Source organism: Pavona decussata, unplaced genomic scaffold (assembly GCF_977016875.1).
Source record: "Pavona decussata unplaced genomic scaffold, jaPavDecu1.1 SCAFFOLD_143, whole genome shotgun sequence".
Taxonomy (NCBI): Eukaryota; Metazoa; Cnidaria; class Anthozoa; order Scleractinia; family Agariciidae; genus Pavona; species Pavona decussata.
The window spans coordinates 2,001,696-2,070,000 of record NW_028145556.1 but is presented as its reverse complement, the minus strand read 5'-3'; the positions used below and the strand labels follow the sequence as shown (position 1 = coordinate 2,070,000).

Sequence of the window (68,305 nt, the reverse complement as noted above, 5' to 3'; positions counted from 1 at the left end):
CTTACCCAAACTGGTTAAGATTCAAAGGATTTATGATCCTCTGACTGCTTCCTTGAATGCAGGAAATAAAGCAGACGAAGAGAAACAACATGACCAAGTTATATCTCGTCGAAATGTTGACACACAAGCAAACAGTTTCAAATTAGACTCAATTGCTTCGCAGAAATATGAAATCTTTGCAGGAGTTGTTGTGTCTAATATGCTACTAGAGTTGGAACGTGGCCTACAATATGAGACCCCCAATATACCAGGTCCCAAGATACGATCTCAGGCCCCGACATACGTGGCGTAAATTTCATTCCAGATCATTCCACACATCTTTCTCACCAGGAATAGACGAATCTTACCAGGCCCCAACATACGATCTCAGGCCCCGACATACCATATCAGGCCCCGACCTACCATAACAGGCCCCTACATTTACGTCTATTGTTTAGTCATGCTATGATGAAAACTGAACTTGGAATGCTTGTTAATCGAACGGTTTTTCTCCAACGTCTGAAATAATAAAATAATCTACACAAATAAAGCGTCCTCCTTCAGAACTGATCGAGCTGCTATTAAGGCGCACAGAATCAATCAACATCCCCTTGCTGACCTTCAAATCCTGTGCCATCTTTCATGTCTGCAAGTCACGCAAGCTTGTCAAAAACTGGCGCAGACTGTACGTAGTTCAGCCGAGGCTTGCGTAATTCATTGCAAATGAAAACAACGCCGCAAAATACTTCTTTTTTTATACAAAGCTTGCGAGAGAAAAGTCTTTCGGTTGAGTACAAACTCGCTCTAGAGGCATTGTTCCGCTCGAATGCTCGTTTATTACTCGGGCCGTAAGGCGGCACGAGTTAAGGTATCGGTAACATTATCAATTCTATTTTATTTTTGGGGTCGCGATGGGCCGAGAGATAAGACTTCGGACCACGAGTTATTGTTTTCAATCTCGTTTTTTGTTCTCGGCTGGCACGAGTTAAGTTTTCGTCGCGTTATGAAATTCTTTAAATTCTCAGTCGCGTTCTTTGTACTCGAACCGTGAGGAGTGTATACAATATACGAGTCAGCGAGGCATGCAAGGCATGCGAGGCATGAACAAAACATGCGAGGCATGCGAGGCATAAACAACCCCAGCATAAACTGCTAACCGTTAAGCTAACCGAGGAGCTATTTAAGCTAACCTGAGTGCTATTTAGGCCAACCGGAGCGCTCTTTAGGCTTACCCGAGTGTTTTTTAGGCTAACCTGAGTACCTCACACGTCTCCCTTGCATGCCTCGCATGCCTTGCTGGCTCGCAGATTGTGCATCCCCGCCGTGAGGCGCCGAGTCTAAAGTTCACTACATGACGTGTCACATACAGGATGGCAGATGCAAGACACAAATGACTAAAACTAAGAGTTATTCCTCTAGAATTTATCAACTTTAACGGAAACGGCATTCGCTTTCCTAGAGAGGCATTTTCTATTTCCAAGGCGAAGACTCTTAAACTTTATGCGATAAACAGATGCGAAGAAACTTAATCTGTTTATATGTCTATATTTATAGTGTCCTTTTTGCATCTTTTAACTTTCCAAGTTTTTCAACCATTCATATTTCATCATTCATAACTAGCACTTTAAAAATTCGAAAGGTTTTATCGTTTTTTATTTACTTAGCTTTTTTTTAGTTCCTCAAGGTTAGTTTTGTTTCACCGAAAATTTGGCGACTAAATTAGTCTATGACCCCGCGGGCCAAGACCTGCCAAGATAGATAAAGATGTCTCACGTTTACTATAAAAAAAACAATCATGTAGAAACGGTTTCTGTCTTCAAATAAAAGGTGAATAACAAATGCTTTCCCCTGAATTTCATTCAAAAATATAAACAGCTGGCGAAACATGGAAAAACGTCCAAGGATAACGTACGCGTGATGTGTAACGTTACTCTAAGTCATACTGGAAATTACGATCCGTCATTGGGGTATCTGTAAAACGAGGACCGGATGGCTGCGGATGGCGGATGCGGATGGCGGATGGGAAAATGCGGATGGAAAAATGCGGATGACAAAATAAAAAAAAAATGAAAAAATGAAAAAAATAAAATAAAATAAAAAGTATAATCAAGAAGAAAAAAATTGAATGGAAAATGACAACAACAATTAAGAAAGGACTAACGTTTCAATGTTATAAAACGTGTGCACATCATTTCCGAAAATTCTAGGGAAACTTGATGGTTTTCCGAAAAACCTCGAAAAGTCTAGGAGATCGCTAGGCGAAAACTTTCGAAATTTTTAGGGAACCTTCCATCCGAACAGATATTTTCCTGAAATATTCCTTTGGGTGCCCCTGTACATTCTTTTCTAGTTTCCAATAAACGTTCTGTGCGCTTGTTTGTTTTTTTCAACGGACTGAATTCCTGTAACGTTTGCCATCCGCCGAGGTGGCGTCTTAAATAATGATAAGGTCTATGTGATAAGTGACGGCCAAGTCGCCGTTGCGTGCGGGAGACTTGTGAGATTAATACAAAGCTGTGAGCCATGATTAAAGCGTTTTCAATGTACCGTATGAATCTGTTTTGGCTTTTTTTTCCCCGAGAACGTTCAGCCATTTACAAAAATTGCAACCGATCAACCACATAATCATTTCGGGGGGAAAAATACCACAGTTGAGAAACCATATTGAAAATCGAGGTCCCGTTCCTACGAGAGCCACAGGCGATCCAAACATGGCTGCAAATATAGGGTTTGATAGAGGAGCGCTAGTGATAGATTCAATAACATAGTTATACCTGAACATTCTCAATGAAAAAGTTGCACTTTATGGCGTTTGAGTGTGTGTCTTTTTCTGAGTTAACGCCATTTAATCGATTTTTTTTTATTCCCGGTTTAATAGAAGAAATACGAGTGAAAAACCGGGAAGCAAAGAACGCGATTCAACGAACGGAACGCAAGGAGTATTGACACGTCTTATAAAGACTACCGACTAAAAGCAAATTGATGGTTGGTTTAGTGGTCTCTTTAAGTCCCAGCGCCGTTCTTTGTTTACTGGCGGTTTTTTTCGGGTAACGTTAGTCCTTTGTTAATTGTTGTTGTTATTTTCCATTCAATTTTTTTCTTCTTGTTAATCTGTTTATTTATATATTTATACTTTCTATTTTATTTCATTTTTTCATTTTTTTATTTTATTTTGTCATCCGCATTTTTCCATCCGCATTTTCCCATCCGCCATCCGCAGCCATCCGGTCCTCGTTTTACAGATTGCGCCGTCATTGACCCGGCGTCACATACATATCAGGACCGTGCAAATGGTTTTTGTCTCTAAACGTCAGGTGAAAACTAGCCTGAGTATCAGGCTTTTCGGGGGGGGGGGGGGGGGGGAGAGGGAAGAGAGGAAGGGGAAAAGGGAAGAAAAGCCTGACACAAAAGCATTGAGACGAGTATTCCGCCCACTCGATGAAAATGACGCTTCGCCGTATATAGAAGCCAATCCAAATAACTTCCGGTCATGCAACTGTCATGTCAGCGATGACCGCTGTGAGAGATATGAATTGAAGTTACACAGACAGCTCCATTGCAAAAGACTCTCCAAACAAAATATTTTCTGTTGAGCACCACTGAGCAGAATTCGCGACTAACTACAGCTTTATTACAGGAGGAAAATACAAATCTCACAGTTCAGGATGGCAAGAAGTGATGACAAAAACGCAGCCGTAACTAATCAAAAGATAAATAGCCGTGATAAGAAACACAAGATCTCAGCTACGAAAACAAATAGGCGGCCGGATAAAGATTATTGAACAGTTCAAATCCTAACAAGAGAGGCTGTACTGTCACCGGACGCACTGAAACAAGCCAAACGTACCTAACCCAAATAAAATGCCTCAACGGGTATAAGAACGACGGTTGCTCAACAGGCGATAAACGCAGCACTCGTAACCCAGAAATGACAGAAATGACCTTTGATATCAAAATAAAAAACATGCGACAGTTGTATTGTTTAGTCTATCATGATAATTTTTGTTTCCGGCGGTGTGACGTATCCTTTTGTGTTTCGTCCAATCAGCGCCAACGTCCAAAATTCGGACTTTCGACACAAACTTCTGAAAGGTTTTGTGTCAGGCCTTCCTTTCCTCTTCTCCCCCTCCCCTTCCCCTTAGGAAGGCCTGACACTCAGGCTAGGTGAAAACGTAAGGATTAAAGCCCGGGATTATAAAAAGCATTCGTATGACAAATGTCGTTTTCCCCTGTATTTCATTCTGACTGCAAGAAATGCAGTTCTATCTAGTGGTTACTTATTGCCTCACTATATCACCGTATCTAGTCTATCTACTATTTGGAAGAATTAGCTATGCTGGAGGTTATCATTGCTAAAAGATTGTAGGCTTACGCACCACGCAGTCAAATATAGCCCGAGTATAAGCTGAAAACAGCTTCTTGTTACGCGGGATGCCCTGAGGGGCATAACGTGTCTTAAAACGGGTCGATTTCTTTTTACGCGGGATGCCCTGAAGGGGCATACCGTGTCTAAAAACGGGTCGATTTCTTTTTACGCGGAATGCCCCTAGGGCAGGCCGTGTCTTGGTTTGGGTCGGGTATCTTTTTTTTACGCGGGAAACCCTGAGAGGGCATACCGTGTCTAAAAACGGGTCGAGTTCTTTTTTTTTTACGCGGGATGCCCTGAGGGGGCATACCATGTTTAAAAACGGGTCGATTTCTTTTTTCTTTTTTTTTTTTTTTTCTTCCTCGTAGCCAAAAATCGGTACATTAATTTATTCATTAAACTCTCCCCTCTCCTACTCGGGATGTATTGTCCTGATTGTCTTCAACAAAAGCAGGCCGATCAAAATCCATTCTTGTCGCTCATATTGCGAGGGAGGAGACCCACTCACCCCTACCTGTCTGACGTCAAAGCATCACTTAATTAACACTGGATTAAACTTGTGTCGCCATATTGTTAACATGTTCTGGACTCAATTGTGCCGTTTTCAAACGGAAATTTCACCATTTTGAAGCGGTAAATCGAAAGAATAACTTCTAACAAGCACTGGACATCTAGAATGGTGGAAATTGGAGAGTTCCTGTCGAAGGAATCGTGCTTTCTTTGACAGTCTTAGACCACGATTGCAGACAGAAAAGAGGTCATTGAGAAGCTTACGTTATCGCAATGGAATTCCCGCAATTTCCCTTGAAACCCTGAGTAGCGTAACACAAGGGTAACAACGTAACGCGATCTTCGTGACTCAAACTATTCCATTAGCAAGGATTGTTTTATAAATCTGCGAAACATACAGTTGGAATAAATGAATCAGCCACAGCATCAAGCGTAATGCCAGTATAACAGGCATCTTGTTTTTTTTTTTTTTTCTTCGTCGTAGCCACAAATCGGTACATTAATTTATTCATTAAACTCTCCCCTCTCCTACTCGGGATGTATTGTTCTGATTGTCTTCAACAACAGCAGGCCAATCAAAATCCATTCTTGTGGCTTATATCGCGAGGGAGGGGACCCACTCACCCCTACCTGTGTGACGTCAACGCATCATTTGATATATTTATTAAAAACCGATTAAACTGTACCGCCATATTGTTAACATGCTGTGGACTCAAGTGTAACGTTTTCAAACGGAAATTTCACCATTTTGAAGCGGTGAATCGAAAGAATAACTTCTAAGAAGCACCCGACATTTAAAACGTTGGAAATTGGTGAGTTCCTGGCGAAGGAATCGTGCTTTGTTTGACAGTCTTAGACCACGATGCGAGACTGAAAAGAGGTCATTGAGAAGCTTACATTCTCGTAATGGAATTTCACAAATTTCCGTAGCCTCCCACGCAGACGTTCTTGGGGGTTCGTCACGCGTTCCTGCCCTAAGAACGTCTGCGTGGGAGGCTAAAATTTCCGGTGATAGTCTGAGTCGCGTAACACAAGGGAAACAACGTAACGCGATCGTCGTGACTCAAACTATTCCATTAGCAAGGATTGTTTTATTAATCGGCGAAGCATACAGTTGGAATAAATAAATCAGCCCCAGCATTACGCGTAATGCCAGTATAGCAGGCATCTTGTTCTTCATCGTAGCTACAAATCTGCACATTAATTTATGTATTAAAATATGTCCTCCCCTAGTAGGGATGTATTGTTCTGATTGCTTTCAACAGAAGTCTATTATTTAGGCACATATCACGAGAGAGGGGACCCACTCATCCCTTCCTGTGTGACGTCAAATCATCATTTGATTTATTCATTAAACCTACGTTAAATTTTGCCCTCTCCCAGAAGGGATCTATTGTTCTGATTGTCTTCAACAAAAACGGCCCAATGAAATCCATTATCGGCGCGTATATCACCAGGGAGGGGACCCAGTCATCTCTACCTGTGTTACGTCAAAGCAAATCATCATTTGGAAAAGTTGTTTTCGTTCAATGGCGGCCACATGTCTGAATTTAAGACTCTGATCTGCCGTTTTCAAAAAGAAGACAAACCTTTTTCAAGCGGAAAATCAAAATAATAACTTTTAGGTAGTACTTGACGGTTGAAATGGTGGAAATTGGGAGAGTTCACAGCGAAGAAACTACGCTTTCACAAACAGATTTAAAGCAAAGGAAGCCAGACCAGTTCAGCGGGGTCATGACGTTATTGCAGAGTTATTCCCGGTATGATTCCCAGTAACACAACAATAAAATATCACGCAGTCTCTCTGAATAGAACCATTCAATTATTTCAATTGCGAAGGGAGGATAGTTTTTAAATATCTGCGAAACATATCATAGGGAATAAATGGAATACATTAAGCATTCCGTGCAATGCCGATTAAGGGTATCTCGTTTTTTTTTTCTTCGTAGTAGCTACAAATCTGCACATTAATTTATTCATTGATCTCTCCCCTCTCCTACTCGGGATGTATTGTTCTGATTGTCTTCAACAAAAGCAGGCCAATCAAAATGCTTTTTTGTCGCTTATATCGCGAGGGAGGGGACCAACTCACCCCTACCTGTGTGACGTCAAAGCATCATTTGATTTATTTATCGAAACTGGATTAAATTGTGGATTAAATTGTTAACATATTGTAGACTGAAGTGTGCCGTTTTCAAAAATTTCATAAACCACGATGGGAGACTGAAAGGAGGTCATTGAGAAGCTTACGTTATCGTGATGGAATTTCCAAAATTTCCGGTGAGACCTTTAGTAGCGTAACACAAGGGAAACAACGTAACGCGATCTTCGTGACTCAAACTATTGCATTAGCAAGGATAGTTTTATCAATCAGTGAAGGATACAGTTGGAATAAATGAATTAGCTCCAGCATCTCGCGTAAATGCCAGTATAGGCATCTTGTTTTTCTTCGTCGTAGCCACAAATCAGTACATCAATTTATTCATTAAACTCTCCCCTCTCCTACTCGGGATGCATTGTTCTGATTGTCTTCAACAAAAGCAGGCCAATCAAAATCCATTCTTGTCGCGTCTTTCGCGAGGGAGGTGACCCACTCACCCCTACTTATGTGACGTCAAAGCATCATTTGATTTATTCATTAATCTTGCATTAAATTTGTGGCGCCATATTGTTAACATGTTGTGGACTCAAGTGTGCCGTTTTAAAACAGAAAATTAACCAATTTGAAGCGGTAAATCGAAAGAATAACTTCTAAGGAGCACTCGACCTTTAAAACGGTGGAAATTAGAGGGTTTCTGGCGAAGGAATCTTGCTTGTTTGACAGTTCTAGAACACGATGGGACTTGAGAAGAGGTCATTGATACGCTTACGTTATCGTTATGCAATTTCCGAAATTTCCGGTAGAACCTTAGTAGCGTAACACAAGGAAAACAACATAACGCAATCTTCGTGACTCAAACTATTCCATTAGCAAGGATAGTTTTATCAATTTGCAAAGCATACAATTGGAATAAATGAATCAGACACAGCATCAGGCGTACATGCTGGTAAAGGCATCTCGTTTACATCTACTTCGTCGCGAAATATTTTTGAACATATTCAGTGGTGAGGTGAATAACCCGGGTGCTTACAAATCCGCCTGAAGAATTGTCTCGCTCACTTCTACGAAAAAAATGATGTTCATTCAAAACTGCTACGTACGCTCCCCTTGGAAGTTATAAGAGATAATAACACGCATTTAAACACAAAATAGCTTTTACTGATAACATGCCTTTAAATGATAAGTTGCACAGCCCTTTTTACGTTAAATCAAACCTAACCCTAACCAAACCCTAACCCTAAACTCTTATACTGAGAAAATTACGAAGGAATCGCAGCGGCTTGTACTGAAACACCGGTACCTGCCCGTATTGCTCTCTTCTTCTTAATATTAAATTAATGTGTACTCAAATTCATTTTAACCCATCATGTCAACATATAGAAGTACAAATCATTTTACAGACAAATCTCTTTACACACGGGAACTTAAACTTTCGGTAATACAGCTCAATATTTTACAATTGTAATTCAAAATTCAAGCGTTCTGTGATTCAACATTTCCCTCAATAAGATTCACACCTTTTTTTCCTTTCACCTATAAGATACATTTATAACGCGACAACAAACAAACAAAGGTGAGTATTCATTGTCGAGACTAATACCATTTTAGTTTGAAAAGGCGAGCGCACCAGGGGAATGTGTCCAAGCTACCGAGGGGGGATCTAGTCATTACTTTGAGTGCGAGAGGAGGAGGAGGTAGATACTCCCGCTCCCCTCAGTAGTTTAGACACCTCCCCAGGTTGCGCTCGCCTTTACAAACCAGGATTGTGGGAGTTCGATAGAAGCATACGAGTCTCGAAAATCCCACAGAAAAATAGGGGACTGTGAACAGTCTATTGCCCAGCAGGTACCCGCTAAATGTTTAATAATTAGATAAAATTTTTTGTGCGATATTTTCTGGGACAGCCGGCTACAAAAATTGGCGTTTGCAGTGTACATTTGATCTGGATATCTCTAACCAATTGCCATTAGCTTAGTCGTGCTGTCATTGCGAATTTTTGGAAGTCGCTCCCCCCCCCCTCCCTCCCCCAAATTAAGATAGCCACCCAAGTAATTCAGACTTCATTCACAGTTAACATCACAACATTTCATGCATTGAGACGGGGAGGTATTTTGTGTTGAGTTTTGGAAATCGTCCCGACCGAGTTTTTGCTAGGATTGTAACTTGAACGTCTGTAAGTTACATGGGTTTATTTTGGTTTTTTTTGGTTTTTGTTTTCAACCTTCCCAGTCATCGAGTGGATGTGAATACATGCCGAATGTACTTGCACAAAACGCTGAGCAGTAACCAGGATGCCCATCGTCAGAAGATTCCTAATAAAATCTTAGGCTCTTCCCTGACTTCCCACAACGCATATATCCAGGGGCATCCTTGTACAATGTATTACACCCAAGACATTTTCGGATGTCGTACATAACAAAATATTGGTCTTTCAATTCTTGTGACGCTGCACTGGCCAGTTATGTACTGTTGCAAGCCACCTGAAATGAATCCGTCGTCTGAAAATTTCGTCAGTTACGATGATTTGCCACCTCCGGCACACCAAGCTTAAAACCGCAATGGCAGCATCTCCTTCACTGAACCAGACAAACTGAAAAATCTCTTCTGGAACTTCGTCCGGCAGGCAATTAATGTCTAAAGGGAAAATGTTTGGTATTAACATAAGGCATAAAGCTTTACAACTTTCTTTGGAGATAGCTTTGAAGTAACCCCTCGTGTGTTGAGTATGTAAATCCAAACGGCATTTATTGGCCACATTTTTGTAAAGGGGACGTAATAATCAACTGTGACTTCCGATACTTCTGAGACGACTCATTTAAAGGGTACACTGTTTTTAATTGACCAAGATATACCTAAAAGACGTTTTGCGCATCCAATGGATGTGGAAAGCAGCAGATCATTCCACATATGTTTTTTTTTTTTTTCACTTATGATAACCTTTTCGTTTTCAAATTGAACAACTCGGAATAGACTTATGAAATCTTCCAATTGATACTTACTGTCAGTCTTGCTGTCTCCATCACTTCTAACACCGGCATCTCGCGCTTACTAAAAGAAACAGCACACAATAAGAATTGTTGACCGTGATTGTGTGTGATTAATGGGAAAGACAATGTTTAGCATGGCGGTCAAGGACCCACTCTCCTGATCTGAACTTTCTCTGAAAAAATCAACGCAGAAACCACCTTTTTAGTACTACTAACATAGATTCACTCTGAAGAATTAATACTCTATGTTCTTTATATGCTAATTGCGCATTTACGTACCCTTAGTTTAGATTTCCTTCTGAGCTTTGCCTTGCTGCGATTGGCTGTCAATTTCTGCGTTATTTTTATCTGTCCTTCTTTTTGGTTTTACATCACAGTCTCCGCCGGCTTCTTTTCGTTTCTGTTCCTTGCAATCGCTATTCAAATTGATAGAATTTTTAGTTACAAAAATACGGGGTTTGTCATATTACGTCTTATCATAATGATTTTGAAACCATTTTATCTTGCAAATGTAATAAAATTTCAGTGGTACACCTACCTTTGTGTTAACTGACTAATACATTCGTCAGTGTGGAGTAACACATGACCTATATACAACCGGAGCTCCTCACAATCTCTCTATTAACAAAAAATGTGCGATACTTTAGTGATCCTGTTAGTAAGTATGTGCAAAAATTAGACTTGTAGCTTGCCGCTTACGTTTACAGTTACAGTAGAAAATACCGATACCTGTGTGAAATTGGGCCTCCATTCCTTTGCAATGCATTCTGCCATCTGTTGATATGAGATGGATCAAAGTATCAATGAAGTGGTTGTCCATTCACAAGAACCTTCCAAAATCACTTTTCCATACACAGGCTAGGCACTGGCAACTGTCGGGTGCAACACAGGTTCCATGAGTAGAGTGGCACCCTTGTGAGCAGATTGCTATTACAAAATATAGACAAATAAAATCTCAAGTGAAGAATAAACACATTTGGATAGTATTGATACTGTATAGCCTCTCAATTTGAAAAATGATCCAGTTTTTATCTACTCCTCATTGCCCGCCCGAACGCATGTTATGAAACTACTGATCATGGACATCGATAAGTTCTTCACAAGTTGGCGCAAGTAAGGATATTTTACTGTGTTTTCTTTCCTTTGTGCCAAATAACCGTTGCAGGACACAACCCCTTTAATCATTGGTTTGTTGTTGGTTTAATCAATTTGTTGGTTGAATGTTGCGAAATTGCAAGAAGAGCTAACGAGTAAGTAACATCGCCCACAACTTTTGAAATCGCGATAGACGCAGGATGTGACGTTGTGTGCAACACATCGTGAACGTGTCTTGCAACTCCGTTTAAGGCAGGCTCAATACATCTGACAGTAATATAGCGAAAACAGAATTTGAACAAAACACAGCCAGGAGCCTAGGATGCTGGTTTTTTTTTAATGAATGCCAGAGAGCGGCCACAGGCAAAAATATCTTAGAGTACCATTCAAAAACCTTCATCATTATTCACTCTGAGACTGTAAAACACAAAAAGTAATTCGATTTTCATTCAAAAATGTGCTTTTCTTAAAAAAATAAAAACTTTTAAGTATCCAGGTACTTTGAAGGAACCTCTTGATAGTAGTTGTATGGGCTCGTTTAGGGCTGATTTTATGCAAATAAGAGGCATTGGACTATGATTGATCTATTAGACGTATCGATGTTTTATACAAATGAGATAACGTCAGGATCGAAAAGAGAGTCACGTTAGAGGGTCATGCAATACCGAAAATAGGTGGAATTGTGCCCAGTCCCCTCCCGAGTCAAAGACACCAGAAATTAAACTACCAACAAAAGTTAAATGGAAAAAACCATACTTTACAAGCGGGAACTTGGGCGTCTCCCTAGTGGTCACGCTTCTCTTTTTACAATTCACACAACAGTTCTGCTATTTCCTCATCTTCGGGGGTGTATCTTACATAACTGTACGTGTACGTTTGGAAAGTAGTACGATCAACCACGCGCTTATTACACACTAACTGATATTTCTTGACTTGGCGGGTTGTCTCCATGGCGTGCTGTTTGGCGTCACGATCGATGTGGTGGGTCTTGGTGACGTTGGTCTAGCGCGCCCCCTCTTCCAAGGGATTCTAAATGTCGTCCAGGACGTTTTGGCGCAAAACCTGTTAATTCATTTAACAGGGTCCTTTACATTTGAGAGACAGACCATTCTCGTCCCCAGAGCCCCAACGTTTTTTTTAAATTGTTGAACGAGTGACTCTGGGTCCATCCAAAAATATCTTTTTTTTTCATTGGCTGTCAAAAACCTGATGCGCTGTAAGGTGAAAAATGCTACGCTTCTCCTCATTTGTCTTTACTTCCTAATACTGAGCAGTACTGAGCAATAATAATACTGAGCAAGCGCAATGGTAATTTATCCCACTGAGCATGCGCTACCGGATGTCGTGAAATTCAAGACATCCGGTAACGGCTGTTACCAGGGCCTACGATCCAACCGCTGACCAAAAGATCGTAGGCTCTGGGAACGAGGATGGGGACAGACCGCGTTGAAAATTACGTGCGCATGACGCTGATGCACGCAATGTTATAGATAATAACACTCGATGCTATCGTTGCGGGTTGATGTTGCCCAAGTGGTGACCGATTTTACTCGAGTTTAATTAATTTGGCCGCACAAGATATTCAAGAACGGAACAAAATCACCGTGGACGTGGTGCGAAAACTGGAAGTTGCGTTTAATACTACATGTCATGTTACAACGTGTATCCTGGTCTGTACGGTTAATTGGCAAGTTTTCCTTTCTTTTACGGAATTAACAGATGTTAAATGTTCCCCCCTACATCAATGTGGTTTTGTCATTATCGTGCCTTTTTCCCACTTTTTCTCTATGGGATATTTACTTTTAGCGTACCTTTTCCACAGGACGTGGACCAGGAGTAAGCTTTCTGCCATCCACTGCAGCATGAAATGATCGTCACATTGACACGTCTTGTTCTTTGAACAGTGCGGTAAACCGTCCTTGCTCGTTTAAATAAAAACAAAAACGCAAAAATGATTCTATGACAATTTTGTAAAAGCAAACAAGACTTATGAATGCAAATGATGAATTGAAAACATGCAGCTGATGCCATGTCACCGCCCCTCCATGTGGAACAAAAGAAAAACATAAAACTATGAGACTTTTGAATGTTTTGAAAGAAGCAGCAATGCCGCTAAGGTTGTCATTATCATCATCATTATAATCTCAGTCATCAAGCGATTACTTAGATAAGGGGTCCATTTCAGTAACAGTTTTTCCAGAGCTGTGTAATACAAAATACGAGACATAATTCTGGGATTTTATGTATTGCTATACGTGTATACATAGTTCACTGAGGTTTTGAAACCTTGCCATGGAAAAAATGATCTACGCTTTATGTTGCAGGTGAATTTTTACCCTAGTCTGTGGGAGTTGGAGGAGTTACAAGACATTTTAAAGGACTTAGCCTTTGTAAGCGGAAGACATTTTTAAGCTTTCATTAATTTATATCTATCTGTAAAGTGTGATAAGAGATTGATTGAAACTGGAAATTTTTATGTAAGGAGAAGCATAAAAACAGAAGGTAATTTGAACGCCTTTTTGGGTCTCTGGGGGTGGGAATCTGAACATGCCTATCTTCAAAAGTTTAAAGGCCCGGGGGCCGGGAAAAATAGGCTTGTCCTGGAAGACGATGAAGCAGTCCAATTGATAGACGTATTAATCATTTCTGCGTCGATAGATTCTGACTGTTGTTATCCAAAGTACAACGAAAGAATATTCAGAACGAAATCAGTTTTGTCAATGAGTTTTCCATTTTCTGGAGAAACTGCAAAGCCTGGGGGGCACTCACCTTGATGTAGAACACCTTGACCAGCCCCACCAGCCACAACTTGTAGTTGAAGCCGTGTACACCACTGTTGCTGTAGTTGCATAGTAGGACTCAGTCTGGGAAGTTTGTCTAGAACAGACGTTCGTCCGTTATCTTGTTTTCTAAAAGATCGTGGATATCTATGCTATATGAGATGCCCCTACGCTTCCTACATCTATCCAAAACACGCTGGATCGTAATAAGTTCAGCTTCAGCGGCTAAATCTGCACACCGCAAGTCCGTATGAGATGTTTGGTATACTGGACGAAAAAATGGATTTGCTCCAAATTGGCACTTAGCAAATTTAAGCAAATTTCGTAAAAAGATATAGCAAACAAGTAGCAATGCTAGTAAATGCCGCATTTGCTATAGGTTTTGCACAGGGAAGCAAATGGGTATGCAAATGCGGCATTAAGTACGTAGTACAAGAGAATTGAATAGGCAATCAATTTCTGTTTGATTGTACCCCTCTCTTCTAAGCGTCCTGAGCACATGGAGACTGAGACTTGTTTGTTTTTGTGGCATCAGAGGTGATGGGTTGGAATCCCGTTCAAGCCTGATTTTTTTTCAGGCTTTCTTTTCGCAACGCTTGAGTTGTGTAAATAACTGCGAGGGTCTTTCTTCTATTTAATCTTTCACCCGCAGTTCAAATATATGTTTCATATATTCATATCCAGTTATTCATCCTTCGCGGGTATATTACGAACTCACAATATGACCAGCTCCCAGTTGGCTTGATAACTCAGTTGGCAGAGTACCACACTGGCATCGCAGAGGTCATGGGTTTGAATCCCGTTTAAGCCCGAATTTTTTTTTTTTCAGGCTTTCTTTTCGAAACTGCTAAAGTTGCATAAAATAACGGCGAGGGTCTTTCTTCTATTTAATCTCTAACCCGTAGTGTTTAAATATATGTTTCATATAGTCAGATATCATATTTCATTTGTTTATTTCCTCTTCCCTCGCTAGTGAATGGTGCCGGTTGAAAACGTCGCAATATGTTGTAAAGTCGGTAATCATCTTTGCAAGAATATGATCTAAAAGTTCATGACAGTGGCTGCTGTCACAACTTTAATTTGAAACCGAAAAACTTACATCATCCCTTTCAGATTTGAGTACGCCCAGTGATAAATAAGCTTCAAAGCTTCCTTGTACATGAAACTATAACTTATACATCAGATGTGTGAAAAATAAAATGAAAAAAATAATTAAAAGACTGGCCGAATACTAACCGGCCACCATAGTCACTCACTCAGTTAGTCAATTAGTCAGCTTCTCGTGTTTCCCAGACAGTCGATTCGTAATCAGTCAGCCGTCTTTCATTCATTTAGCCTGTCATTCAGTTGGTCAGTCATTTATTAATTCCGCCTGTCACTGAGTATCTCGATCAGTCAGTTATTCAGTCAGTCAGTCAGTCAGTCAGTCAGTCAGTCAGTCAGTCACTCAGTCACTCACTCACTCACTCACTCACTCACTCACTCACTCACTCACTCACTCAATCCGTAAGTGTTCGCTAAGCCAGTCTTTCAGTCAAATAGTTAGTCATTCAGTCGATTAGAAGGCCACTCAGTCATTGGGTCACTCGGTCTGCCTGTCAGCTCTCATTTTGTCTGTTTTGGAACATCTTGCAGATTTTGCTAGCTTCTATTACGTGGCAACTCGTAATTCTCGGAAGCACCGATTTTCGCTACCTTTTTTCCAGGAATCCGTTTTAGCCATGGAATTGTACAAAGGCCTCATTGTTTCATTGTGAGGCGCGGTGTTTAGATTTAAGTGTCCCCAAGATTTTTTTATTAGTTTTCATGGTCTATTTGATAGTAAATTAAAGTTAAGTATGCGCCAATAAACGTCGTTAGCAAAAGGCTTACTTCGACTCATTCCAAGGAGGACAAAGGGCGTCTCGACTAAATTATTACCAACTTTAAATAATAATTGCTTTCGTTTTCGTTCTATTTTGTAATCGCATCTCGCCTGAAAGAAAGGGTTACTCTTTACTCTTCGCGTAACTAACTATACTCTGTGTATTCAGCTTTGGAAAATCCTTTCGCTTCTAATTTTTGTAAAAGAAAAACAACGCCTCTTTGTTTGCATGGGTTCTTCGCATGCGCACAGAGGCTTTAATCGTCTTATGCCCAGAACCGACGAATCCAGCCCTGGTCTCCCGCGCAGCCATTTTTAGGGGACTCGTATTACCTCCTCCCCTAAAATCGACTGCGTGGAAGGCTAATCCAGCCCAAGGAGGCAAACGATTATTCAATTAGCTACCTCATTTACCAAAGTAAAATATTTGAACTTCAGAGCTGTAACTTAAAGGTCGGTGGGACCAGACAACTTTAATTTTGACTTTATCAGGTGAAAGCTATATTTGCTTCACTTTATTTCACCGTTCTTGTCTATAATATTCTGCTGGAAAATGAAATTTGATTTTCTTGTTTAAAGTTTTACAACTAACCCCTGAGGCGTTTTTATTCGTTGTGATCCTTAACCAAATAAGCAATACTAAAGAGCACATCGCTGAAAAAAACTCTTTCAAAGACTCTTTTCTTTCTTGAAGAAAGAATTTTAAACTTGGATACGTTTGTGAGCTATCTGCGAATGTACATAGGCAGGGGCGTAGCAGGGAAGGGGTTTCCAACTGAAACTAACTATGCTCTTTGTGAGTCGGTAAGCCTTGGAAAATCCTTTCGCTTCTAATTTTTGTAAAGGAAAAACAACGCCGCTTTGTTTGCTAATAAATACCCTTGTTGGCAAGGAAATCAAAACAGTCAAAACAAACCGATAGAGTTCCCAAGATAAGAGAAGCCGGAAGTAAGGTTTCTCTTATGTAGTACCATAACTCTAGAGCTCTAACACGAAGCATCTAAAATTATTGGATAATACAAATCTTCAATTCACACGGTGAACCTTTTTATAGATCGGTGCATCCAGACAACTAAAAATTACTACTCAAATGAAAGTTATTTAACGGTACTTTCGTCTTGGCTTCACCCTTCTAGCAGAGCGTTTCTTTCCCGTAAGTCTTTTAGAATATAGTAATACGAAGTCGTTCGTGTCTCTGGTATTACGCGTAGGCTTTTGAGTTGTGGTTTTTTTTTTTTTTTTTTGCAGTTTTGCACTAACCGCAACATTGATAGTAATATCGTTTTATCGAGATAAGAATAAGGACTGAACCCCCCCGGGCATTAGCATTGAAATAAAATCAGATGCATTTCCCTGTTTACCTCATAAATGCACAACGAAGCACAAAAAAAATTCAAAGCAGCTACATCACAAATATCTTACCCAAACTGGTTGAGATTCAAAGGATTTATGACCCTCTGACTGCTTCCTTGAATACAGGAAATAAAGCAGATGAAGAGAAACAACATGACGAAGTTACCGTGATCTCGTCGAAATGTTGACAAAAGGTAAACAATCACAAACTTAGACTCAATTTGCTTCTCAGAAATATGAAACTGTTCTGCAGGAGTTGTTATGCCTAATATAATTGGCCAGTAGACAACTGACGTGCTAAATAATTTAAATGACAATTGCTGCAGGAAGGAGCTGTCATTTGTGTTTTGTTAAGACATGAACAGGCACATGACTTAGAAAATCAATGAAATTTATGATGTGATAAACATTGACGGCAAGTGAAATTAAGTCAAGGAGAATGAAGTAAACCTTCTGACATAATTCTCTACAAGTAACAGACTGTTCCCAAACCTTACTTTTGCTCTAATTGTTAACAATTACGAAAACATGAGACACAAAAAAGGCAAGTGCTACGCATGACTTCTGCTACCTTATTTGCCAAAGTAAAAATGTTGCACTTCATACGCTGTAACTTTAAGGTCAGTGGACCAGACAATTTTAATTTTGATTTTATCAGGTGAAAGCTATATTTTTTTCAATTTTATTTCACCGTTCTGGTCTTTATTATTTTGCTGGAAAAATCAAATTTGTTTTGCAACTAACTCCTGAGGCGTTTTTTGTTCGATGTGATTCTTAACCAAATAAGCAACACTAAGAGCACATCGCTGAAAAACTCTCTTAAAGGCTTTTTTTTTTTTTTTCTTGAAGGAAGAACTTATAACTTTGATACGTTTGTGAGCTCTCTGCAGATATACATAGGCAGGGACGTAGCAAGGGAGGGGGGTCCTGGGGTGCCTGTAATCCTCTTTCCCCGTTTTGTCAACAACATACAAAGCTTATAATTTAGTGTGGCGAAAACACACAAATCCGAAGAATCAATTTTTTTTCCATTGCCAGGAAGTTACATAATCCATTTGCCGAACCGAATATCTGCAGTGGACCACGTTCTTGTTCGTAACCGGCCGAAATTCCGCAGGTCACAGTAGTTAAGACACCTATTGTTTTATATGAACAACATCCGTGGATGTTTGGTCCTTCGCGCCGTGGCAATACGAGCCCCCTGATATGTAAGGTAGAGCAGCGGTAAGAGGCACCCTCGTGCAGGGCGCGCGAAAGTCGTAAGCGAGTTGATTCTCTACTAAAAAGCAGTTTCCTTTGAAAATGTCCAAGCAAGCAAAGATTTCCTACTATATTCATTGACACGGGGATAGGTAAGGAATGTTCTTTATTTGATTTACTAATAGATTCGAAGTCTTTTTCTCCGACGATCGACTTCAAAGTATTGTTCCAGTAGATTAGTGAACTTATGTGTTTTTAGATCAGAGCAACCATAGCACGTTGTCAAAGAAAGCGTCGAGGAGGAGCCAGCTTGCATGCGAGTTAAACTTAGCAATGGTAATAATCTTTCAGTCAAATGTACATGTATGAATGTACGTGACCTTGTTTCGGATGAGCATTGAGCGGGATAACAAGCCTAAAAGAACAGCTGCATCTTGATGAGTTAAGCTCAATGTTACACAACTGACTCTATTCTAGTCTCAAAGCTCATCAGTCCAAATGTTTTTTAGTAAGAGGTGGCGTAAATGATGAGTGGCAAGGATGTTGATGATCTCATCAATGTCGATCGCTCTGCCATAGTGTATGATTGTTCATCATTGCCAGACCTGGCTATCTCTGTGTGGTCATGGTGCTTCTTATATAAGATCTATCAAAACAACCAAAAACTTTCAAAGCAACACAAACGTACCAGCGGCCGCTGGCGCTGTTGCTTTATCGACTATCCCCGATGTTGTATCCTCGTCGCACGCGTCTGTTCAACAACATCAACAACAACAACAACAACAACAACAACAACAACGACGACAACAACAACGAAAAAGATTGTCAGATAGAAAATAAAGCCTCAGTACAATGGGCCTCAGTACAATACGCCCCTGATAGGCTTCTGTGCGATATTCGTGTTGTAGAGGTTGAACTACTTCATTTTCGGTTTCTTTGTCTTTCGGTCTTTCCTACTTGTCCAGGAATCCTAACGTCCCTTTATCGGTGAATAACTATTCGCCAGGCCTAAATCGCCTCAGAAATTCGGATTGGATTGCGAACAACAATGTTCAAGAACGTACAAAAAATGTCGTTAACAGAGCGAAATAAGGCCAGATAGGATTTGCAGAAGGCTGCTTACAGCATCAATTAAATTCGTGAAACAGAGAACTGTTCCCTAAATTATTTTGCGTCTAAAAAAACAGAAACGTACGTTATCATGAGCTTGTTCCCAAACTATATTTTCGTCCCCATTCATAAAACTCAGGAGAGCATGGCATGGGGTGCCGAAACCGAAAAATTGACGGAGTAATGTGGTTCTTGGCAAACGCCCTGGGAATTTTAAGAGTCTTTGTTTTCCGTTTCTCTGAAACGGCTCTTTGAATTTTTATAAGATCTTCACCACGCCTGAGTGGATCGAAATGATGTGTTTTTTCACTTTACAGCTATTTCATTTCGCCCTGAATTCACTTTACAAAAACATGGTTATTTTTTTTAGTTATTTAAATGAAATGTAAAAAGATGAAACATTATAAGTTCCATTGTAAATGGTTTGAACTCAGCAGTCATGTCATAAGCACGTAAATTATGATCATCCGGGTGAGTGTAGTCATGAGAAGGCTTGTTTGGGGTAACTTTGACCGGACGTTTCGACATCCTGAGCGAAAGTTATCTTCAGAGTCAAGGGAATTGTGGAAGGTCAGTAGGTGGTTGAATACAAAAATTGTGTATAATGATCTGTATTGATCTGGTAACCTCATTCAAAACTGACGTGCATCCAAAAAATACAAAAGGACTCCTCTTCTACTCTGTTACAACAATGGCATACATTTTTTTATTCATATAAAAGGCCACTAAGCAACCGTTTTGAATTAGTAAGTCAGGGTAATTTAATCAAAAGAGCTCTTGCACTTTTGTGTTCTCTCCAAAGCGAAAGTATGGGAGAGGAAAGGATATATTTTGAATGCATGTTGTGACTTCCATCAGTATTTTTCAAAATGCTTTAAATACTTTGAAGTCCAGTTCAGTGCTATGCGTGGACAGCATTGAAGCCTGGTTTTAGTTGCTATATGTGTACTGGTGAAACCACTGGAGAGTATTGCTTGCAGCATGACCTACTTGTGTTCGTTTCTGCAAAGTAAGGAGGCAATTGACCTTTTACGTATCCTCCATGTGTTGAACTGGAATTAGCTTGTACACGGGGCTTTAGTGGGGGAATCCTCTCACATGCAAATATTTTTAAATTCTATTCCCCTGCATACCCTCCACTGCAAGCTAGATCCAGTTCAATAGGCCATTTCCGAGTTTCCGTGAACATCATTATGAAAGCGAGGCTAAGTTTCAAAACGTTTCATGTGAAAATTAGTTTTATTTGCATATGAATGAAACTATTTTTCATGAAAAACTTTGCACTTAGCCTTGCTTTCATAATGAGATTCAAAGCAACTCGGAAATGGCTGATTGGCTGGCGGGGTGGTGGGGGGTGGGGGTGGTGGAAGTGAGAGGGACTTCCCGTACCTGTTTTGTTAAAGATTTCTAAGGTCGTTGTCCCTGAAATAATGTAACACAGTGAAAATGAAGTGCAACGTTACTCGATTTGACTAGTTTTATTGCTATTTATTTTCTATAAAATTTTACTTATGTAAGTAGGTATATTGTATTGTTTATTTCTTAACAGCGAGGTCGATGTCATCAGGTAGTGCAGTTTTGTATTTTAAACATAGATGCTCTATGTTATTCAGTAGACTCCAAAAACTTATCGTCAATCCTACAAGAAAACTTGAGTTTTTGGAAGCAGCCACGAAATCTAATTGGATTGCCATCCTCTTTTATAAATCTGCAAGTCTCTTACAAGTACTTCAGCCCTTAATGCCATACATCTGTTCGTGCAAAAAAAGTCGGTGGAACACATCGGATGACCAGAACTACTGGATGGAGATGTTAAATCAATAGTTTTATATTATTGTAAATATTCTCATTGATCACCATTACCAGTTAACGGTGTTTTGGTTCACATTTAGTTTTGTATTTTTTTCTCAAAAGCGTGCAAGTGTAATATACTGTTTGCTTTATAAGGATACGCTTTTAATAATAAAATGATGTAAATATACCTGCGGACATGCATTGTCTTACTACTATTCCGAGAAAGATTTTCGCACAGCCCCATACAGTAATTATACATGCACATAACCCTCAACCACTTTAACGAATATGAATAGAGTTTGAGTCGCAAAATGTACTCATAATTAATGTATGGGGTTGTGCGGAAGTCTTTCCCTATTCCGGAAGGGTATTACTTTAACACTGTATTCGTGTTCTTTTGAGACCAATACCTTTTTAGAACAGAATGGTATTTCTTCGTTCTCCCCTCGATAGCGGAATGACTGGAATGCAGCTTGTTTAGAATAGAAGTAATAGGCCATTTTCGAGTTGCCGTGAACCTCATTATGAAAGCGAGGCTAAGTGCAAAACTTTTCATATGAAAATTAGTTTTGTTTGTATATGAATGAAAACTAATTTTCAATATAAAAACTTTGCACGTAACCTCGCTTTCATAATGAGATTCAAAGCAACTCGGAAATGGCCTATTGAGTCCTTCGTTTGTGAAAGTTTTCTTTTTAATCGGAATAGGCAGAATTGTGTTCTTTGTGAACTGATATTGTGTATTGTTTTTCCTTAATCAGAATATAGAAAATTTGTATGGGTTAGGGTACTTTGTATGTATATATCTGTGTTGTAAAGATGTTACTATTCTCTTTGGAGGCCGTTGTTAAAGGTTTATAACAAAAGCATTTTTATTTTTTTAAGCAAGGAAAGTTTGTATGGTATACAAGGCTGACAATTAAAAGTAAATTTTAGTTACAATGTCTTGTTTCTTCTTCCTCTGGGTATGGTGGAAGAGACTGGTCACCAAGTGCGACCCGGGGAAAACCCACCTTGTGGTCAATGCCGGTGCGACAAATGTAGACTGCAGACTCAACACCTAGCCTTTGCCAATTTTTTTTAGTAATAATATTGTGCAACTTCCGCCAATTCCGCCAAATCGTCAACTTCCGCCAAATTGTGTGCTTGCCGCCTGGAGGCTTTAAATGACAGCCTTTATAGGCCGGAACTTAGCATCCTTCATTCGTGTCTCCTCTTGTTTGTTTAGAAAGGTTGTGGTGCGATTCCGAACCTTGTTTGTCCTTTAACTACGGCTTTGTGTTGTGGAAAATGAAACACCAGTTGAAATTATATGGTTTCTAAGGATTTGAGTTGAGGACGCGGTATTCCCTTATGATATTCGTTAAAATTCCCGCTGTTTTTGCCATAATCATACTCGGACGCCAATTTCATTACTTATACTTGCTTCTTAAGATGTAAAGTATATGAAATGATTCATGCATGAACTGCAGATGTAGATGAAAGTGAGAAGTGATCATCGCATCAATTGTGGGTTCCCATTTTGAATTTTTTTCAGGCTTCCAATTTCCAATTGCATAAATTGGAAAATTCACTGCGATGATCACTTCTCACTTTCATCTACATCCGCGGTTCATGTATGAATCATTTCATATACTTTACATCATTTCACTCCTCTCACGGGAAAATGGGAACCCACAATTGACCTTGCTCCCAATGTGTGGCTTCATAGCTCAGTTGGTAGAGAATCGCACCGTTAACGCGGAGGTCACGGGTTCGAATCCCGTTGAAGCCTGAATTTTTTTCAGGCTTCCAATTTCCAATTGCATAAATTGGAAAATTCACTGCGATGATCACTTCTCACTTTCACTTGTTTCTTATTCGTCAAAACGTATCACGTGCCCAAAAATCGTCGCCGATTGATCACAAGCAAACGGAAACAGTTTGCGATTGTAGTTCCATATCGCTGTTTCCTCGCTTTTGCGTTGCTTTTCGTCGCAAACAAAAAGGTAAAAAATTTTCTATCTCTTGCGTCCTGTTTGCGATATTAGTGAGCTCACGCAACAGGACGGCTGAGGGAAGGGGACGGTGAAATATCATTGTGTGACCAACATGATATCTTAGTACCTTCACATTTTTAGGGGATTTTCGATTAAAACTGGTGTCCTCTCATCTGTGACAACCTGAAAACCATGAGCGGTAGGAATGTTACAATCTCAGAGTCATGAATACTTGGCCGTCACGTTCGTCACACAAGCACAATTTGCCGTCCCACCGCATCAGCCGTCCTGTTGCGTAAACTTGCTATTGGCGATCATCGGCGATTGGTCGGGGATTAACGTGAAAGGTCTTTCCATGCTTTACGCAAACTGTTTGCGACGGAGTTACGCGCATATGGAAACTAGGTTTTAAGGGAGAGCATTTCTTGGTACGCCCTTTTGTTTGAACATTAAAAAGGATTAATTTCAATTTCAAAGAAAAACAACTAAAGGCATTTTTGCGGAAATATCTATATCTTTTTTTATGCAAATTACTTCCGACAGAAATTCTTTGCCCTTTCAAGCCGTTTTAAAATACAAATATCTTTAAATCGTAGCCACCTCAGAAGCTCAATGTACGTTTAGGATGTTCTGCTAAGATTATAGACCCTTTGCCAAAATTTTAGTTTTAGAGAACTCTATAACTAAGAGTCTAAAAAAAAAAAAAAAAAAAAAACCCAGGGTGGTTTCAGGGCCACCTTAAATTTTCTGCTCTAAATCCTTCCCTACAATTTTTTTGAACTTTGCCAAAAGTTGTGGCTTGACTTGCTGATTACAATTTGAAAGTAAAAGTGAGGTTACCGAGCTCGTTTTTTAGTTATAATCTCTTAAAGCTAAAATTAAGGCTACTCTTTTAAAGGTGATCTTGTTGCTATGGTAATATGGTATATAGTCGACAAAACACGTATAACTTGTTTACCAGTAATTAAGCATTCGTTTGACACCATTGCTGTTGTGTCAACTGATAAAGAGTGGTGTAGTATTGATTCGTCGAAGTTTAAGTGCTGGAAACCGGTGCAGCCACCTCAAATTGGGTACATAATTGGGATCGTAGTCTTTCTTGTTCTATTAAAAGATTGTTTAGTTTTTTCTGGTCTCTCGAAGCTGTAAAACCAAAAACCAAAACGCCGCGTTGTACTTCTATCACATTACTTTATTACACAACTGAATCAAATTGAGCTCATTTGGCACAAGCATATAAACAAGGCTACAAGCTTGTAAAATACAATACCTGGGTGACATTATTTACATTATGAGGAGCAATCCACTCATGAAGTATCGCACGCGACAGTGAAAGACGTCCACGTTGTTTCGATCAGTTTCTCGATGTTTGTCGCTGTATTTTTCTTTAAGAATAACACGCGCGATGCTTAGTTTGCCTTTCTAAGAGAACTCCTCATGTTCTTAAATTATAAAGCATCGATAAAACTGCAATACTCCCTATTTTTTATGTTTAATTCAAGTAACTAACTTTCAGCGGTAGGATATAAAGAGAAGCTAGTTAAACCTCACCCTGCAATCTACGGTTACGCACGGCTTGACTAAAACACACACTGATCGAAAGCAATCACTTTTTTGAAATACCATTTTGCTTCTTATTCGGCCAGACCGATTAGATATAACAAAGTACCGCTTCTAAGGCTCCATCTGCCAATCACGTTTTCGTTCCCCTTGGAACAGGCTAAAGTAGTTGAGTACTTCCACCTGACAAATGTTATGTGTTTTCCCGCTTATTGAAAAGAGTGTTCATATTGAGTGTTTTGAGGAAGATTCTTCCGTCACTGTGCTAGCTTTGACTGAAATTATCAGTGGATTTTTTTTCCCGGAGCGTACCGAAACAGTTTTCTTCATTGGCAATTTTCCATGCTATATTCGGTAACTGGCATGCAGTTATTAGATAAGATTCTGATGGTACAGTGATGATAGCTTATGAAAACCAACTTTTTTCATGTAGCAAACCTATAAAAGAATTATGAAAGAATAGGACTTGTGTAATGCAACGACATATTCTCACTTTTGTTCTTTGAATTCCGGATGGTGGTTTACCCACGACGGAAACCTTGGGTTTGGGCTGCTTCGCGGACATATTTCTTAAACAAGGAGCAACCGATTTGGACGAATGACTTTCATTTTCATAACAGTATAGTAATGGCCTTTTTTTAGGAAAACTATATTTCATACGTTGTTTGCCTCCAGAAAGTCAGTGTATGTTTTAGCCCTCCGCATTTCAATAGCAGGGCAAAACGCAAACATAATACACTGCACACAAAACATGTCTAAGTCTCTACCAATCCCTTTTTTTAAGGGCTATGTCACGATAAGCACTTCAAAGTGCTTTCTTTAGCCCCCACGCTGCATACTACTTTTTACATTAAATTTTATGGCAACTTCAGCTATACTCTCTGAAATGCACTGCAGAGAAGCCCATAACATTAGCTATAAGCTATAAGTCTATACTAAAGTCTCCGACCACATGACTAGTTGAAATAATGCTACTCAGTATTAAGATCGCATGCATTAATATTTAATTGTCTTGTGTTAACAAAACTAACTGAAAGAATGATAACATACTACCTTAAGATATATCTTGATTTCACTTAGATCAAATGACGTAGAGTCATTCCCTCTTTTGAATCTAAGCTTGGACAATCAAGTAAATATATCTGCACACTGATTGCTATAGTATAGGCTGTTGAACACTATATAGTACCGCCACTTGCATGGTTTGGTATTATGTTAAATACTTGTGCATTTCTGTTTCAAAGCGGCGTCTTTAATGACGTATACGCCTATATTAATCAAGCCCCAGCCCTACTTTAAACCTTAGCCAGACCGGACTTGCTTTACTCCTCTGTGATCGGAGAGGAGAGGGAATCTTTCTCTCTATCAGTCAGTAATAAAGCTATAGGTTATGATAACAGCACTTAGTAACCTAAACACTTCCTTCGACACTGATCCGTTAGAGGACCTTAGTACTTTACATGACGTTGAATTACGGACCGTTCCTTTTAATAACGTGGGGTTGGTTGGTGGAAATGAGTTGTGAAGGAGAGTGGGGGGAGGGGGGGGGGGGGAGGGGGAGAGAATGCGAAAAAAGTGATGTAAGGTGACCCAGTGGTTATTGAAATAAGTGACAGTATCATGAAAAATGTCTATTTCATTTTAAGTCTAAGGCAGTGTTTTCGTTTCCTCTCTCTTCTTTTCTTTTCTTTTCTTTCTTTTTAGTCCTTGACATTCACGACAAACTGTTCCCGTGAACCTTAGGAAATTTCGCGGAGCTTGCGACTTTTACTGCTCATTTAAAAACTATCAACGTTCAAAGCCTGCCTTTTTTGGTTCAGGAAGATTCTGCTCCCCCACTCACCTCCCCTCCCCGTCTGAAAAGATTTCCTAAATTTACATAACTGTGCGGGAAAGGACACAACCGAGAAGACAAGTAGTACCGTCAACTAGTGATAAAAATGATTAAAACCTCTTTTGTCTAATTTACGGCTAGTATTCGCATGACCACTTTTTTTTTTTTTTTTTACCAAATATCTACCTTCTCTTGCTAAACTGAAACTACTGTCCATGTAAAATGTTAATGTGTCAGCCGTAAGGAGAACAATTACAAACTGATGTCTGCTTTTAGCTTAAATATAAATTTTGTGACTCAAAACTAACTTAGACGATTACATCACCTCAAGGAAAGGAATACTGTAGAGTATACAAGATTTTATTATATAGGCTTTCCCGCCTGTTGCTTTCTAGCCCGCGAGAAACTTGTTTATCCTCAAGCAATGCGAGAAAATGTCCAAGAAAGTAAAAACTCCGACATGACGTCTTGAACAGTTCCTACTCATGAAGCTTAATTTAAAACATTTTTGCTTTGTTTTTTGTTGTCAAAATCATAATTTGCTTCTTTCAAACGTACGTTGTAACGCAAGCGGTCCATCTTAGCGGTCCGTGTAGGAAAATTCGGACTGCTTAGGGAGCCAATTACAATGGTCGTTTTCAGCGCGGACCAGATCAACTATATAGTAACGAAAACGTAATAGATCCGCAATGACCCAAACCCCAACTGGTCTCCTTCCTTGAGGTATGAAACAATTTTAACTACGTATTAAAGATATTTTTTATTTAAGAGAATGATTACAGATCTTGGGAAACAATAAACGTTAAATATGTCAGTTAGCAGGACGATCCAAAGACTGATTCTGTTACTTGACGTACAGCATGCCGTCACTGTCACGATATATTCCCAGACTGTTTTCGGGGACACCGGAACACGGATAGCCATACAACGCTCGTTCTCCAGCTGTTTGGAATCAAGAAACACGGAAATGTAGCAAAGCTCGTTTACACATGCGACTTCTGCTGCAACTTTTGTCGCACTTTTCTATAATTTCTCTCGTGTGCATACAGACCCCTGCAATATCACAGCAATTCCGTGCTGAAATCACCAACAGTTTACACACGTGATTCAAAATTGCAAATTGTTTTTTTTTTTTAATTGAGTGCCTAAAAAGCATTTAAAACGCTACAAAAATTGCAGAAAAAAAATTGAAGTGTAAACGGGCCTTAGTAGTTATGATCGTAATGATGGTAATGATAATGATGATGATGACGATAATTGTCGTTCTTAACAATAAGTACTTTCACAAGCCTCAATGAATTTATAATGAAATTAAGACCCCAATTTCTGCAACTCAGTCGCAGAGAGCTCTTATATAAGATGAGTTACTTACGGTAGCGTGAAGAGTTCCACGCCTTGCCGTCACATTCGTAATTATCATGTCCATCAAAAACTGAAATTAAACACAAAATATTTAAGTCGATGAAAAGATCTGACAGAATTTGCAACAATATGGTTACGAAAATTGAACTGGTTGGTAATCTTTGTTAAAAAAAAACGACTTTTACTCTTTTCAAACCATGTGTAGCCTCGGCCAGAATTATCACAGGTTGTGAAGTAAAGCATTTTTTTTTTATAAAATAACATTTCAATGTCGCACTGCTGTGGCTGAGCGGGAAGTAAAGAGGACGAAAAAGTCGATAAATATCGAGACCTGGCCATGGAGATAAAGGCACTATGAAAAATGAAAAAGATGAAGATTGTTTCAGCTGTCATTGGGTGTCTGGGGATTAAACTAAAAAGACTTGAAGGAAACCTCAAGGAAATTGAAAGTAGAATGACTACTGCGTTAGGTCTGTTAGTGCATAGTTAATTAACTGACTGGTTATGAAACCTTGCCATGAAAACAATGGTGCTGCAATTTATGTTGGAAGCCGGAGCCGCGACCCAACACAATCCTTTGTTTTAACGTTCACACCACATTTGAATATCTTAACAAAAACGTTTCGATTGGTCAGTTGCTCCAACACATTCCAAATTCTATTGTTGTTTGTGCAGGGTCAAGGCCAAGAAGGCAAACAAAAACATACAACAAAGTCGTTTGTCAGGTTTCAAAACCATTGCCTCTAATCACCTATGGTTAGTGCAAAAGACAGTGCTCTTGGGAGGTGCGAGAATCCCTTCTCGAAACTTGGCTAAAATTCATCAAGCAATAGGCGAATCCTTGTTTACACTTTTTGTCTCATTAACATATGCCTATCACTATCTGATGACGCAAATAAAATAAAAACTCTGAATATTGAATGGGCATAACAGTTTCAGTTTCCTCTGAAAATTTGAGCCCAATACATCGAATGCTTTCGCAGAAATTCTCTTCTAAAAACTCAAAATCTTACAGATCGAGAATGTATGGCTCATTAACTTTTTTGTCACCCAGCAATTTCGCAGTTTTTGATGGCTGACATTTCCTTCAATATTGCTTGCAAAGAGCTGAAAATTACACAAATTGCTCAACTAAATCAGCTCTTTCAACTTTTGCATTTAGTTCATATATACGGCCACGGCTTCTATGAGTTAAGTCGTATGCTAATGAGGAAAAATGTAAACAATTACGTCAGCAAGAACTCGCCTATAGAGCCCTCAGTTTTACCTCTGTAACATCCTCCTCTATGAATTTGATATCCTTTGTCTAAACCATTGCAGTTGCTTTCCCACTGATATGGATAATAGTGAGAAATGATGAGGCTAGGACAACTGAAAACGAGTAAATGATTGGTTAGTTGAACGTATGAGTGAATCAGTAAGGCAAGGCTGAAGTGATTGATAATTTTACAACAACGTTCAAAATTCCCGCGAGCTGATTGGCTCGAAACTATTCTCTAAAAGAGTACTGAAAATAAGAATGACGTCAGTTGTGATGCGCGCGCTTTCTCAATGGAAAATAAAGCCAATTCCTCTAGTTCTTTTCCCGTGATATTGTAGAAAACAAATCGACGGCAATTTTCGCTGATCTATACTCTTTCATTAAAAACTGGATCATTGTAGAATGCAATTCCAGTGATTTGATTGGTTTAGCGGTCATGGTATATGAGCCATTATTATATGGCTGAGGCTGCGCCGATATAACGCGTGCTCTGGTTGGCTAAGAGTGAGATCAGAGCAGGGCATTACCCACCCGTAATACCCACGGGCCGATTACGAACTATTGCAAACTAGGGTTAAGCTTGAATTGAATTTTTCTTATAAAAAAAGCGATATAATAAACAACTTTATAACCTCGACCTTTTGGTCGTTACGGAAAAATCTCAAACCTCAGAATAGCCCTATTGACCTCGCTATCGCTCGGTCAATACGGCAAGGCCTCAGTTTGATATTTTCCCGTAACGACCTCAGTCTCGCTCTCGGTTATTAAGTAGTTATTTATACCATGCCGAGAAATAGCGACCATTAAATTGCCTTCTCGTTGTTTTTGCAAGGAAAAATCACGGAAGTCTAGAAGTATTTCTTGGTTGATTTTAATAACACAATTATTCCACTCGCCCTTGTAAGAGTACTAGTATAGACCATAGAAAACTGCCGTCGATTTGTTAAATGGAATGGTGAGTTCAAATCTAATGCTGTTGATGAATGATGTCCTCGAACTTGGCGTCGCCCTTCGATAATCGTTTTACCCACGATCTGTTGCATCTGAACCGATCCAGTTAAGTTAATATGACCGGCACGTACGATTAGGAAGATATATAACGTGCGTATGCTATCAGTCCTTAGCAAGTCCAGACAGATTTGAAGCTCCTAGAATCCACAAGCAAAGCGAGTGTAAACTTTTTTAAAATCTCTATACACCAAATCGAAATACACCAATGGATTACACCAAGGCGGAATCACTCTACTTCAGGCTACTTGTTCCCAAAGCCTTAAAAATGATAACCAGACCATAACTAGGAACAATTTTTGGACTTTATTTCCAAATTAGGTATGTACAGCAATACACTCAAAACCATCTATAATACAAGAACCAAACCAAAATAATCATGTGCTCACATCCGGGTTTTTACTTAATGTTTGTTTCATTTAAACATCACTGAAATGTCACAATTGTCTATTTGCGGCTGTAACACTACTGTTAACTGTTTAGAAGAAGAAACCAATGGACTTACGTTTCACTGGCGCATGAGGAATTGAAATGTTGTGGTCCTCTCGGAATCTTGAATATATGAACAAAACAACGATAAGACATCCAGAAATGGTGTTTTAACTGTGACGGTGCGTCCTAATGAAGACTGTGGTATTTTTGCGCAGTTTATGACCATGCGGGAAAAGCAGATCGTAGACATTAGCAAGTAGTATTGAAGTTTAAAAAAGAAAATCGGGGATAACAACAAATTTTTCAGAGATAATTAAGTAAGAATGATTCAAAGAAGCTTTAAAATATACACATAACAATGTGGCATTTTATCCAATAATTTGTCTATGCATGAAAAATGCGGGGCCACCCCCAATTTTTGTTTTAGATTTAAACAACACTTGCTAAGATCTGCTTTTCCTACATAGTCATATTCCACGCAAAAAAAACTTTAAACTGAACGTATCGCAGTAGCAAAAGCAAGCACGATCTAGGATTCTCATGCAGCCGAACCTGTATTTAGAGGTCACCCTTGGGGAATGGCTAAGTGACCGCTTAATACCGGGTTACACAGAATGCACGTCCAACACAATAAAAACGACATTTTAAATAACATTTGCACAAAAGCGGTCACAAACTCCTTTGCTTGGTTATGAAACTGCAGCGATAAAATGGTATGACAAAGGAGGACATGGTATAGAAACGGACTAATGAACGGCAACATCCTACAGTCACTATTGCAGGTCGTCGGTAGAAATTCAGTTGCCTGGCAAACTTTATGTCACCACATATAAATCTTTCTCAAATTGACCGTTTAAAACAGGTCAAGACAATAGAAACAGCTGGTAGGGAATTACTTAAGGGTTACCGGGATCGTTTATAGAGGTCGAAATTAAAGTAATTTTCACGTACTTTTCGGGACTTTGACAACTGACCGCTTAATCTGTTAATAGAGGGTGACCGCTTAAATACTGGTTTGACTATAGTATGTTAATTTTTCGTACCTGATAAAATATCGTGTTGTTATACTTCAGCACATCTACTCGAAATGTCCCTGTTAATGGTATGCAATTAACATTGAAGGTTAGCTTAAGTTGCAAAATCTTATGTTTTTTTTTTTTCGAGTGAAATAAACGTTATAACATAGCATCTGTAAAACGAGCGTTCTGATTAGCTGAACTACGCGTTATCCATTTGCCCGTGGTTTGCACACTGACGGGAGCTTCCTTTCAGCTCGCTTGATTCCATCGAGATTTATTAGAGTCTTTTAGCAAGTACTCTGTCTCAGAAAGTTCAGCTTAGATATTAAATAACATGGGCAAATTTGTCTTCAATTGTGACGCAAAGAAGTCGAAATCATCGGCTCATTCGAGATCTTAATTCTCGGAGAATCTGTCAACATTATTGAAACCAATCGTCACAAGGCAAGTGAACAAGACTCGAATACGTTTATCAGTGATTCTTCTGTGCGTTGACTATTTTCGAGGAATTTTAAATGTCCTAAAGGTTATTTCATACATCTAACTGCAGACTGTTTTATTTTTGGGTTAAAAAATTTCTTATAGAGAATACGCACGTCGTAAGATTATTTATTCTGTCTAAAAGACCATTTTCGCTGAATTTCTGTCGCCTCCCATATTCTTTTGTAAAGGTTTGGCTCTGAGATTTTTAGGATGAGAAACGTATACTCTGTAAGGAGAATTGAGCTAGTAATTGCAGAAATAAATCCAATAATTTTGTGTCAGATTTTGCCAGCATATAAGCTATAAGTACTTAAAGTCGGTTGAACGAGTGAATGACCCCTGTATCTTAAGAAAAACCACAGCTGTGAAACCATCAAGTTATGGATGCACTTGGGAGGTTTGCTAAGCAGCCAAGAAGTTAGAATTGCTCTCGGCTACGCCTCAATCATCTTTTACGCTTCTTTCGTGCTTAGCAACCTCCCGCGTACATCCAGAACTCCATAATCGCCCGTTCCGAACTTCAAAAAAGGACTGGGCCCTAGTTTACACATCGTTCAAATAGGCCATTTCCGAGTTGCTGTGAACCTCATTATGAAGGCGAGGCTAAGTGCAAAGTTTTTTCATAGCAAAAACTTTGTTATTCTGAGATGGCATCCTCCAAATCCACACGAAGCCTCTATTTTTTCCGACATTTGAAAGCCTTCTACATTGTTGCAATCAATTCAACGACAGAACCTCACACTTGGTAAACTGAGTAATTTTAATGTGATCTTTCTTGTGATGGACAAGCTTAAAACTTAATTCGCTCCCAGTCTCCATTTCATCTTCGGAACGGGCAATTGCAAGCTGCACTTTGACCATTTCTTAAGTGAGACATGCTGTAATCATTTTCAATTATTTGCTTACCCTCATCCATTGCCAGTTTGTGTATGTCTGTGTCACTTAACTTCCGAGCTTTGATGACTGATTCATAAGCAGGAACACAGAGCACTGAGTTGAGGCAGTTGTCTGAATTTCTTTGAAGATGAGATATGTTTTTGGAGCTTATGCTCACCACCAATGTCCAGCCCCCACCTGAATAAAATTGACAAATTTCAGTTGAGAAAACAAAAGACTCTGGGAAAATATAGTGATAAGAAGAGAATACCCATAAATAGACTTGCTTACAAGTCGAGCTTTGAGAGCGTGAAGCGCGATCGTAAGAGCTCGAGCGAGCGAGCACGACTGAGAAGCGAGCGAGCGACTTTGAGAAAGTCTAACCCATAAATTAAGCGACAGTCAGCCTTTGTACATGTATACAACATTTCTAAATCAAGTATAAATATTTTCATTCAAAATCCTTATGAAATCCTTGCAAAAATTTAGGAATGATAACTTTTCAGTGAAAAAAATTATGTTGCTGACTACTTTCACAAAATCAACTGAAATTGTTTTCTTAATCATTGGCTTAATAAGTGGCTTAAGTCTATTTACATACCATGGTTTTCCATATCACAATATACTTGTGCATCGTTGTTGCCAATCTTTACCCAATAATAACCACTTTTGGACCTAGGGAAATTCCGGAGTATTTCCATACAAGATTTAAATCCATTTACCTGAAGAAATAATAGCAAAACAAAATTAGCGTAAGCGGATAAGCTTCGTGATTTAATTTATTCCATCCAACTTAGCTTATCCTATCCTATCCTATCCTATCCTATCCTATCCTATCCTATCCTATCCTATCCTGTCCTATCTTCAAGTTTAAAATTTCTATTGGTTAGTCCAAAGTCAAAGAAAATATTATTTGTTACATCACCAACAATCCGATTAGATCAAAGTCAGGAAAACTAGACTGAGTGAATAGGACCATGGTTTCCATAGTTACATCATAGGTTGCTAAACAACCGATAAAGCAATGACAGATATTACGTGTTGCCTCTCTGCCAAGATAAACTGAACACGGTATGTTTACTTTTTACAAGAAAAAATCACACTTATGTCCAGGATCGACCTTGTTAGCAAGAATTTGCTAGCAAATTATTTTCGCAATTGTCGCAAAGAAAACGGCTTTTAGAAGAGTATAGAAGAAATAGCAAAAATCGCAAAAGCAACAAGACATTTCCTTGCCAAGAGAAAAGACTGAGTAACAAATATCGCAAAAATCGCAAGAATAACAAAAGTAAAAAGATTCAAGATGAAGGCAAGAAGGGCCCCGAAATGTCCGCAAATATCGCAAAAGTAACAAAGATTTTTCTTGCTAGCAAAAACCATTCATTACAAATATCGCAAAAATCGCAAGAATAACTATTGTAACAAGATTCAACACTTAGATGAAGTTCAAGGTAAGGAGGGCCCCGGAATGTCTGCAAATATCGCAAATATCGCAAAAGTAACAAGGATTTTTCTTGCTAACAAAAACCATTCACTACAAATATCGCAAAAATCGCAAGAATAACAAATGTAACAAGATTCAACACTTAGAAGAAGTTCAAGGCAAGGAGGGCCCCGAAATGCCCGCAAATATCGCAAATATCGCAAAAGTAACAAGGATTTTCCTTGCTAGCTAAAAGCGTTCATTACAAATATCGCAAAAATCGCAAGAATAACAAATGTAACAAGATTCAAGACTTAAGATAAGATGAAGGCACGAAAGGCCCCGAAATGTCCGCAAATATCGCAAATATCGCAAAAGTAACAAGGATTTTTCTTGCTAGCAAAAACCATTCACTACAAATGTCGCAAAAATCGCAAGAATAACAAATGTAACAAGATTCAACACTTAGAAGAAGTTCAAGGCAAGGAGGGCCCCGAAATGCCCGCAAATATCTCAAATGTCGCAAAAGGAACAAGGAAAATCCTTGTTACTTTTGCGATATTTGCGATATTTGCGGGCACTTCGGGGCCCTCCTTGCCTTGAACTTCTTCTAAGTGTTGAATCTTGTTACATTTGTTATTCTTGCGATTTTTGCGATATTTGTAGTAAATGGTTTTTGCTAGCAAGAAAAATCCTTGTTACTTTTGCGATATTTGCGATATTTGCGGGCATTTCGGGGCCCTCCTTGCCTTGAACTTCTTCTAAGTGTTGAATCTTGTTACATTTGTTATTCTTGTGATTTTTGCGATATTTGTAGTGAATGGTTTTTGCTAGCAAGAAAAATCCCTGTTACTTTTGCGATATTTGCGGACATTTCGGGGCCTTTCGTGCCTTCATCTTTGTAATGAACGGTTTTAGCTAGCAAGGAAAATCCTTGTTACTTTTGCGAAAATAGTTTGCTAGCAAATTCTTGCTAACAAGGTCGATCCTGGACATATCTCGAAAAAATAGTCTGTCACCGAATAAAATTAACCTCCCTTTTTTATTAGTAGTACTGTCAAAACAATCAAGAGTGATATTATTGACCTTTTTGTGCCTTACGGAAGTGTCCATGTAAACAATCCCATGTTTCGGCCCATAATCCTGTGGGTGAGTAAATCTGTCAGCATCGTTTAAGTCACATGACTTGTCATTCACCCTGAGGTTCAAACTCTTACACCGGGACTCGTCTGCACACATCATTACACACTCGTTAAGGCCGGATGTGGCCCTCGTAGAAATCACGTGGTTAGCCAAGTGATGACCGTACACTGAGACTGATTGCACTTGACATTGTTCCAAGGCGTGAGGCAGCTTTGCAGAGTTTATGATGATGAGAATACCAACAAAATACTCCAGCAGCATGGTATCAGTTTTCCTGGAAAAAACGTTTATATAGATGGTTCTTTACTTTCATTTGTAATTTCAGTGGTTAAACAGGAGGTATGTTCAAATAACAACAACAGATGGGAAATGAAAATGCTTTTTGGATTCGAATCGACTGGAAACTGACGGGTCAGATGACACAAAGAACCGTAACGATTCCATCAAGTGCCCTTCTTCCAATACGGGTGTCCTTTCTAAAAAGCACTCCGCGAGGGGAAAGCTATATAAGATCCTACGCAGGGATTGCAGTTATCTCGAACGCTCGGGTTTTCCCGTTGCCCGTTCACTCAGCATGGGAAGTTTAGTCCACAAACAAGCTTTTCTTCGATTTTCCTGTTGTTTTGTTCGAAAACGCTCACCAACACTTTTGGAAAACTCTCAACATTTGCGTAAAGAAAAGGAAAAGATTGTTAAATCATTTTGTTGCAGTGTAAGTTTTGTCATTCTTGCTAAAACTAATGCGCCGTTGAATCGGTGAGTTGCTATGTACAATTAGTTCCCAGGTCTCTCCTCTTCCCGTCCCCTGAGAGAGACCCTAGGAACAAGGTTGGGACCTCATTACGATTTAATTTTGTAAAACTTCATCTAACCTTGTACCTGTTCATCTGTGTCTCAAGGGGAGCACTAAATTAACTTGTAATGACTGTTTAAATCGTGTGAACGTGCAACAAGTCTTGTTGCACGTGATATTAAGAATGCGTGTGAAGTCTCACGTGCAACGAGACTTCACACGCACACAGGAAAAAAATTTTTTCAAGTTTTAATCCATTTCCATCCCAGCCATCCACAGCCAAACATAATTGATACTAGGTTCTGTGCATTAGTAGGGTTATTGTTAACAAAACTGAACCATTATTTTAACGATTCCATCGTTTCAAATATGTTTTTCTGGCTATTCAAAATAGGTGACATTGCCCCTTTAATCTTGCGATCCGAAAGATGCCAGTCAGTGCACTGTTGTATCCGGCGTGAAATCATTCGCAACCTAATAACATTGTCTATGACACAAGATATGTCACCCAACGGCCTGTCACAAAACTTCATAAAATATTTAAACGAATAATGCAAAAACCTGCTGTGAAAAGGAATGGCGCAGCTTTTAGTTTATTATGGACGGCTGAAGGTCAACAATAGGTTTGTAGTTGGGATGCGAGAATCGCAAGGCGAACAGAGTGGGATACGGGGTTCTAATTTTTACTTGACTTCATAAATTGACCAGCACAAACTGGTACAAATGAATCCCTTGTGCGTATAGCAAAGGCTCTATTCCCTGTCAAAAGGCTAACGGTGTTTTCGATATTATAACAGAATAAACATTCACTAAAGAAAAGGTTACGATAGTTTGTAGTTACTAATCTGCTACCCATTGCATAAAGGCAAGCCTTTAAAGTGATTTTTATCTTAAATTAATAATTAACACACAGGAACTTCTTTTAAGAAGCAAAAAGATGGGCTCTCACATGAAGCTGACAGTCTTCACTCAGACTACTGGGTTGTTGTTTTGTATACCTTATACATGTGATGCAGTTCTTTATCAAAACTAACAAAGATTCTATGTTTAAGCCGAAAAATAAAATTATAATAGTATAAACATTAAACGAAGGCTTTAGAACGTTAGAACGTTTGGTAAACATTGTTAATTAAGAAAACCGCAAATTTAAATAGTGGCGGTCCGAAATTTAAATTTGCCGTTTTCTTAATTAACAATATTCAATAGTGAGAAGAAGGCCGGGCAGGTGAAAATACTAACAATAAAAAATAAAATTAAATAATAAACTAAATAAAATGGTATCCAAGATTTTTTTCTGTAAGGTGTGTTAGTGAGATTTTTTTCAGAGATGGTTAAGATGATCTAGTACCGCCTGGGATGTTTCTCCAAGGATAAATTAAAAGAAACCCAGTAGTTTGAGTGTCAGCTGTCTATTCTGAACAAAGAGGCTACGTGACTGTTTTTACATCTGCTATAACGGAGCTTTTTGGAGCCTTTGTATAACTTGTTTTATTAAAAAATGGATCATTGTATAATGCAGTTCAAGGGTTTTTAACTGGCTTAGCGGCTGTGGTATATACCAAGTCCGAGATATAGCGACCATTAAACAGTCTTCTGGTTGTTTTAGCAAAACGAAATAAGCAATATCTAGCAATATTTATTGATGCTTTTAATAAAACAATTATTCCACTCTCGTTAGCTTAAATTTTTAGCGCTAGCTGTGAGCATAGCACACTTAATGCGGCAGATCAAAGTAAACAACAGTCTCCATCTTAAGGGGACAATGTCCCGCTATTTTTAGTAACACATTGAAAATCGAAAAGACGCTATTCCGTTGATAGCAGCCAAGATATAATGCCAAAATTCCATTAAAAGACTATCAAAATGTAAAGAAACGATCCACAGATCTTTTTACAGGCAGAGGGCGAAGATTAAGAGAGGTTTAAATTTGAAAACGTCGGGCGGACGTATTCAAATTTCGCTGTCGTAACGCACTAAATATCGCAGGTTGTACTATATTTTGGTTCAACCTTTCCTCTTAGAATGACTATTAATATTTCTTTAAATTACTGATTTAGAAATTAATTAACACAGTGTTCAAAGTTTAAATTTAGTTCATTTTGGCCAAAAATCATGATACCTCCCATGATACTGCGCCTTTAAGTTTAATTTTCTCCTAAACTTTTATTCCATTTTATGTTATGCATCTTCATACATTTTTTCCGTCTTCTACAAAACAAGAACGTCAAATAAAATGACCAGATCGAACGTTTTATGGAGCACGGGAGCACACGGCGGTGAAATTTTCCAATAGAAAGAGATTCACATTGTCCCCGCTATATCAATCGTGTATATGCATTTTTAATAATGCCACATATTCTTGACTCTAGAGGCGCGATAAGTTAAATTCTTCAAAGAGCCAAAAGTCAGACTATTAAGGTTGTTTTCACTCGAAGACCGAGTTACGGACTAAAATACTGAAACAATTTAAAAATGGGACGTATAAACGAAAATGCTGGAAAATTTAAACCGTCACCTGTCGCTGTCTTTTTCAGTTAACTGTTCCGCAATGTTAAAGCAATATTAAAATTAATCATTTTGCGAAATAAGCTAATTTAATAGCCGACTGGAGCTTTGCCAACATCCAACGGAAAAGCCCAAGAACTAAATTTTACAACTATGCAACTACATGCTAAGTCTTTTTTCCCTCTTTAAATTTTGTGGGAGTTCTCTCTTGATTAAAATCGAGTTTCAAAAGCTGAATTCGCTTAACACACGACTACTGAATGGTTCACTTGGAATAATAACGAGTATATGCACTTAGACAAATGATCTGTGATAACTAGGCGTGAATCGATCAGTACAAGATGGATTTCCAAATAATCTCGGACGAATTTAAAGTAGAATTCAAACACGATGAGGATTAGAGGCAATGGTGTATTAATAACATTAACCTTCAAATCATAAGATCAGTTCTTGTTGCTTATCGAAACCCCCATCCGTTTGCATGCGAGGTTAGGATTCTAATACTTTTTAAATGAATGGTCTGTCTATAAATTAAAGAGAAAATGGCATATAATTCATTAAGAGGAAACTAGGTAGCAAACGTACAAAAATAAGCAAAAAATATAACCAACCTGTGCACACCAACGCGTCCTTTCAAACAATCCTTTGGTTACGAGAAGCCGCAGAAGATCCACACAGCACAAAGGCCACCGACAAATGACGTCAAATATTTCAATACTCTCCTTTGAAAAGACCGAGCAAAGACCGTCACTATAGGCCATTTTCATGATGGTGTCATTTGACTACCAGGACTACCAGAATTCATTTCGTTCCATTGGAGAGCAAAGAACAATATCCTAATTAGCATGAGAAAACAATAAACTGAAGGATTCTGGTAGTTGTACATGTAGTAAAATGACCCCATAGACCTTTCTCAGAAATGGCGATCGATTTACTATTCTTTCCGATATATATGAACTGGCCCTACTAACCTCGTTTTGGAGTAAAAATTTTATTGAATTTTGCAAAAGAAAACGAGGCTAGTAAGGCTAATTTCCATGGAAATGAAAGAATAATTTATCGGCCGCCATTTATGGAAAAGTTCTATAGTGAAAATGCCCTTTTCCTGGGGACCGAGGATCGCGGCAGGCTCTCGTAGAAATAACGTGACCAAACTGGACCCCACACCAAGTGTGGTCCAAAACTTAAAGAAGATTTGAAGCTCCTACTACGACAAGAATATGTGCAAAATAACGCAACATGTTTCATGATAGCTTGATAGAAACGACGCATTGTCCTTTTTTTTATGTACTTTTTTTCCAATAGATTTCAATAAAGCATGGTAAAATCTTAAGGTAAGAAAGAACTTGTCGTAAAACACGATATTAGAGTGAAAATGTTTAAGGTAGAGGGCATGGGTAAGAAGTGCAGTGTCTGAACTAATTCACTGGTGAAAACCGTCTGATTGGTTGAAACGCGACCACGTGACTTAGATCAGTCCGACAGCACGCACAGCCTGGGAATAACAACAATGTCTACTAAAATGGCGGCTGATCATGTCAGTCCTTTGAAACTTTTACGACCAGCCTTTGGTTATTTGTTAAAAGAGAAGAGTTTGCCTGAAAACAAAAGCGTAAAATTTTCAAACTGTCCTATGACGTAGTCTTTTGTACAGAGTACGTTGTTTAAAGCCTGTACAAGGGAGGACACAAAGGAGACGAACATAAACGTTTATCGCGAGCATGAAGGGCCAGATGTCTTTTTTAATAATTTTGCTTCGTAGTGCTGATCGAGAGCTAATTACGTGGTACCCTGGCTCCAGGGGCCCGTTGTCTAAAATATCAACATGAGCAAATAACCGCATCGGCGGTTAAAAAGAGGCGAGAGTGTTTTACCCCTCTCGGTGCTTCGTGCCTCGTTGCTGAGGGGGCTTCGGTGCGGGTCTCTCTCTCTCTCTCTCTCTCTCTCTCTCTCTCTCTCTCTCTCTCTCTCTCTCTCTCTCTCTCTCTCTCTCTCTCTCTCTCTCTCTCTCTCTCTCTCTCTCTCTCTCTCTCTCTCTCTCTCTCTCTCTCTCTCTATCACTTTTTTAAATAACTAAAAAAATAAGAATGTTTTTGTAAAGTGGATTCAGGACGAAATGAAATAGTTACATAATGAAAAGACACATCATTTCGACCCACTTATGCGTGGTGAAGATCTTGCAAAAATCCATAGAGCCGCTTCAGAGAAACGGAAAAAACAAACTCGTTCCCAGGATCATCGGAGCATAGAAAATCAGTAAACCTTTGGTGGCTTCAAACAAAGGCTCTCAAAATTCCAAGAGCGTTTGCCAAGAACCATACGGTTCCGTCGATTTTTCTGTTTCGGCACCCCATGCCATGGTCTGCCGAGTTTAAATTTTATGAATAGGGACGAAATACAGTTTGGGAACAAGTCCATGATAACGTACGTTTCTGTTTTTTTAGACGCAAAATAATTTAGGGAACAGTTCTTCATTTCACGAATTTAAGTGTGCTGTAGGTAGCTTTCTGCAAATCCTATCTGGCCTTATTTCACTCTGTTAACGACATTTTTTGTACGTTCTTGATAAAAACTAAGGTGAACATTTTTGTTTGCAATTCCATCCGAATTTCTGAGGCATTTAGGCCTAGCGAATAGTCATTCACCGATAAAGGAACGTTAGGTTTTCTGAACACTTGGGAAACACCGGAAGATCAGACAAAGAAACCGAAATTGGAGTAGCTCAACCTCAGGCTCTAAGTTTTTAATTCTTTCTTCAAGAAAAAAAGAGTCTTGGAGGGAGTTTCACTTTTGAGCGATGTGCTCTTTAGTATTGCTTATTTGGTTAAGGATCACATCGAACAAAAACGCCTCAGGGGTTAGTTGCAAAACTTAAACAAGAAAATCAAATTTCATTTTCCAGCAGACCAGAACGGTGAAATAAAAGTGAAGCAAATATAGCTTTCACTTGATAAAGTCAGAATTAATGTTGTCTGGTCCATCGACCTAAGCTTAAAGTTACAGCGCGTGAAGTGCAACTTTTTTACTTTGGTAAATAAGGTAGCTAATTGAATTATATTTTCCTTCATGGCTGGATTCATCGGTTCTGTGAATTCATAATGGGTTATGGCACGCCTAAAGCCTCTGTGCGCATGCGGTGAACCCATGCGGAGTACTTGCCCTTTCGTGTCTTATGTTTTTGCAATTCTTAAGAATTATACCAAAAGTAGAGTTTGGGAACAGTCTGTTACTTGTTCAGAATTATCTCGAAAGTTTACTTCATTCTCTTTGACTTAATTTGGCTATCCTTCAATGTTTATCACATTATAAATTTCATTGATTTTTTAAGTTATGTGCCCGCTCATGTCTTCAGACAAAAATGACTCTTTCTTCTAAAGCAATTGTCATTTAAATTTGTTTGGCACGCCAGATGTTTACTGGCCAATCATATTAGACACAATAACTCCCGCAAAGATTTCATATTTCTGCGAAGCAATTGAGTCTAATTTGAAATTGTTTGCCTGTGTGTTAACATTTCGACGAGATGTCTGACTCCGTCATGTTGTTTCTCTTCATCTGTTTTATTTCCTGCATTCAAGGAAGCATTCAGAGGGTCATAAATCCTTTGAATCTCAACCAGTTTGGGTAAGATATTTGTGATGTAGATGCTTTCAAAGTTTTTGTACTTCGTCACGCTGTTGTTTTATAAGGTAAACAGGGAAATGCATCTGATTTTATTTCAATGCTAATGCTACAAGGCGTCTTGTCGAAAATTATTCCCTCTTTTTGATGAACTTAGCTTTCAGTTCTAATTCTTATCTCGTCACAACGACATTATTATCAATGTTGCGGTTAGTTGCAAAACTGCAAAAAGAAACCATAGCTCAAAAGCTAAAATACCCTGCTAGCAGAGCGTTTCTTTTAAGGCAAGACTACGCGAAATACCAGAGACACAAACGACCTCATACATGCTAAAAGACTTGCAGACCTTGCAAGAAAGAAACGCTCTGCTAGCAGGGTAAAGCCAAGACGAAAGTACCGTTAAATACCTTTCATTTGAGTAGTAATTTTTAGCTGTCTGGATGCACCGATCTATAAAAAGTACAGCGTGGAAATTGCAGCGTTGCATAGTCCAATAATTTTAGATGCTTCGTGTTAGAGCTGTAGAGTTATGGTGCTACCAAAGAGAATACCTACTTCCGGCCTCTCTTATCTCGGGAATACTGTGAACGTTAGCTAAATAGGAAAGCGTATTTTCTTCCTTTTTTTGTAAACTTTATTTTCACTCGATAAATGTTAAAGCTAAAAGCTTGTGGGGTCGAGTATAAAATAATAAAATAGATATCTCACAGAGTTTACAGTCTTGAAATAGATCCTTGAAATATTCATAATTACCAATGCGCTGCGTCAAAACATTATCGAAAGTGAAAATGGCATAAATTATTTATCACAGTTAAATGTTAGAACTACAGTCGACTCCCGATAACTCGAACCCTCGCTAACTCGAACCTCGCGCTAACTCAACCAATTTTCCTTTCCTTTCAGCTCATTTCCTATGTAATTTTACCCTCGATAACTCGAACTCCCGATAACTCGAACCTTTTTCAATTTCCCTTGAAGGTTCGAGTTATCGGGAGTCGACTGTATATCGGTTTGTTTTGACTGTTTTGTTACCTTGCCAACAAGGGTATTAATCAGCAAACAAAGAGGCGTTGTTTTTCTTTTACAAAAATTAGAAGCGAAAGGATTTTCCAAGGCTGACTGACTTACACAGAGTATAGGTAGTTTTGCGGAGAGTAAAGAGTAACCCTTTCTTTGAGGCGAGATACGATTACGAAATAGAACAAAAACGAAAGCAATTATTATTTAAAGTTGGTAATAATTTAGTCGAGACGCCCTTTGTCTCCCTTGGAATGAGTCGAAGTAAGCCTTTGGCTATAGAGATTTTTTGGCGTATACTTAACTTTAATTTACCGTCAAATAGACCGCAAAAACTAATAAACAAATCTTAGGGACACTTTAATCTAAACACCGCGCCTCACGATGAAACAACGAGGCCTTTGTAGAATTCCATGGCCAAAACGGATTCCCGGAAAAAAAGCAGCGAAAATAGGTGCTTCCGAGAATTACGAATTGCTAAGTTATAGAACCTACATGTAAAGGTTATACCGAGTATAGTTAGTTATGCGGAGAGTACATGACTGAAGGGCGCAGCAAAATCTGCAAGATGTTCAAAAACAGACAAAATGACAGCTGACAGGCAGACAGAGTGACCGAATGACTGAGTGGCCTTCTTATCGACTGAATGACTAACTATTTGACGGAAAGACTGGCTTAGTGAATCGCTTACGGATTGAGTGAGTGAGTGAGTGAGTGAGTGAGTGACTGAATAATTGACTGATCGAGAAACTCAGTGACTGGCGGAATGAATAAAATGACTGACCAACTGACTGACAGGTTAAATGAATGAAAGACGACTAATGACTAATTACGGATCGACTGTCTGGGAAACCGGACAAGCTGACTAATTGACTAACTGAGTGAGTGACTATGGTAGCCGCTTAGTATTTGGCCAGTCGTTTAAATTACTTTTGTCGTATTTTTTTATTTTATTTTTCACACATCTGATGTATAAGTTATAGTTACATGTACAAGGAAGCTTTGAAGCTTATTTATCACTGGGCGTACTCAAATCTGAAAGGGATAACACTTTTCGGTTTCAAATTAAAGTTGTGGCAGCAGCCACTGACATGTACTTTTTAGATCATATTCGGTCGCTTAATTCCTCGAGTGTATTTTAGGTTATTTTGTCACATTCTTGCAAAGATGATTACCGACTTTAAAACATATTGGGATGTTTTCAACCGGCACTATTCACTAGCGAGGGAGGAAGAAATAAACAAATGAAATATGATATTCGAAACGAATATGAATATATAAAACATATATTTAAACTGCGGGTTACAGATTAAATAGAGGAAAGACCCTCGCCGTTATTTATGCAACTTAAGCAGTTGCGAAAAGAAGCCTGAAAAAAAAAAAATTCGGGCTTAAACGGAATTCAAACCCATGACCTAAGCGATGCCAGTGTGGTGTTCTACCAACTGAGCTATCAAGCGAACTGGGAGCTGGTCATATTGTGTGTTCGTAATATACCCGCGAAGGATGAATAAATGGATATGAATATATGAAACATATATTTGAACTAGAGGAAAGACCCTCGCCGTTATTTATGCAACTCAAGCATTGCGAAAAGAATGCCGGAAAAAATTCAGGCTCGAACGGGCTTCGAATCCATGACCTCTGATGCCACAAAAGCAAACAAGTCTCTCCATGTGCTCAGGACGCTTAGAAGAGAGGGGTACAATCAAACAGAAATTGATTACCTATTCAATTCTATTGTACTACCAAACATCTCATACGGACTTGCAGTGTACTGATGGAGGCGCTGAAGCTGAACTAACAACGATCCAGCGTTTTTTGGATAGATGTAAGAAGCGTACGTACACCTCATATAGCATAGATATCCACGATCTTTTAGAAAAACAAGATAACAATATACGCACTAAAGTTATGGGCTTAGAGGTTCACCCGCTGTATATATGCTGCCGGAGGTTAAGAACACTAGATACCAGCTTAGAAGAAGTCAGCTGTGAGACAAAGCCTTTTATGAGTTCTTTTCTAAACCACTTAATTTTTAAAAACAAGTTTGCTCCTTAATTTCATTAAAAGTATTGTTATTTCATGAACTGTAGCTTGCTTTTTACACTTATAATTTTTGTAACATAGGATATGTATGTTTATCTTATGAAATAAACACTTGTAAGTTGTAACTTGTAGTACTGATGCCAGTGCAGTGCTCAACCAACTAAGTTCTGGCACCGGTTTAACCTGGTCAGTCAAAATGTTAAAATTCAAGGAGGCGAAGGCCATCAGAAGATAATATTTTTTCCTGATGGTCTTTCTTTAGGACGAACGTCTGTTCCAGACAAACTTCCCAGACTGAGTCCTACTATGCAACTACAGCAACAGTGGTGTACACAGCTTCAACTACAAGTTGTGGCTGGTGGGGCTGGTCCAGGTGTTCTACATCAAGGTGAGTGCCCCCCAGGCTTTGCAGATTCTCCAGAAAATGGAAAACTCATCGACAAAACAGATTTCGTTCTGAATGTTCTTTCGTTTGTGCTTTTGGTAACAACAGCCGGAATTGATCGACGCAGAAATGATTAATGCGTCGATCAATTCGAAACTTCAACGTCTTCCAGGACAAGCCTTTTTTAAAGGACCCAAAAGTGTTCAAATTACCTACTGTTTTAATGCTTCTCCTCACATACAAATTTTTCAGTTTCAATCAATCTCTCATCACGCTTTATAGACAGAAATAAATTAATGAAACTTTAAAAATTTTCTTTCGCTTACAAAGGCCAAGTCCTTCAAAGCCTCTTGTAATATAACTCCTCTAACTCCAACAGACTAGGGTAAAATTTCACCTGCAACATAAAGTGTAGATCATTGTTTCCATAGCAAGGTTTCATAACCAGTCCCTCAATGAACTATTTTTACACATATGGCAAAACACACAATCCCAGAATTGTCTCGTATTTTGTATTACACAGCTCTGGAAAGAAAATGTTACTTAAATGGACCCCTCATCTAAGTAATGCTTGATGACTGAGATTATAGTAATAATGATAAAGAAGATGATGACGATGACAATCTCAACGGCATGCTGGCTTGTCCATGGTTTTCTGTCTTTTTGTCCCACATGGGCGGGCGGTCACCTGGCATCAGCTGCATGTTTTTCAATTCATCATTTGCATTCATATAAGTCTTGTTTGGCTTTTCATATAATCATTTTGCGTTTTTGTTTTTACTTAAAAGGGCACGAACGGTTTACCGCACTGTCCAAAGAACAAGACGTGTCACTGTGACGATCATTTCATGCTGCAGTGGATGGCAGAAAGCTTACTCCTGGTCCACATACTGTGGAAAAGGTACGCTAAAGGTTAATAAAGGCAAAATAACGTTGAAACCACATTGATGGAGGGGGTTACATTCAACATTCGTCATTTCCATAAAAGGAAGGAAAACTTGTCAACCGTACAGAGCAGGATACACGTTGTGACATGTGGCATTACACGCAACTTCCAGTTTTCGCACCGTGTCCACGCTGATTTTCTTCCTTGCTTGAATATCTTATACGACTAATTAAACCCGAGTAAAATCGGTCAAAAAAAAATCTAGATCTTACTCCGTTGAACTTGAGTCGGAACCTTATATCGTTAGTTTTTACTTGCCTGTGTATTTCGAAAGCCCTATTAATTAGATTTTTTACATTTTCGTGTAGGATATGACCTTCTTACTCATGTTACAAAATTTCAATCCTTTACGGCGATTGGAAGTATTTTTTTTTTTTAGCCTTTTATTCGAGATTTCACGGCCGCCATTACTTGGCCTTGTTCCGGAAGTTAACAAGGCCGCTTGACTCAAATTACAGGAAGTGACGTCATTGGCTCAACACGAAAAATTGCACATGGCTAATTTTCATATGGATTCTCATTCATAAACTGTATTCTGCTGTTGCGAACTAAATAACAGCAGAATCGTTATCACCTGTGGCCATTCTCTGTTTGGCATTCACTAAAAATAACAACAGTCTCGGATCCTAGATGTATTTTCTTTAAAATTCTGTTCGAGCTATATTTCTGTCAGATTTATCAGTCGAGCCTGCCCCAAACGGGGTTCACGCAACGTTCAACGTTCATCGAGTGTTGCACATAACCAGTCACATCCGGAGGCTATTGCGACTTCAAAAGTTGTGTGCGATGTTACTTACTCCTTAGATCTTCGTGCAATTTCACAACATTTAAGCAACAAATTGATTAAACCCAGAACAAACCAATGATTAAAGGGGTTGTGTGCTGTAACGGTTATTTGGCACAAAGGAAAGAAAACACAGTAAAATATCCTTACTTGGGCCAACTTGGGAAGAACTTGTCGATGTTCATGATCACTAGTTTCATAACATGGGTTCGGGCGGGCAAAGAGGAGGAGATAAAATCGGGATCATATTTCAAATAATTCTATAAAAATTGAGAGCCTATCATTATCAATACTATCCAAATGTGTTTACTCTTCACTTGTCTATATTTTGTAATAGCAATCTGCTCCCAAGGATGTCACTCCACTTATGGAACCTGTGTTGCACCAAACAGTTGCCGGTGCCAAGCCGGTTGGACTGGTAACGCGTGTTCGTCAGGTATATAATGTCTTTAAATGCAAGGCTGATCTGACAGCTAAAATAATTTTATTGCCCAATATTTCGGTTAGACAATACTAACCTTCTTCAGGGGCGGCAAAAAGCTAAGTAAAAATTGGAAATAAACGGTTACAATATTTAAAGACGATACAAATGAAAAGTTGAGATGTGATTGGTTGATAAATAAAGAAAGCTGAAACGTGTACAGTAGACAGATTAAGTTTCATCGCGTCTGTTTATTCCATAGGGTTCAAGAGTCTTGCCCTTGGAAATTAGAAATGCTTCTCTGGCTTTCCGAATGCCGTCTCTGTTGGACTTAATGAGTTCGAGCGGAATGAGTTCTATAATGTCTTATTGTCCACTCCATAAACCATTCTTCTTCTTTTTCTTCTTTGCCTTATTCTGGCTCATTATAAAATCTTAGACAAGCCGGTTCTAAATTTCTCACCAACATAATTCTTTTAAGCATTTTGAGAAATATCCTTCTGTTTCTTTTAATAGATTATGATGAATGTTCTTCAGCTAATGCTGGATGCGAACAGCTGTGTATTAATACACCCGGTTCTTATCACTGTAGCTGTCGCTCAGGATATACCAAAAGAGGCCATCGATGCGAAGGTATGTTTAACTTATATTTTGCCACAAATTATAGTCATGGGACTTCCAAGTTGACAATATCTTCTACTTGCAGGTGGCTGTGATCGACTAACTAGCAACATCCCATCTTTTTGCGTGACATATCCTGACGGAACGGCCCTAACCCTAACGCTCAATCCAATCATAAGTTGCAAACTAGATTCAAAATAATTTGGGTTTTTATGGTGCTTAACTTCAACTTAGGTGGCCTTCGTATGGACAATGAAAGCAAAGAGGATGAGAAGCAATCTTTCCCTGTATATTGCAGTGTTGATTAAAATTGTAATGATGCCATATTTTAATTTCTGTCTAGACATCAACGAGTGCATGACAATGATTCCCCGTCCCTGCCGTTGTGCTGTTAGTGGTGAGCCTTGTGGTGCAAGCTGCACCAATCTAGTACCCGGCTACGCTTGTTCTTGTGCAGAGGGATTCAAGCTGGGAAGTGGAGGAACAATCTGCAACGGTATCACATTCTTAGTTTTGAGTTGGTACTTTTGAAAGGCAGCAAAATGATGCTGCTTTGTTAGAAACAGGTAATGTGACATCATCATCATCATCATCATCATCATCATCATCATCATCATCAAGATCATGTGATGCATCACACATCATCATTTTTTCATCCTCATCAATACGCCACCTGTTCTGTTACTTAAGATTGTATTAGTATATTTTTTTCTAAATGTATCTTAACTAAAATATTGTAACATCAAGGCAGTAATTAACTTTCTAGAAAAATATTGTGTTCGTTCGTCGTAATGCATTAAGGATCACAACAACCATCCGTGGGTTGAGTGCGGAGATGACTGACAGTCAATCCGTGACGTAAATACCATTAATAATTTAATCTATATCTCAATGCACTTTTATTAATTTGTAGATATCAATGAATGCAGAGAAACGCCAAATGGAGGATGCCAGCAAATATGCAGGAACACTCCAGGGAAGTTTTCCTGTGGATGTTTCAGAGGCTTTCGCCTAATGGCGAACAACGGTACCCATTGTGAAGGTGAATAAACCTTTCAGCTTTTCATGTCTAAAACGTATTCACAAATATTGCCAGGATAATTACGCTTACGACCGTATTAAACAGTTATTTTCTTATCTTTTTACTTCAGTTGTCATGTACATGATTCCTCGGTTTTCCGTAATGTTCCTTGTCCGAAATGAAATCTTTTGGGGAGCAGTGATGGCGTATTGACGCGAGCACTCGCTACTAATGTGACCCGGATTGTATGGGTTGAAGGGGAGTTACCATGGGGTTTTTGACCTCTTTTGTTAAAAATGATGAAATAAAAACTTCACTCACCTGCCAAATAGCTCTAGAACGACGAGAGGAAAGATATCAACTCAATTCTTGAAAGGAACAACTCGTGATCAGTTCTAGCACATTTTGGAAACAAAAACGAGGAACTTGAAAAACATAAGCCCAACATTTTTTAAGTTTCAATCCATACCGGCCTACTCTGTCTCTGGCCAGAGGCACTAATCGACAGTTTTATTGTACTGGGGTGACAATTAATAACAAACTTGACAAATATTTCGTTGTTTCTGCTGACAGACAAACATTTTTGGGTTTTGAAATGACAGCAAATTTGCGTAATACATACCCTTTAAGTTTGTTGTTCGTTCTCTCAATTTCTGAATACCGTGTGCTACATACCACTGGTACTTTATTTATTTACTTTTATCACTGCTAGATGTAAACGAGTGCCTTTCCAGTAATGGTTTCTGCGGCCAGCAATGTGTCAATACCGCAGGCTCCTACTTTTGCAGATGTAATCCTGGCTATTTCTTAGATTTCAACGGGCAAACTTGTTCAGGTTAGTTGTTATCGAAAACAAGAGACATTGGATAGTTCATTTGTAGATTAAGGATCTCAGCAGTTCGTTTTTTAGGCATTTTGAGTCACAGAAGTATATTCATAATTACTGTTAATAATTGGTGGTAATATTTTACCGTTTTGAAACTGTCATAATATTGCACCGAATATATGTTTTTGAACATGTTGTAAACAGGGGCCGAAACGTTTTCGAACGTTTTGAGAAACGTTCGAGTGGCTAAATGTATTTTGGGCGAGGAAAGGACGGCCATTCTGGAAACTTGGACCCAGAAAAATGCAAGATTTTTTTTAGTAATGGTATCCTTTTATTCCAAAAATAGGCTGTTGCTTACTTAGGTACTTAGGAGGGCCTCGCAAATCTGGCTCCTGGTGAAAGAAAGATCATGGCCAAAAATTCTAGTTGCATCGTGTTTGGATTACAACCAGTACCATGTACCAATGCTTGCAACTTACAAATAAATGCCAATTAAAATGTACGAGCCCAAAATCCAGTACCAAAGTTAACTTAAAAAAAGAAAAGGTACAGAAATATGTCTGCATTCTTGTTTCACTCTGCAGATCACGATGAATGTTTGACCAACAACCATGGCTGCCAGCACACGTGCAATAACTTCCATGGAAGCTTTTTCTGTTCATGCAACACTGGATATGCCCTGAAAAGAGACAATAAGACTTGTTCAGGTAGAAGTTTTACGTCTCTCCTCAAACCCTTCAGGGAACAATTGTGGGGATTGACTAGGAGTAGGCCTTCCTTTTTCTTAGGAGTCGAAGTGAGGAAAGCGAAATGTGCCAGAGCTCACCAAAACTGCCTTGAGCGCTCTCACATGTTTCATTAGCTTTGCTGTTGTTCCCAACAAAAACAAAGGACTACTCTTAACCTAGAGCAGGAATGATGAGGATGCTTTCCTTTTAATGATGCGTTCTGGTTCCAAATCGTGCCAAGACTCAAATATTGGTTTGATTTTGGTTCTCCCCTCGCTTGATCTGAAATACTTTTTTCTGAGCATGAATGGCTCTTCTAAAAAGAAGCATTAGCTTCCAAATTAGCGGGCAAAATTGTTGCGATACTCGATGGGTGTTTTACAAAATCTAACAACAGAAGCAAAAAACCCTGAAGAGATCCATTATGAATAGCACGTAAAACCACTTAAAATTGATAAGCAATGGAAAGGATGTGAGGAATACCTTTACATTTTCCACACGAAAATAAGAAGCATCGTGGTTTCACCATTTGAAGTTGGAGAAGGGTCCGAGTTGGCTGTTCCTGTTCACATACATTGACTGCATTTCGTTTCAATTCTCACCATTGCTAGACTGTCTCAATATCATTGCTCGAGTACTGTTCTGGGCAAGTCATTCATGAACCGTGTTTTGATGAACGACATGTTTCAGTGAAACGTTTGTATCGATGATTTTTTTTCAGATGTGAATGAGTGTACCCCTGTGTACATGGAGAGCTTAAACAGTACCATAATTCCCGCCGGATGCGATCAACTTTGTCATAACACGCCAGGAAATTACACCTGCAGCTGCAATCTGGGATATCGTCTGCTGTATGATGGGAAACGGTGCAGAGGCAAGGTTTTTTTAGGTTACTAGAATGGTACCAAGTTTTAAGATTTGGCGAGAACTTTGTTGCCTATCAGATCGTCCCTTCCGTCTCATCTTCTCTTAATTATCGTGTAGGGGCTAGGAATATTTCTAGATCCCACCTGGAAGATGATTATATATGCGGGAGGGTTCCTTATAGCTATAGGCTGGGAATTGACAGCTCGTTCGTGCACTTGACTAATAAATGTATTTAGAATGCCTGAGCCCGTCAAGAACTCGTAACCTTTCAAACATCGTTTGGATGCTTTTGGACCAACTGAGCTACAAACAGCCTCTGGTCTTATTCACATTTGAGACAGTACTTGAATCAGTTATACCAAAACAGTCCTGTTTGATAGTAGATGGAAAAATGGTGCATGTGATTTGCCATATAGGCGGAACCTCGTGTTTTCTTCCAATCAGGCAACTATCCGTAGCTTAAAAACGAATAACAAAGGAAATGACACACGAAAACTAATCAATAGAAAGAAAGTGCATAAAATAAATCTGGGTAGAAGGGACCAAGATTACGTAACTTGAGTTCAGTGAACTCAGGAATCTCGGTTCTTTGGAATTACGGGCGCATCCTTCTGACAACAGTTTTCATGTTTTTTACTAAACAGATATCAACGAATGTAATGCAGGAACCCATTCTTGTCAACACATTTGTCATAACACAATTGGTTCTTATGGCTGCTCATGTTTCTATGGCTACAGACTTAAAGCTGACTTGAGAAGCTGTGAAGGTGAATGCTTTAATTTAACCCTTTTAGTGAGTAAGGAGAATTTGTTTGAACATTTTATCTTTGACAATCATCACTTTGTTATGATGGCTGGTATAGACCTTTTTCATGAATGGCGGCCTATTTATTATTCTTTTCAATATATGTTAATTAGCCCTTCTAACCTCATTTCAGAGTAAAAATTCTATTGAATTTTGCACATGCTGACGAGGCTAGTAGGGTTAATTTTCATGAAAACAAAAGAATAATTTATCGGCCGCCATTTATGAAAAAGGTCTATGTTTGGCCAAGTAATGGTTCGACTCCTGATAGGAGCACTCGGACTTTTTTTTCCGTGTATGCCTGTGTCACTTACTGAATAATTCATCATTCTCATTTATTCACCCGGCTTAAAATATATCATCACATTTATTACTGAAACTACTTAGTAGTTTATCATTCAGGTTTTTAGATTGTTGATTAAAAGCATACTGATCATTTTCTTTTTTAATGTTTTGACACGTAGGTAATGTAATAACAAAAATACCTAACGGAACATTTCGCCACATTCGTCGCCTAGTTACTAATAAACAGCCGGGATTTTAAAAGCATAAATAATTCAAGTCATTCATAACTTTTCAATGTGGTTCTACAAACATCCAAATTATTAAATTACGAATGGACACATAGATCACTGAAAATAAATTTGAAGCAATAGAAAGCACGCCCAAACAATAATGTAAGTCAGCCGAGAATATAGGCGTTTCTTTGTTCTATCTCCATAAGTTCAAAGCTTGATTGTAAACGCATTCTTGGCCTTAAAGTCTTTCGCTGTTGCATTGCATTACTGTGTTGGAAAGGAACTGATTATGGAAGTGTTTGTTCTATTTAGGGTGTTCCGAACCATGTGTAAAATGCTAATTATGCTTAATGTATCTATGTAATAACGCGGCTATAGGAGCACTTATTATTCACAATAAAATAACACAGTTCTCAACACCGAAAGGAGAACATATGGATTCCCATGTGAAATGCGATCTGCTAGTAATGTTTCTGCGTTCTACTCTAGACTTGCCGTCGATAATTGAAACAATCGAAAGCCTCTGACGTCTAACTTGCAGTTTCCTTTTGCGCAACAGGACTTCCTTGTGAGGCTATCATGGACCCACCCAACGGACGTATGACCTGTAGTGGCCTGGTAACCAATGAGACGTGCTCGTTTATGTGTGATGACGGATACGAAATTCTAGGCTCTAAAATAAGAACTTGTCTTAACTCCTCAAAATGGGACGGCCAACCAACGGTTTGCAAAGGTAAATACAATATGTCATACGTTCGTCTCACAAAACGATATGTCTCAAAAGTGAGACGTTTTGTTCAAGCTAGAAGCCATCAGACGTCATTAGAGAACTCAGGGTAACTCCATTAAAAATGGCAAATGGGGATCACAAAGCTTGGCCAATTGACACAGGAATTTTTTTTTAATTAAGTGGATCTATCCCTACCTAGCAGATGAATCTGTTAAAATTGATCAGAAGAATGACGGTTTTCAACAAAGGTAGGCCATCATAAAAATTGCACATTAAAAGAAATGAAGATTATTCTGAAAAACCTCGTTAGAATACAAGTCCTCCAGCTAGGGATAACGTGTTATCATTGTTAAGGTCGAATGTGATCACGACTCTTGTCCTCGAGCCAAGGGGACAAGGAGACTACAGATTTAATGGCCTATTTAAAAAATATAACGCAACAAGCTAATCAAAAGTGGAATTCATTAACCGAATCCATCTTTGCTTATATTTTCTCGGCTGTTTCTATTTTTTCTGATTGGCTCATCATGGTATCTAGTCACTATTATTTCTGTTCCCAACATTTTCTTTTGTACTTCAATATAGTGAGAAGCTGTGGCCGTTTGGTTCTACCTGAATTCGCCAAAGTTTACCTTCCCTGTTCCTCTACGTTTGGCTCCACCTGTTCACTTGGCTGCATGGACGGCTATGTAGCGTTTGGCAATACTACCGCCTCTTGCCGGCTGGTTAATTCAAGCGAAGTTGTATGGGATATTGGAAACTTTAAGTGTAAAGGTCTGTATGTTCTCTACCTGTGAAAAGCGTTTCAACTGCTAATCATAACGCAACGCAACATGTGTTATCATTGCTAGATATTAAGCAGTACACGATCCTATCATTGTTAAGTTTCCTTCCTTTATCATCTCTTTTTAAACCAGACCACACCTTCTCTATTTCCCGGTAGCAAGTTTATAGTATAATTATCATCTCCGGACTCAAGCAAATGGAGCTAATAATTTGAATAAAATGCAAACAATTGCTTGTTACATTAGTGGATCTCGCACTTGACATATGTTTACGCCATCCGTCTGATCTCGTTGTTTTGTTTTTATTCCTCTTTTCTCAGAGGTACTCCTGTGTGAGCCTAATCCCTGTCGTCATGGTGGAATGTGTATAATTATTAATTCAGGACAATTTTCATGTAATTGTCAACACACTGGATATGAAGGTGAGCTCTGTGAAAAAGGCTTTGTGACCCTGCCTGATTTCCCAAAACTGACTTCTGGTAATCCGTCAGAGATTCTTGTGTTGCAAGCTAAGCCCGACAATTCACTGACCATAAATTTTAATCCAACCACGAACTTAACCGTCCAACCAAAGAAATTGACAGTAAAGCATCCAGCATCAAAAGCGGAGTTTCTAGTGACCGGTCACAAGCCTGGCTTTGGAATGATGTCTTATGATCTCGAAGGGATGAACAAATATGATTTTTCTATCCCAGAAAATAGTTTCCTATTTATCGGTCGCAATATCTCAACTCAGAAGAGTGTTTACACCAGAATTGGTTTGTTAGTTGGTGAGCTGCCCATTGGCTGCCAAATTAAAGAGATGCAAAATGACCTAGCGTGCAAAATCAGGGTGGTCTTTGATTCAAACTCGAGCATTTCAGACGGTTTTGTTGTTGAGACTGGACCAGTCCACATTATTGCATCTGACAACAAGACAGTCCCTTTGAGTCTGGTGGGGTACAATTTTTCTTTACCTCTCCCTTCACGCGGTGAAATCATGAAAAGAGCAGTGAAATACGCAAGTGATCAGGAACTTAGTGCCCATGGATGCTCTGATATGCGGCTTTCTGTGGACGATTTGATGGAATTCATACAGAAAGAAGCCTTGTCTAAGTCTTTTATGAGGTACTTTTCTGATCAATTGCCATTGTGGTTAAATGTCAAGGTTGGAGAGAACAGTGATTTGTTCGACATAAGGAACACTCTGGCTAGCCTTGTTAAGGCTAAAGATGCCCACATCTTACATCCAATCTGCAAGTTTCCCATTGGAAGCAACGCAGCTGTTGTCCTGTATCGACCATTGTTGAATTACAACATCTTTCTTGAGAATGAAAAACTTTCTTTGTCAAGCAAAGGCTCATGTTTTGTAACAGACATTTGTCAAACAGGAGTATTCCTGACGTTATCTCATCAAGCCACCAAGAAAGTTCGCACATTACAGCTTATGCAGGATATGGCAGATGGAGGATGGGAAGTTCTAGTCGCCTCGTTTGGTTTTACCGCCCCAAGAAGATACAGCAAGACCTTGAATGATGTGCCAAATGGTCACTTGGCTGAAGACTTCTCAGATTTTCGTTACAATTTTTGGATGCAAGGAAGTGCAAACATCTACCTAAGCAACTCGACTTATTCTGCTGTGAATATCAAAATGACAGGAGAGGCTTTCGCATTCGCAGATAATTTAGATACTGTGAGTATGTTTTTTCTTGCAGTTGACGTAAACCAGAGTTAAGATGGTTTTCTTTGGCGTCAGGCTTTAAAATCCAGGTTCCTGAATTCTAGTCGCACTTGACCACCAGGTAGAGTTGTTTCGCACATTGAACTCCTCGGCCAAACTTGTAAATAACGGACAGATCTACTCCCTGCTAGTCTTTGTTGCTTTTTGTAAGGATTGACTGCTCGGTACTACAAACCACCTTGTATTTAAAATTCTTTCAGAGATTAAGATAGAAGGATTTTTGTTGATTAAAGTGAGAGATGACTTTAAAGGTTTGACGTTGGAAGGAAACGACCTTTTGCTTTACATTGGTACAAATGAGATTCAGTGGACCCAAAAGTTCATAGAATCATTATTTTGTGTAATTCATACTGAGTGAAAATGTAAAATCCTTTTTTTTCTTTCGTAGGTGTTAACCAGATATTTTACTCAGCCAATAGTTTGGGTATTCCACGGGTCAGCTGAGTTTAACATCACTGTTCAGGCCTTTGGCCAGAGAAGCACTCTTCTGTTTTGTTCAAGCGAAGTTGTTGGAAAAGCAAAGTTTGGAGGTAAAAATATTTGTGAGTGTTGTTTAGAAACACAAAAAAGCAAAATCAGTAAACAACAACAATAAATAATATAAAAACAGCAAAAAATCTGGCAGTAGGATCATCAAGAGGAAAAAAAAGCACCATACTCCAATGCTTTTTAAGGCATCTGACATATTTGTAAAAAAAATGTAAATGTAATTTGTTTAGACACGGAGCACTAAAGAACTCCAGCAGCTTGTCTAAAGGCAGTGTTGGATTTAATGTTGGTAAATATTGATCGGCAGTTGTTTTTTTTTTTTTATTGAGAAAAGATCTCTCGGTGATTTTGGCAACTTAAGTAATTGCCAATACAAAACCATGGAAAGGAACTTTCTATTTGTATTCGCAAGGGGATGCTCCTGTATTTTAAAGAACGTCTGCATTTTTATAACATGAGGTGTTTGTCGCAAAGCAAACCGAGTTTGAGTCGAAGAGTTTCTCGATGTCTAGAAACCGAAGCACCCAATACCATGTTTTTAGTACACTAACTGAGTATTGATATTCATATTCCTTAACAGAAAATTAAGTGCATTTGATACACGTTTTACAAATACAAATTAGCAACATGTGATGGTTTCAACTAAAAATAGGGTTGATTCTCAAGAAAACAATTTTATAATCATTACACAAAAATGATGAGAAGCATCTTTTTCCTGGTCGTGATAGGTAAGCCTGGTTTGTCACCTGGTCTCGATGACGATTGCCGAGTACCCCAAGGATTCGTTTTTGCTCTCGAAGGATCTTCTAAACTGTTCAGTACAAGTCCGTTGTCTAATGTTATCAGACCGGCTGGTGGGTTCAACTATTTACAAATTTACCATTCAGTATCAGACGGTCAGGTCATCTCAGCCCAGGATCGTAGCAACAACTTGAGGCTTCTGGAGTCGCAAACGCATGAAATAAAAAGAAATCTCCTTGATGTCAAGATATCCGTACCCGAACTTCAATCCGACATAGAGAGGTGGGAATCACTAGCAGAAGATATGCTTCTTACCGTCATCAAAGCTCGCCGCCTTCTCTTCCCAGCCTCCGATTGGTTTCAGTTGAAGGTGCTCGTTGCAAGGCTGGACGATGACCTAGACACTATAATGAGAGCATTCGATCTTCTTACTGCGCAGTTACAACCCTACAGGAACCGAACAAATATTGTAAACGTCATCAATCATTTCATCAGATTAAAAGTAGATCTTCCGAAAACCATCTCCCTTTCCTTTTCCAAGTCTGGCATTGAAAACAACTTTCTAGGTTTGCGTTTCCTCTTAACTGCTCAACTGTGTCACAAGAGACTATGTTTTCCAAACATGAGGTCAAGCGTTTGGTCCCTAAATGGTAACCAGTGTGGAACTAGTCCAGCAAGACAAAGAGGTGGTTTACTTGTTGAAGGAGCATCTTTACAGTTTGCCTCCCTTTGTAGCGTAATAAAATTCCCAGCAGATGGAACGATACAAATGTTATTGCCTCGTGACAGGGAAGATGTAGTGACTACTTTTAAGAGTCTTGTCAACCTGCTTGGAATAAAGAAAAACGCAACCATAACGATGACTGGAAATGAGTTGTCTTTCATTGTCTGGGGGCCAATGTTTGAAGAATTTGAAGCTCTTTTAAATGTTAAAGCTAACATTGAAAACGTTGTGGATTGGAATTCCATTGTGTTTACAGTAGAAGGAAGAATGAACAAGTCATCACGTTTTTACACAGTTCTTGACAAGATGATCAAAAAAGAAACTACAAAGGCGGCCACAGAGGCTAAACGAAGATTAGCCAAATCCCAAGTTGCCTTTGATAACGCAAAAATGAAAGCAAAGTTGGTCAGTGACGTCTTAAAGTCGAAACGTGTTGTGGTAGAGAAATTGGAAGTGAAAAAGTCTAGCGCTATGCAGGAGCTACGTGCAGCACGCTTAAAATACCACCTAGCCAAAATTCGTTTTAACAGGACGTTCTATTTTCTTGAAAATGTCCGAAGTGTAGTTTGCGAGATAAAAGAGTGCAACTATACTTGTCTGAATGGCTGCGTCACCCCTGATCTTTGCCAGGATCCCGTAAATATAACTTATCTAGAGCGGTATTGTAACATTGTGGAAAAACCTGTAAAAGTCAAAGTTGTACAGCAGACGACTGAGAAACGCAGTTTTAACGTTCAGACGTATAAGACCGTGTACACTGGTAACTGCAGATCCGGAGTGCCCCTTAAGACTGTACTGAAGTATGCTAAAACAGGAGCTCAAATTGGCATGAAAATTGGTTTAAAAATAAAAGGCCCAGTTGGAGGTGTCGTGGGAGGTATAATTGGAGGTGTTTTGGGAGGCGTTATTGGATTTTTGAAAAAGAAAATATTTGGCTGTTCCAATACTTACGAAAGAGTGCCAGATGAAGTCCAAATGGTGGAATACGACCACAAAATTTTCAAAGTGAAAGCAGTTGAGCAGATAATTAAAGAGGTAAAGTGCACTGGTCATACAGAAAAGACAAAGCCTGGTGGATATGGTCCTCCTTACCAATGCTGCAAACATTATGGATGCCAAACCAAAGTTATAGATCCTCAGTGTATCATAGACAACGAAGAATGCCTGGTGTCAATGACGGAGCTGAAATATGTAATAGACGCAATGAATGTAACTTTGCAGCGCGAGTTCATGTCTTTGCGAAATTCTGTTGATAGCGTCAAGAAAGCAACCTTTTCTTACGAGAAAGCAAGAATTCGCCATCAGAGTGCAGTCACTCGGTTTCAACAGGTAGAAGCACATATGAAACAGCAACTGTCAGCAGTGGAAGTAACCAATGCGTCCAAGATTTATGTTCGACGAATTGTGGACTTTGGTTTGAGAATAGCACAGGCTATGAACTCCTCGGGCGACAACAAAGTAGTAGATCTTGGTGAAATGCATTTCTCCGTTTCCGTGACATCAGGAAGCACCAGAAAGATTGTGGTGGAAAGTAACGCAAGCGCGGTTAGTGGACAACACGCGCATGTCAGCTTCCTAGTTGATTTCGACAAACTTAACCGTTCCGTTAGTTCGGCTTCGAAGACCATCATTACCAAATTATTTGGGGACAAACCCTCAAGACGAAAACGGTCAACAGCTGAAGATTCAGTGAATTCTACGCATTTTCTACATTCGAGTCTTATCGATTACCCATACGCATGCTTGTTTATGAACAAAACGCACTTATACTTCAGCAGCATCCTGAAATCAATGGGCGATCTTATTTCCTCAGTCAAAGGATTAAACTTAAATTTATCGTCTGGACTGTATGACCTTGAGCGGCTTTACCAATCCGTGAACCTCAGCACTTCGATATCCAATGCCTCGCGATCGATGAATAACAGTGCTACATATACCAACGGCTCGTTCAAAATGGAATTCTTGGAAATGATACAGATCCTCAAGGACGAAAATGCTATGTTGACCAATGATTCTTCCCAATCTTGGAATGAATCTACCGAGGCCTGGAGAGCGTTTTTGGAGCTCTTTACTTCAGCTAATAAATTTTTAGAGTGCTCTGGTACACAAGATTGCATCGAATACTTCTTTGAAGGAGCAAAGGAATTTTACGAGTTTGAAGACAGCTCCAGGGCACTTGAGATTAAAGACGCTCTTAATCATCTCAGACGAGTGATGAAGTCATTAACTACTGAAGCCTTGACCATGCTGGAAACCGAGCAAGCTCTTAATCGTGCAGCATCCCTATTGAACAAAACGCGCGACTACTCCGTTTTGTGTGGAGAAATACCACGCATAACATCTTCATCTCAGGGAGAAATTGTTCTTTTTCCTGGTGACATTTTGTCACTGGATTGTAGTGCTGAAAACGAGACGGGATTACGGTACGCCTGGAAAAGAAATGATGAGCTCATCGGAGAACAGTCGAAGGTTGGAACGTTCTATGTGGGTGAAGTTACCAAAGATAACGAAGGTACTTACGTTTGTGTGGTATCTAACAACAAAGGCAGTACACTCTCCAATGTGACGATTGTCAAAGTTCGCAGCAAGCCTAAAGTTAGTCAGCATCCCACGTCACAAAGGGTGGTATTTAGAAGTCACATTCCTGCTGCATTCATCTGCAATGCAACAGCCGAGCCATCGCCTACTTTTCAGTGGTTCTTTCAATCCAACAACTTATCCGCTGTCAAAGTCAACGAAACCAGGCCTGTGTTGTATATAGCTTACCCGCATCTTCACCAGGAAGGGTATTACTATTGTGAAGCATCTAACGAGTATGGAGCAGTGGTTAGTCAAAGAGCTCGACTGGACGTGTTAAATTACACTATTGGTCTTCCAAGGTTGCTTGTCGCCTTCAATCTGACCACACACTGTTGGGTAACATCGAATTACTCCAATGGCTCTGTGCACGATCCATTTCTCTGCGCGTCGGAATCCGTAAACGTATTACCATCATCACTTGACAAGAATCTGACGACCAACTTTCTTCGTTCACTTGCAAAGTCGCTCAACGTCTCAGTAGAGTTTATCTCCGAACTAAGCTACGATTCAGGAAATACTTCAAAGTCTTCTGCAGCATTCGTATTAGACATCGATAACAAGCCCTGGAGGGATGACAATTTTACTTCCTATGTAGAAATAGTAGAAGCGATTTCTAATGCGGAAAACTTCATGCTTGGGAAACTAGAACAGTTCAACTCAGATGTGCTCAACATGACGTTTAATGTGTCGTGGAACAACATCACTCTCGTTGGAGAACCTGGAAGCGTACTTGTCTACCCATTATCACCAGAATGTCCTGAAGGACAGTCCCTCGCTAGAAATGGATTTATTTGCGGTAAGTGCTACAGATTAATAACTAAACAACTCCAATTTAATCTAGTTGGAGATGACAATACTAGCATAACTGACGAAAATAATGAATCTCAAATTAAAGTACTTTGGAGTGTAAGGTTGGCCGTTTGAGAATCTTGTTTCTTAACATATATTTTCTGTACCTTATAGCAAACTGTCCTGCTGGTTCATACTACAGTGCACAGAATGACACATGTGTAGAATGTCCCCTTGGCACATACCAACCTGTACAAGGTCAAACAGAATGCATTTACTGTGGAAAAAACCTCACTACTTCCTCGAATGGAACCTTGGAAGAATCAGATTGCATCGGTAGTGTGAATGAAGTGATGGTTTTAGTTGTATTGTTTGAAGCGAGGTAGCCTGCGTGACAGGCACCGGAGATTAAGGAAGAGGGAATGCGATCGACGCTTGCGTCCCATTTTGGTGCTCGTGGATCCTGAAATCCCCTTCTCTCTCAACTCTCCGTGCCTTTCATGCAGGCTAGACTCTAGTTTATATTGAATGGTTAAGACAAAGAATGTTGGGAACACGGTAACGAAGATTACTTACCAATCACGTGCCATCAGTGAACTTATACCCAGTTTTAAAGATTTCTCTGTGTTTTTTTTTTGGTCAAAACTGCAGTTAAATATTTCACAAGCTCCCTATTCTCTAGCATCAAATAACTCTAAGATTATGGAGAACAAAATATTAATTGATTCGATCCTCCTGAGAACATTATACTATAAACATTTTATAGTGATTTCTCCAAAATACAAAGGAAGAACTTACTGTTCAATTTTTTCAAGTTGTAATCACTTTCAATCATGGCCATTCGCGACCAAGCATGGTAGTCGGGTTAATTTTAGCAAACCGAACCATTAACGATTCCGTCAATACAAATATGTTTGGCCATTAAAAGAAGCATCACAAATAGGTGGCAATGGTCTTTTAGCCATGTACGAGATGATAAGTTCGTTTAAAAGATTTTCTTTTCTGAAGTGAAAATTTTATAAAGTAAATAGTAGGGTTTGGGAGTTCCTATCCAACTGAAAACATTCCAAAAGAAAAGATACAAAAAACCGAATAAGGACGGGATATTTGTTTAGCACGGTACAGACGACTAACCAGAAAGGCAATTTTGATTACTTTTCAATATTTTAATCCCCAAAACTATAAATTAGATAAAATTGATCAATTGCAGAAAGACACCCTTTATTTTCTCTAAGTACAGATCCTTCAGCAGGGTCTTCAAATCACCAACCAAAATAGTTTAGCGAAAATTAGCAATAATTTCTTCAGAAAAACATTTTTCCACCAACACGTTTCAAGGGGATAACAAAGCCAACTAACAAAACCGATACAAACCCAGTTTACAAAACAAGTGCTTTGTATGTTGACGAGAACTCATCTCAGTATTGATAACTTGTTATTTCTTACATTCTCATAGCTGACTGCCCGCCTGGTTCACACAGTAACAGCAATAGAACATGCCTGTTGTGTCCGCGTGGCAGTTACCAGACTTCTCGAGGGCAGATAACGTGCATGTCTTGCGGCGCAAATCGCACTACCGCTTCCAATGGAACTGTGGATAAAGGGCAGTGTATAAGTAAGTTTATGTAACAAACAAATGTAAATCTGACTTCGAAAAATTCTAGGCCTCTTTGATTTAATGTGATAATAGTATGTTTTTAGTTTACTAATTATCATTTTATGAGCCAATTTTCAAAGGAATTCTTGCGATATGGTTGGTAAGATCGACTTCACTATCCATTTTGTTGACGTCGATCGTCACGCTCAGGCTTCATCGGGGTTATAACACAAGTAGCCCTCCTCACGTGTTGCGCGTGAAAACATTTTTCCTGCTGTGTATAATCGCATCATTGTGCAGGAAAATGCAATCGCAGAGCGCTGAAAGCACTTCTTACTGTTCTTTGAAATCCACAAGTGATTTTATAACTCGACAGTGCATGCGCTCGGTTTCGTTTAGTACTACACAGTTTAAATTGTTGTGAAATAGGAGAAGTTGCTAACAAAACCTACATTTTATACCTCATGTTTTTAGACCCCTCTTCCTTATACGTCTTCCCCATGTTCGATTTTTGGTAGAACTATAGGGTCATATTCATAAGTAGTTTTACTCAAACATTTTTGAAAGGCGCGAGACTTAAGCGATACGAGATGGGATTCTAATGACCAATTGCCAACAAGAGAGAATGGGGGCATGGCTCTATCAAGACCTTTGAATAGTTTTTAAAGTTTGTAGTATTACAATTTCGTTCTTATCTTACTTGACTCTTGATTGGAATTTTAATTTCACAGAGATTGAAGCACCGACAACTTACATTCAAACTACAGAGGAACAGCATTCTACAATCACTGCCTCTTCACCTACAACACCATCGAGAACTCTTCAAATAAAGGTATGCCTTATCCATTATGTTCTCTTGCCTACATTACTGCAGCGTATTTCTCGAGTCACTCTTCTTTGTTTTTCGAGTCACCCAGCAACTGATCAATGGGAGGTGCAATGTTTCCCTCGTTATCAATGCAAACATCTCATAGAAAGTATTCTAAATCATCTGAGGTGAAGTAAGAGAAACACATTGCATTTTGTAAACAATGCCGATCACCGCTGGAATAGCGAACGCCAGGTTGCAGGAGTGTTTAATCGAAATGAAATCCTAAATGGAACAAGAAAATTCCCGGGATTTCCAAATTTCCGGGGAAAAGGACAACCTCCAGAGGTTGGCCAAAATTTTCGAAACGAACTTTTCGAAAATTCCGTTCCATTTGATTCTGTACCGGAATTTCCGGTAATTTTGGTTGAATGGATCTTGCCCTGAAGGTAATTTGGCCACCGAAAGGAGATTCGGGAGCTGGTGTTTCGAGGGTTCGCCCTTCGTCAGAGCGAATCTAGGAATCCAGGAATCCTCTTTGGGCTAACGCTCGAACCCAACTCTGGAATCTGTTTACTGTGGCCCAATTACCTTACCAACTCTGCTATGAAACCAAATATTAATTTTTGTCGAGCACGTTGGAAGACACTATTGCTGTCCCCCAGTTTCAAAGTTAACAGTCATGAGATAGTGGATGGGTTTGGTACACTCATGGAGGAATGTATCTTGATTCACTTGATATTTCTTTAAAACCGTCCGCATTATTATAACTAGCTATTCTCTTACATCTACCGTAGGAGCAAACCTGTTTGAAGCAGTCAGGAATTAGCTAGATTTGTGATTGACCTACAGTAGCTCTTAAAGCTTATTTACACGAACCGATTTATCGGCCCGATTAGTAGGTTCAATCCGGCGCATGGGCCAATTCACATGTTTAACAATTGTCGGCCGATTTTCTTTTTCTGCTGGTGAAGCGCGGGGTAAAACATCGGTAGCACCGTCACAGATTACAATAAATCGGGCCGATTTTCATCCGCTCACTCATTTTCTTTGTCAAATTGGGCGTTAATATCGGTACGTGTGAACTAGCCTTTAACAACAACTGTTAGAAGATACATCCATCTATTGAGTGCCCGGTATTAATGCCGTGTATCAGTGAGAACTCAGAACATAGATTGAATTTGACTCACTATAAATAGTCTGTACCGTTCTACGCCGCTTTTGCAATAAAACTGTGCCGGTGGCTCTAGATTCTTATTCAGATTGGAAATGATAGGAAAAGATTTGGAAACCTCGGACTGAATATATGAAAAGAGCTTTTGCTTACAACGGCTCTAAGGTATGGAATGACCATCCAGGTCCTCTGAAACAGGCGAGAAATATTGCATCCTTCAAACGGGAATCGAACTATCATCTGTTGGGCCCTGACCTGTACCCCAGTCTCTTTTAAACATATTTACAATTCATAGAATGCACTTTACTGTACATACAGTTGTTTTTTTTAACCTTCGACTTCCATGGAAAACAGTTTCTCATAGATACTGATTGGAACCCCGAGGGCAAATAAAGTATCATTGCTCAATTTTAATGATATTAGGCTGTACAGCTTTCCCCTTCACCTCTCAACTAAGAGTTTCTTCTTTTATCATTTTCAGCTGTTTTTGAAAGGCAAGTTACTTTCTTCAGACGTGAATAACAAACAAACAATTCTAAATCTGGTGGTGGAAGAAGTATCCAGGTTTTTAAGTGTAAGCATACATTTTAAGACTCTGCGTACATTAAATACAAATATCACTTCTCCATTGATATCGATCAGTTCATTTGTGCCATTAACTTAACAGAGGCCATTTCAGTCTACTTGTGCTTCCACTTTGGTGTCACGAATTAGGGCATGAATTTATGGCTGCAGGAAGTCCCTCACTAAAATAAAAAATAAAAATAAAGGCCTCCTGCCTAAAGTGTTCGACAACATGTTTCAATATATGCTAGTAATATACATGGCTACAACACAAGATATGCAGCTAAGCATAATCTTTACAAGCCGAACGTACGAACTAATGTAGGTAAACCATTAATCTCCTTCATGGCAACCGATATTTGGAAAGACCTTCCAACTCCTTTAAAAAACGCATACAAAAAGTGTCTGTTTTTCCCAAACAAATTATACGTTATTTACTGTCAGAACAACAAATGAACTAATTTTCTTTCATGTTGACCACGTAACATACGTTAACATGTTACATTTAAATAAATTCTTCCTTCCTTTCGCTTTTTCATTTTTTCATTTTTTTTTTACTTGCTATCTAGAACCTAAATTAGCCAGGGAGCTAACAAGATAACCAAATGGTTTATTTAGCTTCCTTGATTGCACATCATTTTAACTAATAATTAATTAAATTCGAAAAATTACCTCTACAAGATTGTAAAGATCAACTATGTACACTGAAAAAAGAAAAAAGAAAGATTATTGTTATTATTATTATTATTATTATTATTATTATTATTATTATTATTATTATTATTATTATTATTAGTCGTTCTAAGGGTCTTAAGCCTCTTCCGAGCTTCAGTCCCTAAGAGTACCCCAGCACAATGGTTAAAGAGGGTAAACACAATCATTTACCTAACAAATGCATTTTTAGTGTTATGATTATTCGTTCAGTTTTTTTTTTTTTCATTTTTTTGCAGACGGTCGTTCTTACTGAGAAGAAATCTGAGATAATTATAACCGACTATGGAGCGGAGGTAAGTGGTAGAACCAAGCTATGATTTCATTTTTTTTGTTAGAAATAACGACATGATAAGTATTTGCATTAAATGGAAACTGGGAAAAAAATATCCGACTGAAGCTCAGAGCTCGGAGCTCGGATATTTTTCCCAAGTTTCCATTTGATGCAAAAACTTATCATGTTATTATATAACAATTGGTGCATGCGTCAGCGTGCGTTCATCGAGATATGAAGCACGCGCGATGTTTGGAGAGCACGAAAGAAGCGTAAGAGAAATGTACCATGATGACGCCAATAGGAATTAGAAAGGGAAGCAAGCGCACTATGTTATAATTTTTTTTAGTAGGAGAAATATTGTTTGGATAACTTTTGGGTGGTTTACTGCTGCAGGTCGTTCTCTTCGTAAATGCTGCCGGCGTTGACAAAGACCGCTTACATACTCTCTTGAGCAAGGGGATTGAAATAGAATATCGTGGAAGAAAGGTAAAGAAAGATATTCCCGTTCCTGTTCTACGTATTGCATTCTTCTTGTTCCTAATGTAAGCCCTGTTATGCCAAGGTTTACGAATTGGATGTCTGACTTTCGTTCAAGAATCGGTCTTTCAACACTGATCTGTGGGGCTGGTTGGCTGGTTTGACTTCTGGTCGCATTTATCGAGTTGTGTCCATACATGGGGCATTGCATTGTAGGTTAAAAAAAAAAAAGATGACGACCAACCTTGCTATGGGTTGACGTCCAGTGAATCTAACCGGAAAGATCAATGAACACAGTTCAAATGCTTTGTAATCGTAGTTGTTTAATAGAACGCAAACTAATGAAAAATAAGCCTCTAGGTAACCAGCTACAAATGTACGCCTGAGACGCCTCCAATATCTAAGAAGCAAATTCACTTTTGCTTAGAAGACTAAATTTAGTCCTTTGCTCGTAAAGAAGGTAAAAATCTATCTCCAGTTGTATCATGGTGCAGGCCACGTGTCCTTGGTCCACTGGGTGACGAGAATGAAACAGAGAAACAGCTGTCAATTTTACAATCTTTCATTCTTCGTCATAACCTTACGATATGTGTCAAGGTTTTTCATTTATTTACTTAAACAAAAGTATTTCTTGTGTTAAACCAGCGCTGTTATTCATCAACTTTGAACCGTATCAAAACGTCGCGCAATAAATCTTTCTTGGTTTTTTC

At 39.0% G+C, this 68,305-nt stretch overlaps 3 protein-coding genes, 1 long non-coding RNA gene and 1 other non-coding gene across 10 annotated transcripts in view; 2 read left to right on the top strand and 3 right to left on the bottom strand.

Moving 5' to 3' along the window:
• The window catches only part of LOC146466558 (uncharacterized), a 13,980-nt gene extending 13,199 nt beyond the window's left edge, over positions 1 to 781 (bottom strand). The window contains exon 1 of one of the 2 annotated variants that reach the window (XM_085127244.1): positions 6 to 781. In XM_085127244.1, the coding sequence (XP_084983370.1) occupies positions 6 to 91 (86 nt within the window). In that variant the 5' untranslated portion in view covers positions 92 to 781. The remainder of the gene's footprint in view (positions 1 to 5) is intronic. The other variant, XM_085127246.1, reaches the window with a different exon arrangement.
• A 7,525-nt stretch (positions 782 to 8,306) lies between these two features.
• LOC146466557 (uncharacterized) lies at positions 8,307 to 16,449 on the bottom strand. Of its 3 annotated transcripts, none has more exons than XR_014867991.1 (6): positions 12,850 to 16,449; positions 10,673 to 10,870; positions 10,482 to 10,561; positions 10,223 to 10,359; positions 9,956 to 10,004; positions 8,307 to 9,590 (listed from the first exon to the last, which is right to left on the bottom strand). It is a non-coding gene; the product is annotated as an uncharacterized LOC146466557 (long non-coding RNA). The 3 variants fall into 3 exon arrangements; XR_014867992.1 differs by having other exon boundaries at positions 10,673 to 10,717; XR_014867993.1 differs by lacking the exons at positions 8,307 to 9,590; positions 9,956 to 10,004 and adding an exon at positions 10,019 to 10,116.
• A 6,391-nt stretch (positions 16,450 to 22,840) lies between these two features.
• Positions 22,841 to 22,913, top strand: Trnan-guu (transfer RNA asparagine (anticodon GUU)). Its single transcript has one exon. It is a non-coding gene; the product is annotated as a tRNA-Asn (tRNA).
• A 1,376-nt stretch (positions 22,914 to 24,289) lies between these two features.
• On the bottom strand, positions 24,290 to 39,530 carry LOC146466555 (uncharacterized). Its single transcript, XM_085127252.1, has 9 exons — positions 39,429 to 39,530; positions 35,463 to 35,793; positions 33,555 to 33,675; positions 32,984 to 33,151; positions 31,619 to 31,668; positions 30,649 to 30,695; positions 29,142 to 29,245; positions 27,885 to 27,944; positions 24,290 to 27,454 (listed from the first exon to the last, which is right to left on the bottom strand). Exons 2-9 carry the CDS (start codon positions 35,778 to 35,780, stop codon positions 27,357 to 27,359), a joined length of 966 nt encoding a protein of 321 aa, XP_084983378.1. The 5' UTR covers positions 35,781 to 35,793; positions 39,429 to 39,530; the 3' UTR covers positions 24,290 to 27,356.
• A 2,767-nt stretch (positions 39,531 to 42,297) lies between these two features.
• The window catches only part of LOC146466554 (uncharacterized), a 28,864-nt gene continuing 2,856 nt past the window's right edge, over positions 42,298 to 68,305 (top strand). Inside the window, exons 1-22 of one of the 3 annotated variants that reach the window (XM_085127037.1) lie at positions 42,298 to 42,441; positions 45,767 to 45,892; positions 46,678 to 46,790; positions 47,957 to 48,055; positions 48,557 to 48,673; positions 49,005 to 49,157; positions 49,575 to 49,703; positions 50,395 to 50,517; positions 51,096 to 51,218; positions 51,961 to 52,113; positions 52,751 to 52,873; positions 53,989 to 54,162; positions 54,745 to 54,933; positions 55,265 to 56,616; positions 57,053 to 57,194; positions 57,882 to 61,994; positions 62,162 to 62,323; positions 63,444 to 63,602; positions 64,316 to 64,416; positions 66,048 to 66,140; positions 67,081 to 67,137; positions 67,512 to 67,604. In XM_085127037.1, the coding sequence (XP_084983163.1) occupies positions 42,341 to 42,441; positions 45,767 to 45,892; positions 46,678 to 46,790; positions 47,957 to 48,055; positions 48,557 to 48,673; positions 49,005 to 49,157; positions 49,575 to 49,703; positions 50,395 to 50,517; positions 51,096 to 51,218; positions 51,961 to 52,113; positions 52,751 to 52,873; positions 53,989 to 54,162; positions 54,745 to 54,933; positions 55,265 to 56,616; positions 57,053 to 57,194; positions 57,882 to 61,994; positions 62,162 to 62,323; positions 63,444 to 63,602; positions 64,316 to 64,416; positions 66,048 to 66,140; positions 67,081 to 67,137; positions 67,512 to 67,604 (7,995 nt within the window). In that variant the 5' untranslated portion in view covers positions 42,298 to 42,340. The remainder of the gene's footprint in view (positions 42,442 to 45,766; positions 45,893 to 46,677; positions 46,791 to 47,956; positions 48,056 to 48,556; positions 48,674 to 49,004; positions 49,158 to 49,574; positions 49,704 to 50,394; positions 50,518 to 51,095; positions 51,219 to 51,960; positions 52,114 to 52,750; positions 52,874 to 53,988; positions 54,163 to 54,744; positions 54,934 to 55,264; positions 56,617 to 57,052; positions 57,195 to 57,881; positions 61,995 to 62,161; positions 62,324 to 63,443; positions 63,603 to 64,315; positions 64,417 to 66,047; positions 66,141 to 67,080; positions 67,138 to 67,511; positions 67,605 to 68,305) is intronic. The other 2 variants (XM_085127038.1, XM_085127039.1) reach the window with 2 other exon arrangements.

Excerpts from the sequence above, each read along its gene's own strand:
- LOC146466555 (XM_085127252.1), bottom strand. The coding sequence starts at position 35,780 with ATGCTGCTGGAGTATTTTGTTGGTATTCTCATCATCATAAACTCTGCA. Across the intron at positions 27,945-29,141 it reads TAGAGGAGGATGTTACAGAG|TTTTTGATGGACATGATAAT; the intron begins GTAAAACTGAGG and ends GTTTAATTTCAG. Across the intron at positions 27,455-27,884 it reads GTGGAACTCTTCACGCTACC|CTGGAGAACGAGCGTTGTAT; the intron begins GTAAGTAACTCA and ends GATTCCAAACAG.